General features: G+C 39.5%; 9 protein-coding genes and 2 long non-coding RNA genes across 17 annotated transcripts; 5 read left to right on the forward strand and 6 right to left on the reverse strand.

Annotated features, from left to right (window-relative positions):
- Positions 1-779: 779 nt before the first annotated feature.
- LOC116161547 (vacuolar protein sorting-associated protein 29) lies at positions 780-1,757 on the forward strand. The gene is made up of 4 exons (XM_031474933.1): positions 780-938; positions 989-1,180; positions 1,229-1,464; positions 1,509-1,757. Exons 1-4 carry the CDS (start codon positions 936-938, stop codon positions 1,624-1,626), a joined length of 549 nt encoding a protein of 182 aa, XP_031330793.1. The 5' UTR covers positions 780-935; the 3' UTR covers positions 1,627-1,757.
- Positions 1,758-2,366: 609 nt separating this feature from the next.
- On the reverse strand, positions 2,367-3,388 carry LOC116162028 (farnesol dehydrogenase-like). The gene is made up of 4 exons (XM_031475544.1): positions 3,214-3,388; positions 2,704-3,165; positions 2,507-2,659; positions 2,367-2,456 (listed from the first exon to the last, which is right to left on the reverse strand). Exons 1-4 carry the CDS (start codon positions 3,307-3,309, stop codon positions 2,415-2,417), a joined length of 753 nt encoding a protein of 250 aa, XP_031331404.1. The 5' UTR covers positions 3,310-3,388; the 3' UTR covers positions 2,367-2,414.
- Positions 3,389-8,188: 4,800 nt separating this feature from the next.
- On the forward strand, positions 8,189-11,408 carry LOC116162113. Its single transcript, XR_004143491.1, has 3 exons — positions 8,189-8,456; positions 8,513-8,626; positions 11,259-11,408. It is a non-coding gene; the product is annotated as an uncharacterized LOC116162113 (long non-coding RNA).
- A 515-nt stretch (positions 11,409-11,923) lies between these two features.
- On the reverse strand, positions 11,924-15,388 carry LOC116162109 (cytochrome P450 4g15-like). Of its 3 annotated transcripts, none has more exons than XM_031475641.1 (10): positions 14,784-15,388; positions 14,026-14,194; positions 13,794-13,991; positions 13,563-13,748; positions 13,446-13,512; positions 13,272-13,398; positions 12,624-12,752; positions 12,502-12,570; positions 12,154-12,454; positions 11,924-12,104 (listed from the first exon to the last, which is right to left on the reverse strand). In XM_031475641.1, exons 2-10 carry the CDS (start codon positions 14,192-14,194, stop codon positions 11,941-11,943), a joined length of 1,410 nt encoding a protein of 469 aa, XP_031331501.1. In that variant the 5' UTR covers positions 14,784-15,388; the 3' UTR covers positions 11,924-11,940. The 3 variants fall into 3 exon arrangements, with proteins under 3 accessions (XP_031331501.1, XP_031331502.1, XP_031331500.1); XM_031475642.1 differs by lacking the exon at positions 14,784-15,388 and adding an exon at positions 14,243-14,714 and having other exon boundaries at positions 11,924-12,117; XM_031475640.1 differs by lacking the exon at positions 14,784-15,388 and adding an exon at positions 14,243-14,712.
- Positions 15,389-24,328: 8,940 nt separating this feature from the next.
- Positions 24,329-27,236, reverse strand: LOC116162112 (conserved oligomeric Golgi complex subunit 4-like). Of its 3 annotated transcripts, none has more exons than XM_031475647.1 (7): positions 26,592-27,236; positions 25,581-25,803; positions 25,268-25,534; positions 25,037-25,222; positions 24,765-24,985; positions 24,657-24,718; positions 24,329-24,584 (listed from the first exon to the last, which is right to left on the reverse strand). In XM_031475647.1, the coding sequence occupies exons 1-6, from the start codon at positions 26,696-26,698 to the stop codon at positions 24,676-24,678; spliced, it is 1,047 nt and encodes a 348-aa protein (XP_031331507.1). In that variant the 5' UTR covers positions 26,699-27,236; the 3' UTR covers positions 24,329-24,584; positions 24,657-24,675. The 3 variants fall into 3 exon arrangements, with proteins under 3 accessions (XP_031331507.1, XP_031331508.1, XP_031331504.1); XM_031475648.1 differs by having other exon boundaries at positions 24,647-24,718; XM_031475644.1 differs by lacking the exon at positions 24,329-24,584 and having other exon boundaries at positions 24,607-24,718.
- Positions 27,237-27,846: 610 nt separating this feature from the next.
- On the forward strand, positions 27,847-31,009 carry LOC116162114. The gene is made up of 4 exons (XR_004143492.1): positions 27,847-27,939; positions 27,996-28,109; positions 30,742-30,897; positions 30,995-31,009. It is a non-coding gene; the product is annotated as an uncharacterized LOC116162114 (long non-coding RNA).
- Positions 31,010-31,406: 397 nt separating this feature from the next.
- Positions 31,407-34,866, reverse strand: LOC116162108 (cytochrome P450 4g15-like). 3 transcript variants are annotated; one of them, XM_031475638.1, is made up of 10 exons: positions 34,263-34,866; positions 33,505-33,673; positions 33,273-33,470; positions 33,043-33,228; positions 32,926-32,992; positions 32,752-32,878; positions 32,104-32,232; positions 31,985-32,053; positions 31,637-31,937; positions 31,407-31,587 (listed from the first exon to the last, which is right to left on the reverse strand). In XM_031475638.1, the coding sequence occupies exons 2-10, from the start codon at positions 33,671-33,673 to the stop codon at positions 31,424-31,426; spliced, it is 1,410 nt and encodes a 469-aa protein (XP_031331498.1). In that variant the 5' UTR covers positions 34,263-34,866; the 3' UTR covers positions 31,407-31,423. The 3 variants fall into 3 exon arrangements, with proteins under 3 accessions (XP_031331498.1, XP_031331499.1, XP_031331497.1); XM_031475639.1 differs by lacking the exon at positions 34,263-34,866 and adding an exon at positions 33,722-34,190 and having other exon boundaries at positions 31,407-31,600; XM_031475637.1 differs by lacking the exon at positions 34,263-34,866 and adding an exon at positions 33,722-34,189.
- Positions 34,867-37,913: 3,047 nt separating this feature from the next.
- Positions 37,914-46,854, forward strand: LOC116162111. The gene is made up of 2 exons (XM_031475643.1): positions 37,914-38,116; positions 45,331-46,854. Exon 2 carries the CDS (start codon positions 45,347-45,349, stop codon positions 46,709-46,711), a length of 1,365 nt encoding a protein of 454 aa, XP_031331503.1. The 5' UTR covers positions 37,914-38,116; positions 45,331-45,346; the 3' UTR covers positions 46,712-46,854.
- A 7,724-nt stretch (positions 46,855-54,578) lies between these two features.
- On the reverse strand, positions 54,579-57,317 carry LOC116162104 (insulin-like growth factor-binding protein complex acid labile subunit). The gene is made up of 2 exons (XM_031475632.1): positions 57,258-57,317; positions 54,579-57,207 (listed from the first exon to the last, which is right to left on the reverse strand). Exon 2 carries the CDS (start codon positions 57,199-57,201, stop codon positions 54,721-54,723), a length of 2,481 nt encoding a protein of 826 aa, XP_031331492.1. The 5' UTR covers positions 57,202-57,207; positions 57,258-57,317; the 3' UTR covers positions 54,579-54,720.
- Positions 57,318-57,806: 489 nt separating this feature from the next.
- LOC116162107 (facilitated trehalose transporter Tret1-like) lies at positions 57,807-59,651 on the forward strand. Its single transcript, XM_031475636.1, has 5 exons — positions 57,807-58,063; positions 58,111-58,246; positions 58,293-58,954; positions 59,001-59,187; positions 59,232-59,651. The coding sequence occupies exons 1-5, from the start codon at positions 58,010-58,012 to the stop codon at positions 59,618-59,620; spliced, it is 1,428 nt and encodes a 475-aa protein (XP_031331496.1). The 5' UTR covers positions 57,807-58,009; the 3' UTR covers positions 59,621-59,651.
- A 1,686-nt stretch (positions 59,652-61,337) lies between these two features.
- LOC116162105 (choline transporter-like protein 1) lies at positions 61,338-66,434 on the reverse strand. The gene is made up of 12 exons (XM_031475634.1): positions 66,071-66,434; positions 64,172-64,320; positions 64,071-64,124; positions 63,962-64,022; positions 63,847-63,910; positions 63,688-63,796; positions 62,999-63,179; positions 62,719-62,951; positions 62,412-62,671; positions 61,800-61,966; positions 61,658-61,750; positions 61,338-61,611 (listed from the first exon to the last, which is right to left on the reverse strand). Exons 1-12 carry the CDS (start codon positions 66,242-66,244, stop codon positions 61,435-61,437), a joined length of 1,722 nt encoding a protein of 573 aa, XP_031331494.1. The 5' UTR covers positions 66,245-66,434; the 3' UTR covers positions 61,338-61,434.
- Positions 66,435-68,054: the final 1,620 nt, after the last annotated feature.

Consider the following 68,054-nt stretch of genomic DNA (forward strand, 5'->3'; position numbering starts at 1 on the left):
CATTCATAAAGAAGGTTCGCTTATTATGACTGCTTACGTTGCATACAAATTAAAAACGAAATACCGATTCTTATGCGAAATCGCCGAATTTGAAATCGGCGATAATTGGATTATTTTATATCTGAACGGGATTTAAAAAAGCCAACAAATTATTTTGCTGTTATTGAAAAGAAAAAAACTTAATGCATCATGTGATAAGACATTGATACCTAACGACGCTTTCGACCACTTAGTTAAAGCAAAGAGCATATAATATAACGATATAATACTCTTTGAACTTTGGAGTAAGGACGTATATAAGAATTCGGAAACGAAATAAAAAAAATGAGAAACTGCGGGACTTCTGCAGAAAGACGAACAATTAGTAACCAATGAAAAACCTCATGTTTTAAACAGTCTGAATTGATGTTTTGTACATATTTTACATTAAAACCTAATGATTTTCTACTTTGTTTTTGTAATACAACACAGTTTGTTACGTAGATATATGCACATAAGCTCTAATTAGGTGTAAGCACTTTATGAATGAAAACTTTTTCACCGTAATTGTTAGGCTTTCTTACTTATTCCATTGAATTTATAAAATTAAATGCTTATTCTTATGGGAGTCTTGCCGGCACCAGTTCGTTTCACAACCGCGTGACGTCACATCAACGCCAGCCAACTAATGCACTATGCGCAATAGCAGACCATACTCTTATTAGGCCATGGTTTTGCCTACAACCTCAGAAACGATTTCTGAACGTACACTCCCACTAAATTTCAGACACCCTGTAAATAGCACTTAGTCTGTCTTTTCTAACTGGATATACTCTATGGTAGTTGTCGCCCTTTCTTAAAGGAAGGGGCAAAAATAATTTTACCTTCGGTATATCCTTTTTTATCTACTATTTATACAATTTTAACAATTATCGTATGCAAATAAATCAATAATAATGGTAGGTAAGATGGGGTTCATTCCAACTGTAAATCTAACCTCTCCTTCTAGCTGGTGCTTGTTTTGGGTGATTTACACATACCTCACAGATGCAGTAGTCTACCAGGTAAGTTCAAGAAACTATTAGCTCCAGGTAGGATCCAGCACATACTCTGCACTGGTAATTTGTGCACCAAAGAGTCCTACGACTACCTGAAGACTTTGGCAAGTGATGTTCACGTTGTACGAGGCGATTTTGATGATGTAAGCCACATTTTCGACCGGCTGGACTTAGCCTAAAGTTTGTTGCAGAATCTAAACTACCCAGAACAGAAGGTGGTAACCGTGGGCCAATTCCGTATCGGTCTATCTCACGGGCACCAAGTGGTACCTTGGGGTGACCCAGAATCCCTAGCCTTAATACAGAGACAGCTCGACGTCGATATTTTAATATCAGGCCATACACACAAGTTTGAGGCGTACGAGCATGAAAATAAGTTCTACATAAATCCTGGCTCTGCAACTGGGGCATATAATGCTCTGGATACGTAAGTAACTCCCATTTCCACAATTTGCTCCAATCGAATTATAGGATTATTACACCTTCGTTTGTTCTGATGGATATACAAAATGCAACTGTTGTTACGTACGTGTATCAACTGGTTGGAGACGAAGTGAAAGTTGAAAGAATTGAATACAAGAAGAATTAAATATAGCTTTACTCATTTTTTTTATAATATACTATGTCAGCACATTATAAAAGTAATAAGGATTGTTGATAAACAATCCTGTAATGTGTCTATATATTTGTATATAAATTATTAAATTTATATGTTAAGTGCTTTACTGTTTAATCCGATTTACATATAATAGACATTAATTTTTCAATGTACATTGTAGTCCAAATTGGACACTTTCTTATGAAAACACCCTTTATTATACCCTATAGGGGTCTGGTGCCCAATTTTTAAAGAGAACGCCAACTACCTCTAATCGTTTGGCCGCTAGGGGGCGTTTCTCCAATGTACCTAGTCGATTTTGACAAAATATTTCTTACTACCTATTTAAATATCTAAGGCGGCGCTTGATCCCAAACTAAATCGTAGGCTTAAATATTCCGCACGATGGACAAGTTACAAGTCCTAGGGGTGGGACCTTGCTAACAAAACTCTTTGGTTTAGAATCTGTGTAATTCACGAGTTTTCGCATATTAACATTGAATTTTGCCTTGCTGTATTTGTTATTATGTTTTGTGTATGTGAGTTATATTTATCAATCATGTAATGCAACAACTTATCTGACTCATTGACAACATTTTCACTATGACTTATTCGCGATTATTGACTATTTTAAACCGTGGTTCGTTATACCACCCATATAGTTTTTATCGTGATATCAGTGTGGGAGGTATAGGTTGTATACGGATTATTACCTCAAATAGAAATAGTTCTTGCTGTGTATAGGTACGAACGTTTGTCCTTTTATTTATTTACAATGCTTACAGTTTTTCACCTACAGGCTGTATGATAAGCTCGTGAATCTGGCGAAGAAAAAATTTTACCAACAGATATAAAACCCAAAATCATTCACCTGAACGTGCGGAGGAGTGCCTAAAACGTACAAAACGGCTTCGGCGATATCCGCCGCTTCCAAAATTGGCATAGCGTCCATAGCTTGTATCATTTCCGGAGATCTCTGACTTGCCACAAGAATCTCGGATCTTACCAACCCAGGACTGATGCTCTGCGATAACGACCGTCGGTCAAAGTAATCGCACTAAAACCTACCGTTATTTTAATCCTGCTTCCGGCATGATTCAGTTCGTGACGTAGGATCTCGGTTAAGGCACTGACTGCGTGTTTGGTCGCAGGGTAGACGTTAACCTCCGGAAAGTCGGGGATGCGATGGCCTGCGATGCTGTTAATGTGTATAACGTGCCCGTCAATTTTATTGTCGCGCATAATCTTCACGGCCTCCCTCGTCGCGATGCACAATCCCAGTACGTTCGTGTGCAAAACTTCCACCCAGTGCTCGCTGAGCCCATCCATAAGTCCGCCCGGTCGAAGTATACCGGCATTGTTCACCAAGACGTGCACGGCACCCACGTTCTTAGTCGCCCAGCGAAAGGCTTCCAGAATTTCGTTTTCTTGGGTTACGTCCGCTTTAACCGGAAAAAACTTCCCTCGCCTCCCGACGAGTTTTCGCTCAAGATCTTCTAATTTTTCCTTACGCCTGGCCAACCCTACTACCTACAAGCGAAAAGTGCTTTCCATTACCAAGCGACTGGACTTGCCTACCTTCATTCCGACGTTCACCAAATGTTCGGCAATTGCAAGCCCAATTCCCGAACTGGCACCCGTAACTACTGCGACCTTACCCTCCCAACGATTCATCTCGGATTGATCTTTCTCAAGACGCGGAAAAAGAATAAATATATGGACATTTAGCGACCTTGCGTGCCTCAAATTTCGTACATTGCAATTATTTAATGTGATCTAGCAATTTTGAATGGTATGTTGTATAATATTTTAACAGTATATTAATTTGATGACAATGTGAAATAGATTATCTAACACTCTGTATGAATTTAAATGTAGAAAATACCTTGCATTACAAACTGCAATGATCTATATGTAGTAAGTAAAAAGCAAGAAGCTCGTGATCCGTACGTAGTTCAGATCTAAGATCAAGAATAGAATCTTGCAATATTTAGTTCAGATCCAAGAACGCGAAAGGTAAAGCTTGACTACTCGGTACGAATTCCGCTTTAAGTATGACCTCAAATTCGATGGATAAAAAATCCTTATTTGACATCGAAGCAGAGCAATAAATTGAACATTTTCACACAGAAATTGGATCGTCAATCTGCTATCCAAAATTCAAGTGGTAATGACAAAGACGAGAGGATAGTCTTTGGTAATGAGCAAGAAATCAAGATTTTTTGGGTTCGATTTTCACAGTCCAAAGCAGATGTAAAAAGTCCACGGGCACATACGCCACGGACAGAAGGGCAAGGAAGATCTTTGTATGATATAGCATTCAACTTTCAAAGGATAACCGTTTGGAACCCGCCGCGTTGCCGTAAAATTCCCCTTTTGATTGGATATGTGTACTAAGTACCATATTGCTAAAGTTGGTGTATCAGATATAAATAAACACAGCAACCACTCCAATGTGAGCGGAGATGCTTTAAATGTTTTAAAAAATTCACAATTTTAAATTTTCCTAGAGAAAAAGCGTAAGAAATTAATAAATGGGGATGTGTTCTTATTCGCTCTTATGTAACTTAGGGGGTGATGCAAAATTAAGTTACAAAAAATCGTGTATTTTGTAGAAAATCAGTGAAAATGTGTAGTGTTTGGGTAAAAAATGCGCAAGCGTTTAAAACACATTTTTTGAAATATTTTTTTGGCACAATAAACTTCTCCTGTGTCTTTTTATCGTATGTCATAAATGTCAACCCTTAAAAATTAATAATACATTTTAGAACGCTCACCAGTTGCTCCAATTAGAATCAGGATCCGCACTTAGCACTTAACTAACACGAAATTTTCAACTTTAATTCACTTAAACACTTTCAAAAATTCCTGAAACTTAACAAGTTGGACATTAATATCAGAAAAATGATAGAATTTATCCACCCTCTGTCAATAGACTGATCAAAGGGTAGGGACATTAAAGCGTTTTAAAAAATTCACATTTTTAATTTTCCTAGAGAAAAAACGCAAGTAAATAATAAATGGGGAAGTGTTATTATTCGCTCTTAAGTAAATTAGGGGCGATGCCAAATTAAATTACAAAAAAACATGTGTATTTTGAAGAAAATCAGTGAAAATGTGTAGCAGGATGTGTAGTGTTTGGGTAAAAAATGCGCAAGTGTTTAAAACACATTTTTTGAAATATTTTTTTGGCACAATAAATTTCTCCTGTGTCTTTTTATCGTATGTCATAAATGTCAACCCTTAAAAATTAATAATAAATTTTAGAACACTCACCCGTTGCTCCAATTAGAATCAGGATCCGCACTTATCACTTAACTCACGAAATTTTCAACTTTAATTCACTTAATCACTTTCAAAAATTCCTGAAAATTAACAAATTGGACATTAATATTAGAAAAATGATAGAATTTATCCACCCTCTGTCAAGACACTGATCAAAGGGCGTGGCACATTTAAGTATTCAAAAATTCACAGTTATTAATTTTCTTAGAGAAAAGGCGCAAGTAAATAGTAAAAGGGGGTGTGTAATTATTCGTTCTTAAGTAACTTAGGGGGCGACACAAAATTATGTTACAAAAAAACATGTGTATTTTGTAGAAAATCAGTGAACATCTGTAGTGTTTGTGTAAAAATTGCGCAAGTGTTTAAAACACATCTTTTTAAATATTTTTTGATACAATAAACTTCTCCTGTGTCTTTTTGACGTACGCATTAAATGTCAACCCTTAAAAATTAATAATAAATTTTTAGAACGCTCACCAGTTGCTCCAATTAGAATCAGGATCCGCACTTATCACTTAACTCACGAAATTTTCAACTTTAATTCACTTAATCACTTTCAAAAATTCCTGAAAATTAACAAATTGGACATTAATATTAGAAAAATGATAGAATTTATCCACCCTCTGTCAAGACACTGATCAAAGGGCGTGGCACATTTAAGTATTCAAAAATTCACAGTTATTAATTTTCTTAGAGAAAAGGCGCAAGTAAATAGTAAAAGGGGGTGTGTAATTATTCGTTCTTAAGTAACTTAGGGGGCGACACAAAATTATGTTACAAAAAAACATGTGTATTTTGTAGAAAATCAGTGAACATCTGTAGTGTTTGTGTAAAAATTGCGCAAGTGTTTAAAACACATCTTTTTAAATATTTTTTGATACAATAAACTTCTCCTGTGTCTTTTTGACGTACGCATTAAATGTCAACCCTTAAAAATTAATAATAAATTTTTAGAACGCTCACCAGTTGCTCCAATTAGAATCAGGATCCGCACTTATCACTTAACTCACGAAATTTTCAACTTTAATTCACTTAAACACTTTCAAAAATTCCTGAAAATTATCAAATTGGACATTAATATCAGAAAAAATATTGAATTTATCCACCCTCTGTCAATAGACTGATCAAAGGGTAGGAACATTTAAGTGTTTTCAAAAATTCACATTTTTAATTTTCCTAGAGAAAAAGCGCAAGTAAATAATAAATGGGGAAGTGTTATTATTCGCTCTTAAGTAAATTAGGGGCGATGCAAAATTAAGTTACAAAAAACCATGTGTATTTTGTAGAAAATCAGTGGAAATGTGTAGTGTTTGTGTAAAAATTGCACAAGTGTTTAAAACACATTTTTTGAAATATTTTTTGTTGACACAATAAACTTCTCCTTTGTCTTTTTATGTACGTCATAAATGTCAACCCTTAAAAATTAATAATCAATTTTAGAACGCTCAAAAATCCCTGAAAATTAACAAATACGTCATTAACAGCGGAATATTGATGGAATTCACCCATCCTCTGTCAATACACTATCCAAAGGGTTGTTCATTTAAGTGTTTACATTTGTTTTATTTACCTAGAGAAAAGATTGCTGTGGCTCGGGCAGATAGATACCACCCGCACTATGCAATTGTTTACCCATAATATAGAAAAGCGTCGAAAATTGTCTCTTTGACACACTTTCGCATGTGCGATTTTCCCCAAAAGCTTTTCAGCTGTTCCTTTTATGTCTAGGAATACGAGCACTTATGTGTAGGTACCAAATATGGTTGCAATCGGTCTGCCGTTTAGCCGGGAATGAGAGTACGGACGGACCGACATCAATATTTTGTTTGATTTGGATTCCTGGTACTACTTCAAAACGTATTTCCGTCCAAAAATTTGGGGGTCATTTTTTACCTCAATAATACCTCCCTCACTAACATGCGGGTGGGAAAAATCGCAAATAAATAGGTAATAAATGGAGATGTATTTATATTCGCCCTTAAACAAAAATTGGAGGCGACACAAAACTTAGAGGTACCTAGTGAAATTGTGTGGTGGTGGTAAACATAGCGCAAGCGTTCAAAAAAACGTGTCCAAAATATTGTTTTTACAGGGTGTAGGGTTCAAAAAAATTATTGCACACTTTGAAGGGCTTCTCTTCATAGAAAATTACTGGGACTATGGCCTACTTAGGCTGGTGATTGCAAAAGTTGAACATTCTCACTTTGTTTTCATTTTCATGCAAGTACAATCTGCACAACTGGAATATTTTACGTGCATCTTCATAATATGAATTAATCCATAGCACGGCACCGATTGTGTATGAAACTGGGGGCCGGAAAATTTTGTAACATCCACCCCTAATACCATATGCATATGCACCCGACTAACAATTTGCACACCTTTAATAACGGCACTAAGGGCGATAACCGCAAATGGTTACATTTTCCGGATGGAGTGAATATACGGCATTAAGTTAACCTAGTACCCGATGACTAGCATTTTTTTAAGGATGAACGCTTCCATCCCGTAATCGTGATAACAGTGACGCCGTTGCTAGAATTACTTATTGGCGTTTTTAATTGTTTTAGATGTCGACAATTTCAACGGAACGTCTCAAATTTGGAGGTTTAACCAAGTAAATAAAGGGAAAAACGGCACGATGCCGTTATTGTAGCAAGCCTTGCGCCGAGCCCTTTTTTGTAAACAAACGCTTTTAGTTGTAAAATATTGTAGAATGGGCGTTAAACATGCAAGATTTCGACTTAAAATACATGCAAAAGTTGCGATGAAGTATATTTAAAGAAATAACTTGGGTACCTTGTGAGCTGCGTGGGTGGATGCAGAATCCTATGGCCCTTTTCTTTTCCATCGATCGCGATTCTACCTTTCAGTACACATTATCGTTATCGATCAATATATGATTCCATTTATGGAAGCTTTTCTTCGGTTACAATCATTCGGGAAAGCGAATTTTCCTTTCAAACCACTCACACTAACGTTTCCAGAAGATTTGAGCGCGGAGCGTCATTCTCACAAAGATAGGTTAAGAGCGAGTTGTTCAAATGACGCCGCGTTTGATTTGATCTACTTTCGGTTCTTCTTTCTGTAATTCATTTTTGCACTGCAGACTTCGTTTTCGCTATTTATGTGTAATAATTTTGCATTTTTATGCGTTTACCATCTCTGGCGAGCAGGCATTCTGAGGATAAGGCGCGCCTGCCTTACGAAAGTTAGTTCAAAGTTATGGTTAGTAGTTCCAATAGCCAGGTATTTCCGTAACCTCACTTTTATAATTTTAAATTTCGCCAAATTAACTTAAATAAAAACTTTTTCTTATTGATAAATAAAAGGTTTTAAACAAGGCAAATCATGATAACATAAAAGTGATAACATTCTGTGAATTTAGGCATCTCGCTTAAGAACGGGGAAACTTTAGTGAGTTTACAAATGCTAAATTTACGTCTACACCTAAGATTGGCTGTGCGGGCATTTCAAGATAACCGAATCGATCAGTCCCACTATAAAGTGATTGCTGAAGGTTTTTCGCTTGACCTGTAAGTCTCGCTATCATTTCTGATAAGTTTAAGTTTACAAGTTCCCTTTACCGTAGATTCTCTCTTTGAAGATCCGATGACATCTGCCTTGATCAAGACTTTGGCGGTCACAACCCAAAACCTCATGGCTTCTTCACATTCACATAAATCGACACCGGGATGTTTGGAAGGTGCGTTTTTGTCTCTCAAAGATGTCTCGTTGGAGATCACACTAATGAACGTTTTTATAAACTGACTTTATACAATTTTATAATGTTATCTTTCATAGTCTAAGAGCTAGCAACATTCTCATCTGCCACGGCTAATTTGTTTAAGTGTGCGGAGTGATTGGCAAGTTGAGGAGTTGCTAGTTCTACAGAAGTTGAACAAAATGAGGCCATTTTGAAGGCCAGGAAGCATACATGATTTTAATTAACTGTACAAATATACGCAATTGTCACCCTTCTGGATTACAATCGGAGGATGGACAGGGTCCACGTGTACCTAGGCCTCAAATTTGAGCCCTTTGTACTACCTCTATGACTAGCAAGTTGTAAGTACGATCCCTCAACATCACTCAAAAGTACACTTGAGTGACGCCCTATAATGAGGTGTTTGTTTTTCTCACAGTGTTTTATTAGTTCTGCCATCTCAATACTGGGAGGTAGATTGATAGAATCTCCCGGGAGATATACTGATGCTATTACTACTTGAGCATTACCCTGTGTGTCACAGCTTAACTGTATAATCGTGATATCACGGGCAGCAGAAGAGCTTGTACGGTGACCAGGTTTTTCTTACTGTTTATCGAAGTAAATGGTTCCTATCGTGTTCCCAAGACCCCAAACGCTAGATTTAATAACCCAGGGTTCTTGAATAATAAGGTAATTTCATATCAAGTCCATTCCTTCACAGAGTATAGGGCCAAGTCTTTCTTTTGGACGTTCTTATCGCGAAATTGTGGGGCCTTGGAAATAAATTCGGTTAATGGTACGAAACATTACTTGGGATTTAAGGAGCATCACCGTCCTGGGTGCTCCATCTCACTATTAGCGCAATCGCGGTCACATTGGGTGTGGGGAACCTCTTACTCTGCACATTGGATGCCGCCTTGCTGTGCTAGGTTTACCTGTAGGAAGGCGATTTTGTCCCCCTAGGCACATTGGCCGGACCACTGGCATTCGCGGGGAGCCTGCGGGTTGTTCCGTTTGTCCTTTTTGTCCCTCTTCTTTGTTTGGCCACTGTTCGTGCTGTATTTTGGAGTTTGGGTGCCTGGCGCTCCTCTGGTTGCCCTCTCCGGAGCTCCCTTGGAAGTGGTGCCAATAGCATTAGATTTGCTAGATCCTTAAGGCTTCATTAAGACCTTTTACAGGGGCACCTCTAAAAAGCATTATGCGGGTCACTCTATAATTGGGCGAAAGCCTGTTGAGTGCCCAGAACAAGAGAAGGACAATAAATTAAATTTAAATTGCCACTTGTCCAAACTGGCATCTTAGCGAGGATTGGTCGACTGTCATCGTTAGATGAACAAGGGCACTCTCGTGTTCTCTGTTCAGCATTCGCCATTCCTTAGTGTTGAAGCCGGTGTTCTGCTTCTGAAACAAACCAAGGATACGCTCCGTGCTCTCGTCGGTGCTGTCTGGAAAGTAGGCGTTCACAACAGTCGCCTTTGGAATCTCTTTGTCATCGACAGCTCTTAGTGTCGCACCCTCCCATGGCTTGAAGCTTGGCACCACTCCTTTGAGCCATTCTGCGGTGGTCGCATCTGCGCAGTTGACCCGCAACAGGCCTGGTTTGAACGTAGAACCTAGGAATTGAGGACACACCGTACCTCTTTCCAGGTTTCTAAGGGTTTCAAGGATTCACCCGCACACATGCAGTATCCCTACTTTTTTACCCTCTGTAGCCTGTTTATCGGTTGTAGAATGTAGAGGGATTGACCGGGTCTTGTGGAACCTACTCCCACTTAGACATGACGTCGTTTCCCTGCGTGGCTGCTTCCTTGTCTGGGGGAGCCGCGGGTGTGGTATCGACGGCCCGGGACGACCTTTTTTTTCCTCTGTCCGAGTTACCTTGTCCTTTCGGCGGTGCATACTGCTGGATGGCTTGCTCGGCTGTTTGAACCAGCTTTACACTGTAACCTATGTTGCCATTAAAAAAATTTAAAATGGCGATCGCGTTCAAAAACCATGTTTCAACACTCAAACGGTTTGAGCGGAGAGCCTTGGTTCCATCTGTAATAGTGACCCTGTCCATCTTGTTCCAACTTTTGATTATTTCTTTTTATTTGACCGCAGTGTTGACCTTTTTTTGTTGTTTTGATAATCTCGGCTTCCGCACTTTTTTTTCTTCTGCCTAGCATAACAGGATGTAATTTGTCACTGAGAGGAGAATTAAATTTTTAATTGGGAAATTTTAATTAGGTAGCACTTAATTACACACCATCCATCTTCATCTTCTAATTCTGCTCACTTTCCGTACCTTGAAAATCTAATGTGTGTATCAGGGAGGGAAATACATTTTTAAATGAGAAATTTAATTAGCACCTTCTAATATTCTGCTTACTTTCTGTTCCCTTAAAATTCAGTGTTTATCAAAGAGGGGAAATAAATTATTAATTACCACTTGGTTATACACCACTTTCTGATATTCAACACAGCTTCCATGCCCTTAAATCTCTAGCAGTAGGAATACGCGGAGTAGGAGTAGTTGCCTAATTTATAACTAGAATGACCGTACAGTTCGCATTTCTACCATTTGTTCTGCTAGCATGAGGCATATGTCACAATTTCTGTATCAAGTTGAAAAAATTTCATTTTTCAGTTACTTATGGACGATAGAGAACGCTGCTCTCCTATCACTTATCCGACCGCATTCCAGAAACGGAACCGAAGAACGAGAAATGTACAGTATGTCGTTCTTTCTACATTACGGGTTCCTCCTATGGTTTTCGAAGGACTGCATTAATAAGGCTATAGGGTAAGTGTTTACTTCTTATTCGGTATACACACATGCTATCATCTTATACAAATTCCGTTTTTTTTTAGTTTTTAATTTTATCTGTTATTTGTTTCAGATCTCAGAAGGGCGCCTTATAAAGGTAGGATTTTTTCTCTCTTGTCTTATCTTAGTAGTAGAGGAGACTGACGAGTTGTGAGCATTCTCTCAGTTCCTCATTTTGGTAACATATACGATTGGCAGCAATAAGCCTTTGATCTTCCACCACATCAATTTACTTCATTTTCAGTGTATGCCTATGAATTCATAGTCATGGCGGTTCTATGAACTGAATTGATTTTACGTAATTCTCTGCTGTGAGTGACTTACAAGATCAGTGAAAGTGTATGTAAACGAAGGTAAGTGAGTACATCATTTTAAACTAGTGGTAAGTAGGAGAACTTGACATTGGTGCTACTAATTTTATCGATCACTTTGCTACCAGATATGGCCGGGACCATACTGGGCAAATTTAAGTTTACTCAAACAAAAAACCATAACAAACATGTTATTTCCTCAAATTAATAGACACTAGAAATCCCTTCACGGGTTCCAATACTAAATTCGGTTTAAACTTGATATCTTCAACACTCTTATACTCGGTAGAAAACTCGTACTTCTTTACTAAGGTTGATATGATCACCTTGAGCGCCATAAACGCATACTGACGCCCTGAAACCGGAAGCTATGAAATGAAGTTTAGAGTTCCGATCGTACACACCGACACAATTCCGTGGACCCCCAGAGAATGGCAACCAATCGTAAGGTTCGCGCGCCCTCTCGCCCAAGAATCGATCGGGATAAAACTTTAGCGGTTCCGGCCACACCTCGGGATCGCGATGTAGGGCTATGATCGCAATCGCAACCGACGAACCCGCCGGTATCGTGCAGCTATCCAAAGCGATATCCGCATCGACCTTTCTGGAGATGCACGGCGCCGGCGGGAAGATGCGCAAGGTTTCGCGTAGAACCCGATCGAGCAAATCTTCATCTCCCACGATCACTGCATCGTACAGCTTCTTCTACGAGTGCAAGGGGTAATCTTGGTCTTCGTACGGACTCGACTCACCTGCACGTCGGGGTGCATTCCCAGCATGATCAGCGTGTAGCACATTGTAAGGGTTGTGGTGTCCTTCCCCTACGAAATGCTCTGTGATTATAATTATTAGAATAGGGGGGGGGGGGGCTTACAGCAATTACAAAGGCGTTGATCTCGTCCTGTAGGTCTTTCTCGGTAAACTCGGGGTCTTCTTTGGTTGCGGCGATGAGGGCTTGGAGAAATGTGTTCGACGAATTGGTGTGATTATGCTGTTGTATTGCCTAAAATAGTTTAAACGATAGTTACAAAGACATATTTTCTGCAGAAATTTCTATTTTTCATGCATTATGCTTATAACATCGCCCTCATGCAATTTGCGCAGGAGGGCTCTTGTTGGAGCTTCGGGCTCGACTTGCTGTCATGACTACCTGCGCAGTGACCGCATTGAAGTTCACTAAAGCAGTTGAAAGAGTGATGGCCGAATTTTTGGAACTTAAAGCATCGTGCGATCCGAATATGGTTTTGTATATGGCAGCCATTCCACCCGATGACCCGACGTGTACACGACTGCTAGTCAAGAAATTCGAAGAGGACTTTGAAAGGAAGTAAATTGCAGAAACGAAAGCCCAAAGGATTTCGGAAGAAGAACAGGAGAGCAGAACGAAAGTGGTGTACTAAAAGTGTAGAAGGAGAGAAGCAAGCAGAGGGAGAGTAGAGCATGCAAAAATACAGCAAATAAAGCCTGAAGGAAGGAGAGCAGGATTGTTGGGCCTATGCAACTGCCCAAGTACTGTACGTACCATGTGAACATGCGTGTATATATATTCACAAATCTTCTTATATTCTCTTGATAATGAGCTCAAGTTAAAAATCCAGTCAGAGTGATAGAAGATGTTGTTGATACGCAGGAATACGATGTTTTTGGCTCTAGAATAAAAAGTTCCAATACGCGGTAAGGTTTACACTGGGTTCACCTGTCAAGGCAACTTATGTAGTTCTCCTTGGAACTCTGAGATTGGCCCCTAACTCCTAATCCAGTTTCTAAAATGAATTTGTGAACCATTGTGCCACTGTAAATTACACCTAGGTACCATAAATAAAGTCATTGACACACCCGCTACAATAACGATAGATATCAAAAGAACGCTGTCCAATTCGTTCTTCAAGCTCGTCTGCCAAAATCAGGGCGTGTCGTGCGAATACGTCCGTGAAAGCCTTAAGGATATTTCGATTGAAGATTGGGAGGATAGTTCTCCTGTGCCTTCGCCATTTTGGAACTGAAAGGCCATTTGTGTAGGGGGTTTTGGGTTTGCGCCACTCACCTTCGTGCATAATCAAGCCAAGTCCGATCAAATTTCCCACGAATTTATAGAAATTATGTTTGCCCAACGTGTTAGTGTCATTCAAAATTACCTTCAGGCTCTTCGGATCCCACACCATGAAGAACAGCATAGGTCCTAACCATGCAGGGGTCGGTGACTTGAACTGCTTGGCGAACTTAAACATAGTGTCGAAAGCATCTGCAAAGTGCCGTCAGTACTTCTCACCACTTACCCTTTGGCGACCTCATGAGGTAGAAAGCGCTACCGATCAGTGGAAGCGCAAGTGGCCCAGGTCTTTGTCTTGCCATCTGGTACAGCCTTCTTCGTCCCCAGTAGTAGCGAATGCACCACAGAAGAAAAACTATCATGGTAACTTCGAAGATTTTCCACTCGGTCAACATCTACAATCAACAACGTTTTACATTCGAGAATGGAATATATCAACTCACCGGAACAATTGAGTCAAAATGGAAATATAACAAACAGTTGCTTGGATTTACAATCTATATCAAGATTATTATGTTTTATGGCACTTAATGGGTAGGTATAATTATTATTATTTTTAAAAACCGCCTATCCAGATCAGACACTTTACATTAATTGCAAATGCTGTAGTATTTTATTAAAGAAGATTATGTATAATAAACCTTGACTACTTAGTAACCCAAAATAGTAATAAATTTTAAATATTATTGTAATTTATAATTCTGATTTATTACACTTTTATTTACGCGGGAACTCTCTACTCCATCATCGTTAGTCGTCCCATTGAACTTGCTTACGCTTCAAAGACAAATATATCAAGACATTTTCGGGTCTCTACAATTTTACGAACCTTATCCGATTTGTTTATCTATCATTTTCGTAAAAAAAACTCAGTTATTTCAAAAACAAAGATGGTGTGGGGCGTTCAAGCGTTCAATATCCTGCTTTAACTTCTTAACGGTTTGACCGATTTTAACAAATTTGGTATCTTTGAAAAGAGCACACCTTGAATTTCCCCCAGTAACAAAGCCGATCGGGGAGGTCTTCTTGTGTCCTTTTCCTCAATTCCGAAAATGATCAGCCTCTCTTGAACTTGATCCTTCGCGGATGTATGGAAGAGACCCCATCTGTTTACCTTTTCCCAGGAATTCTGCACGTCCAAACGCTGCTTGGCCGCCACCAGGTCGTCATGTGCCCACGGGACCTTGCGGAGCCTAGGAAGGCAGTCTTCCTGCACTGCCTTCAGGTGTGCGGCCTCCCACAACTGTGGGAGGTTGCCAACCACCTCTTCAAGCCACTCAAGGGAATCGTTTTACTCACGTGAGTGCTAGTATAGCGCCTAAGAACCTTGACCAGGTCATTTTGTACCATATCCTCCTGGTTAGCCCTTAGCCTACCCAAAGGGTTATTGGTATCTATGATCGTTGCCTTTCGTAGCCACTGCGCGGTGCTCCAGCCTTACTGGAACCCACTCTTGGTTGGGGCTCTGGTCTGCCCTTCTTCGTCGGCGGTTGAGTCATTCGACTTCTGCCTCTTTTTCTACCTCTAGGCGCCTGCCTCTGGGTCGGAATTGGATCACGGGGCAGCGGATGGTTTGGAGGTGACTGTTGCAGCAGTTTGGCTCATTTGGTATTCTTTCTCCTCTTCTGCTCAGCGCCGCAGGTGCGCCTGCGTGGTTTTGTGTGTTGTTGAGGCTTGGTGTGTGCCCTGGGATGCTTCCTCTGGTCTAAAGTTTTGATCAGTATCCATGTCAGAAGCGTGCAAATCCGTCCTTGTAGCTCCCCACCTACCACGGAGCCCAACAAGAGGTCCTTACACTAGGAAGTCCGAGTCTAGGAGAAGGTGGGTGGTATAGTTTACCCGGAGGCTCCACAGGGTTTCGTTGGAAAAAATTGAACATAGCGAAGGGCGACTTTTTTAAAGGGTCTTCACGTTGGTACTCTCAGCATATCTTTTAAAAAATGTTAATCTTTCTCGCAGGTGTCCTTCAAAGAATGTAAATATTACACCTTTTAATGACATAAAGACCCCGTAAATTTCCGTAGTATATCAAAAAGATGACTCCTGATTAATATGTATTTTAATCCTTCTTCTTGTTTGAATTGTAAATTCGGCGAGGACCGTCACGGAGATGAATGGCTTAAATAGAAAAGGTCAAGGCTCTCTCTGAATTTAATATTAATGCTGGCTCAATGTTAATGTATTATTTTTGTTGTGCGGAGTGTGACCTGCATTCGGATCTTGGACAAACGCTTCCTCGTGTCCATGCTGGTTTTCACGACGGTGGCATATTAAATGAAAGTGTCGCGGCCGGTGCCCCATTTTTCGTTTGCGTTAGGAATTCGCTTGATAATTTCAGTACAAAGAGGCAGATTAGAATGCCTTCGCCTTTTTTAGCACAAGGCAGTCATCGTAGTAGGCACATTAACCTAGTTAATGTATTAGCAGTTTCCCATATTTAATTCAATCAATTCAACGACTTCCATTAATGGAAGGCAAATAACACGGGAAGTGGCCACGTGTAGATGAGGAAGGACGTGTCTAGGCAGGTATAACTTTGTTCCGTTTTCTTCATTTTTTCAAACCAAAAACTTAAAAAATACAAATTATGAGAACATTTTTAATAATTTTTAACTGTGCACAAATCTTGTGCAAATAAATCGCATTTTTTTAACCGAAATTGCTTAGTAACGAAGTAGCGTGCTATATTTATCGATGTTTACCTTCTTGCTAGAAATGATAATTGGGGATCTTTACACATAAACATTTAAAGGCCCCCGGCATACATTCAAAATTACGCTGTATACTCGTAATGCAAGAAGAATCAAGTCCTTGGGGAAATTATCCGAATTAAGTTTCCACACCGCCAGGAGATGTGTCTCGTTTGGATGTCCCTTTGTGAGTACCCTCCGCCGACAATCCGTTCTTCAGGAATTATAACCGATCGCGGTAAGCGGTCCGAGGAGGAGGGGTATGGTTTGTAGAAATTACTTCGTTTCATCGAGACCTTTCATTAGAGTACCATGAAGAATGAAGCCAGTGCCCCCCCCCCCTTCAATTTTGATAAGGAATAAGAGAGAAGGGTGGTAGTTGGTAAAACACAGTTCCTTGCGTTAAGACCATGAAAGATAAAACAAATTTCTTCGGCGGCGATAGGCGGAACGTCGACAGGAAACGACGGAACGGGAGTGCATCGAGCGCCACCAGAAGTTTTCGGTCCCAGAAATTGTAAAGGGCTAGCGGGGGGCGGCTAAAACAAACTTAAAGCGCACAGCAATTTCCCTATGCGGAAACAGTAAATAATCAGATTCGGTAGCGGTTTCTACGGGAAAGCAAATGCAGGAAAGCGAGACAACCCCCCCCCCCTTTCCTCCTTATAATTAATGAAACGGAAAGTAGCAAAAGCCTACTTTGTAATGAAACGGAACGATAGAAATTAAAAACGTAGTTCGCAAAGCTGCAAAAGTACAAAGATTTTACGTTTCGGTTAAGTATCTTCTTCTCTACCCCCATAAAGTGTCACAAGACATTTGCAACCAACAAAAGCTACTTTTTCTTGGGTAGCGTCAGAGAGAGGCCAATATTTTCTTTTTCCTTGCTAGAAAAGGGCAGAGGTGGTGTCACAACCACTGAAAGCATGGAGGAACAGTTCTAGTCTTTCTCTAAAGTGCCAGACCTATAAGACCTGATCTTCAGGGTCTTATCAAACTGCTAAAATTTCCCCAAAAGCCTTTTTTTTACTCATATTTATTGTTGCTGAAATACCGCTTTGTATTTTTCCTTTAATTACCCTAATTACATAATTACAATTACAAAAATTGCAATAAACGGTACATCGATCCTTAAGCGCAATTAAAAATTTATTATAACGTTCGCGTAACGTATTCATGGCAGAACGGTCAATTTTTTCTAGAAAATATAAAATTTATGCGAATGTGCGGCGGGGCAGCAAAAACCGCTCATTTGTTTACGCACTCGTCTTATATTGATTTATTATGCAATCTGCAGAAAAAAAACGCCAATTTTGTACAGTTAGCTTTTTACGATCGTAATTGTTTGTCCTTTCGCATACAATTAATTAATTAACGAAAACGAGGTGCCTTTAGACTTTCACATTTGTTTAAGATCGTCTTTGCACTTTCTACGAATAGGACAATTAGTACCTCATCGTCTAATTTTCGCTAATTACGTCACCAATTGGCACAAATATTCAAATATTTGTTCTTACTTCACCGCGTATGTGTGTAAGTAATTACAGCTTTCATCAAATTATACGTTGGCTATATTTTTCTCTTGATTACATGATTAGTTTCAAAATTGGTGGAAATTATCTTTACGACATTTTCATAAAAAATCATTGCGTTTACTGCTTCCTATATTACTTTGATGCAAGGTGAACATCTTCACGTTGGAAGTCTTCCTGGTGAATTACGGCCCCGTAATTAATTAACGCGGTCCCTAATTAGGGAGGCAAAAAGAATGTAAATCGCGGCATCCTACACTTTCATAGAGAAAATAAATCATAACATTCTTCGATCAATTTTTTTTTATTAGCGTGAGTGACTCATGAAGTTTACGAGCCGGAATGCGTGTGACAAAAACGCGCCGGTGTCTCCAAGAAAGGGGGACGTATCGTTTCGAAACGCGCACGCTGGAATCCATTCACCTGCGGCACCATACACAGCCTACTTGTTTTCCCTGTTTTAGTAGCAACAGGTGTTTCCAAGCGTTAAGTTGTTTGATGGTACTCGCGGATGTTGGTGTCTTCGCACCCCATACGTCTCTCCACCCACCCCTCGTGCGATGGGTTAGTGCAACGTGCGGTGACTTTTGTGCGCAATTTTTCTGTGAATACCCATTAAGGTAAGCAAGGTGACCAATTGATCACGTCCCATCAAATTACAATAGCACACTTTCGTGAAAGTTTTCGCAAGATTTCAGCAAAAAAATTAGTAAGTTTTAGCCCAGAAAGCGAGAGATATTCTAATATTTGAAAATGTGGAACGTGGACTAAATTCTCCATCTTCTCGTCTAGCCGAATTTTTTCGAAAAATTACTGTCCCAATTGTAATGGTCGCTGGGTAAATGGCGTACGCACATTAAAATTACAGCAGTACTTCAATTCAAGGTTGACTTCGTAGGATATCCTACAATTACTCATCAGTTTCCGGTCCACCCCTTTAGAAAACCTAAGTATACCTATCTGCACGAATTAGATCGATTGGTTCTAAATTAGGCACTTATCTTAATTACTCAAACTTCGTATATAATTAAGCGGTGTCAACAAGACTATCGTTATAATTACCGGTTAATTAGACTCCTCTCATTAGCGATTGAAGACTAAATTTGAAGATAATATACAATACTCACCTGTTTCACTTTTCATTTCGCCAAAGCATTGAAATAATTAATTAGTCAATTTCTTTGTATACAAACAATCCCTGATTCTTTTTAATTAATTGCCGTAACGATGACTGTCGCATTGCCAATTCCCAATTTCGTAGCGAATCCATCCACTTAAGTCTGTGACAATTTAATGAATCGGAAACCAAATTTAATTAATACGCGAATTTGATTGTTTTAAAGGTATCCGTCTACAGGAGCGAAGTAAATTAATTATTGTACGGACGCAATTAATTTAATCTTATAATATTTTCCAATTATTTTTGATATCTACGTTTAATAAATCGTTATTGCATTTTAAATGAATAGCAATCAAATTAATTAAAATTCTCTAATCTAATTCGGTTGCATAACTTCGCCCTATACAGTAATTAATTTCTTTTCCTATGCGTTTCCGCTCTTTTTCGAAATCTATTGCTATTAGATCATCACTTTTTGGTTACTCATTCAGTTCGCACACGTTTTGTAGAATATAAACTATAAAAACTTCAAAATTAATAAATTAAAGCTCAAATTGGGATAATTACGGTTTTGTTTGTTTTTTTTATTGGTCAATATGAAAGATTTTTTTTCGAAATGATAAATACCAAAATTAGTACATTACTTATCAATTAGTTTCTTGTTTTAATTTAATTTAATTTTCTTGGCTGTATTTCATATCTTCATCTTTTAATTAGAGACAATTGACAAATCTATCTCTCAATTTATATTGTATATTTATATTTTATTCATGTATTATCATTTGTTATTTACACCCTACATATGTGATTTCAAATAGTCTAATGGAGTGTATTTTTATATATATATATATATATATATATATATATATATATATATATAGATTTAAAAAGCGCTAAGGTGAGATCATTTTTACATATATTGCAGATAAGGTGAGATCCATTTGGTAAACCCGAGATCCGTTTTCGGATCTCGCCTTTTTTACTGTGTATATCGAGTCTATTAGCTCCGTCGATCATACAGGAAGCTAAATTTCAATTTTCGCCCGGATCTCAACTTTTAGGTTTTTGTCAAAATTTATACACGCGAAGTTCTTGAATGATCATCTTAGGGGGCGCTGCTTACGTTATATATAATGCGTTATATTTTAAATAAAGTGAGATCCAAATAAACGGCAACATTGTAAAGCGGTACTCTCGCTTTAAAGTGCGATAGCAAATAATGAAAGAGGTAGCTGTACTATGTGCGCTTTAACGTAAATAATTTGTTATCTGCCACCTCGTATGTATTATTCCTAATCCACGTTACGGTATAAGGGCGGATTTGTATTAAAGAGATTAAACTGGTGGATTGAGGAGAAATGTAAAATAACGTTTAGTATATTTTAATAAGCACATTAAATTAATAAATTAATAATTAAAATAAGAGGGTCATAATGGATTCTAAGGGTATCGAAACTATAAGCTAGGAACACACCTACCACGGTGCCCAATAAGGGAATTTGATACACTTTCGATGACCACCTGTATTTTGATCAAAAGATGTCAAAAACGTTATTTCTATACCAAGTTCATCGGGAAAAGAACCAAAGATATTACAGCGCTGTCTAAATTTGGTAAATTGTTTATGATTGATTTTACCAATTAGGTATCCTACGCGTAGTGGAAGAGAGGTACAAAGCAGTTTTATTCTGATTTCTTCGGGTTTGGTGTTTACCTACACATGATTGCAGGATAAGTTCGATGTTTTTGAACTGAAATTGTCACCTCCATGATTTGAACCAATTTGACTAACCAAAGCATCTTTCTTCAAAAATGAACTTTTTACAGATTTCGTTACGAAATACTGAACAACCTAATGGTTTAGGTACATGTAATCATAAGCAAATATCTTTAGGGTTCTTGGGATTGCATTTTACTAACCAGGCAGCATACAGTACTGGAAGAGAGATAAGAAAGCAATTTGATAATGAGTTCTTTGGATTTGGTGTTTATACATGATTGTAGGGTGAATTAGTAGCTTTTGAACCAAAATGGCCACCTCCATGGTTTGAACCAATTTGACTAACGAAAGCATCTTTCCTCAAAAATGAACTTTTTGCAGATTTCATTACGAAATACTGAACAACCTAATGGTTTACATGTAATCATAAGCAAATAACTTTAGAGTTCTTGTGATTGCTTTTTACCAACCGCACCATACGATACTGGAAGAGAGATAAGAAAGCAATTTGATAATGATTTCTTTGGATTTGGTGTTTATACATGATTGTAGGATGAATTAGATGTTTTTGAACCAAAATGGCCACCTCCATGGTTTGAACCAATTTGACTAACCAAGGCATCTTTCTTAAAAAATGAACTTTTTGCAGATTTCGTTACGAAATACTGAACAACCTAATGGTTTACATGTAATCATAAGCAAATAACTTTAGAGTTATTGTGATTGCTTTTTACCAACCAGGCACCATACGATACTGGAAGAGAGATAAGAAAGCAATTTGATAATGAGTTTTTTTGGATTTGGTATTTACACATGATTGTAGGATGAATTAGATGTTTTTGAACCAAAATGGCCACCTCCATGGTTTGAACCAATTTGACTAACCAAGGCACCTTTCTTAAAAAATGAACTGTTTGCAGATTTCGTTACGAAATACTGAACAACCTTATGGTTTACATGTAATCATAAGCAAATAACTTTAGAGTTCTTGTGATTGCTTTTTACCAACCATGCACCATAAGGTACTAGAAGAGAGATAAGAAAGCAATTTGATAATGAGTTCTTTGGATTTGGTATTTACACATGATTGTAGGATGAATTAGATGTTTTTGAACCAAAATGGCCACCTCCATGGTTTGAACCAATTTGACTAACCAAGGCATCTTTCTTAAAAAATGAACTTTTTGCAATTTCGTTACGAAATACTGAACAACCTAATGGTTTACATGTAATCATAAGCAAATAACTTTAGAGTTCTTGTGATTGCTTTTTACCAACTATGCACCATAAGGTACTAGAAGAGAGATAAGAAAGCAATTTGATAATGAGTTCTTTGGATTTGGTATTTGCACATGATTGTAGGATGAATGAGATGTTTTTGAACCAAAATGGCCACCTCCATGGTTTGAACCAATTTGACTAAGCAAGGCATCTGTCTTAAAAAATGAACTTTTTGCAGATTTCGTTACGAAATACTGAACAACCTAATGGTTTACATGTAATCATAAGCAAATAACTTTAGAGTTCTTGTGATTGCTTTTTACCAACCATGCACCATAAGGTACTAGAAGAGAGATAAGAAAGCAATTTGATAATGAGTTCTTTGGATTTGGTATTTACACATGATTGTAGGATGAATTAGATGTTTTTGAACCAAAATGGCCACCTCCATGGTTTGAACCAATTTGACTAACCAAGGCATCTTTCTTAAAAAATGAACTTTTTGCAGATTTCGTTACGAAATACTGAACAACCTTATGGTTTACATGTAATCATAAGCAAATAACTTTAGAGTTCTTGTGATTGCTTTTTACCAACCATGCACCATAAGGTACTAGAAGAGAGATAAGAAAGCAATTTGATAATGAGTTTCTTTGGATTTGGTATTTACACATGATTGTAGGATGAATTAGATGTTTTTGAACCAAAATGGCCACCTCCATGGTTTGAACCAATTTGACTAACCAAGGCATCTTTCTTAAAAAATGAACTTTTTGCAGATTTCGTTACGAAATACTGAACAACCTAATGGTTTACATGTAATCATAAGCAAATAACTTTAGAGTTCTTGTGATTGCTTTTTACCAACCATGCACCATAAGGTACTAGAAGAGAGATAAGAAAGCAATTTGATAATGAGTTCTTTGGATTTGGTATTTACACATGATTGTAGGATGAATTAGATGTTTTTGAACCAAAATGGCCACCTCCATGGTTTGAACCAATTTGACTAAGCAAGGCATCTGTCTTAAAAAATGAACTTTTTGCAGATTTCGTTACGAAATACTGAACAACCTTATGGTTTACATGTAATCATAAGCAAATAACCTTAGAGTTCTTGTGATTGCTTTTACCAACCAGGCACCATACGATACTGGAAGAGAGATAAGGAAGCAATTTGATAATGATTTCTTTGGGTTTGGTGTTTATACATGATTGTAGGATGAATACCTAAACATAATCAATTTTGAAACATTTCAGATAATGCCAAAAAATTATTACATTAATTATAATGGCAATTGTACCTTGAAAGTGAGTTTGAATTGGGTCCTTTAATTCAAAGATGTAGACTTATGCACCATTATTAGCTGTTAGAAAAAAAAAAACATTTCCAACCGGAACTCTTTCCTTCAATAAATAGCTAATCGTTATAATTTATCATCGATGTAAAATATAGTATTACACTAGGTATTATTTAATTAAATGTTATATTTCAAGCCCCGGGTGCCAAATAATGTTAACGCACCGCTTTATGGAAGAAAGAATACGCGAAGAAATCCCACAGGAAGGCTAACAACCTGTTAAGTATTCGCAAAAGATAATGAAATCTATTTTTAGAACAAGTACATTTGACAACACCGCATGATCTCTCCTTATCACACCAATGTCATTTTATACACTATATGATCTCTACTTAAGTGTATTTATTTTTGGATCTCATCCTAACTGCTTTTTATATGGATAATTTTAATTGTATAATTCCTTTCCCCTCTATAGGGGTAATGATAGAAGGACATATTTCATGTCGTTGGCAACCCAATATACACGAATATTTTTAACTTTAAAGGGGGATCTCAGGTTATCCTACTATTATCCGGATCTCGACTTATATCAATAATAGATATATATATATATATATTATATAATATATATATAAATAGAAGAGGAAGACGTTAATCGGAGCTTCTTTTATGGGGCCCGTTTACAAATAACCTCGCCGTTTTGTTTTGGGTTATTTCCATATTTGAAAAAACAGTCTGTCATTGTTTAATTGTAAAGTAAAGTAGTGTAGAAGAAAGCTAGGGAGCGTTTCTTTACGTCGTAATAAAAGTAGGCGTGTTTCCAGGATTACGTAAGTTTCCCAATGTCCGTTAAAAGGAATGTTGTCCACCATCAAAGAGCCAACACTATAATTACAATTACAACTAAATCAGTGTTGTCTAAATCGAGATTCGATTTGATCTAGCTGTGTTTGTGCGTCATTTATTGTAAATCGCAGTTACGACAGGAGATTTTGAATTATTAATATTGATGTCGTTCTATCGATTGCTTTTTGCCTCAATTCTGCCCTGGTAGTCTGTTTTTCTTTCAGCTTATTTGATTGTTTTATGAGCAATAAATTTGTTCCTCTGTAAATGGTTGGCCGGTTTCCTTTCAAAAGGACAAATGCGCTTTAAACAACTGTGAGCCAGGCGAGCGGTCACAATTGCAATAGTCTTTAATCTACAACAAAAAGAGAGAAGAATAATGCAACTGAAAACCATTATGATTTATTTTAACCTTACATTTACTTACATTCGGATAAAATTAACATTTACAATTTCAGCCTCTGTATATCCTCTTGCTTAAAATCAATCCTGAAAGAAGTAAATAAATAAGGGATACTCGTACAAAATGCCACACCTTAAACCCATTATTGTTCTAACTTCAGTAGGGGTTAATCTCCATGTGAGCGCCCCATCATGGTTCCCCCAATAGTCTGTTATTTCTGTAACTTTTTCCAAGTTTAAGATGGTTGCAATTTGTGAGAGTCTCGTAAACTTATCTCGGACCGACCATGTTGTCGCGCTGGTTAAGTACCCGGATAATGACCGCACTTCTTTATCCAACACCAATCCACCTAACTAAATTTAAAAGAAATTAAAATAATCACGGCATTCATCGGAGTAACTTGCTCTATTAAATGCTGACTTAAAAATGACCTTCTCAAATCTTGCGGTTACTTCGCCTATGAGAATTTTTATGAGTCCATCGTAATTGGCCGAGGTCAAACTGTCCTTAAATGAAGAAAGTAACGAATCCAAGTTCATGATTAAAGTTTGAACAAAAGATTCTCCAGCTTCATACTCTGACAGTTCGTCCTAAACAGCAGAGTTACTTTAAGCCGCTAAGGCAGTAGTTCTTACATCATTAAGCTGGTGGTTGATGTTAAGAAATGAATCAACCCAAGGACTAATCCGTGGCTTAATCACACTGACTCGTAACTGTTGCATGCCGTACTCCATTACGTCTTTCAAATTAATAATTACCGATGAGAGACCGGAGAGACAACTTTCTAATTTGCCATGTTCATTAGTGTTCATATTTGGAATTGCCTTTTTCACATCACCTAACGCACTGTCGCATAAAGTCTCTACATACTCAGTACTTGCATCAGCATTATTTAAAGCAATCTAGAATTATGTTGTTAAAGTATGTATGAACATTATTAAATCATACAAGGAAAGCAGTTCGAATCTGTTCGGTATCGCTTGGTTGAAGTCGGCCATGTTGAATAGAGGTTTGAAGGACGTTGTACGCTTGAGTTAGATCTAAATACCCTGATGGATAACCCTGCTTTAACCGTCCACGTAAAATTCCACAAAAATCATTTTCCAAGACTGCGCATGCAATGTTTATAACTGCGCAAATTCCATCTAAGCTTCCACTTGATATTGCACGCCTGCAAAACAATAACTTAGATGGAGCGTCCTGTTTGCGGTCTTCAAGCAATTGTTGGTTAATTTTCCAGAAGCTGACAATTATATTTGGGACACCCTACATACTTTTTAAACCCAAATCCTGTAGTATATGTTAATGTAACAGATAAGTAACTTGATATTTTGAACCTTGTAGCAATGGGTTAAATATCCGGCTCCCTGCCAATGCAGGGAGAGAAGGAAAAGTCACACCAATTTAGAACTGCTACAATAGACTGAAGATATAATATGTCACAGGACAACTTGAGAAGCTCTTAGCAAACTGCAGGGAACTGTAACATCAAGTTCCAAACGAACTAAATTAGAACAAAATTGCCCCCCCCCCCCACTGCACAGGATGTCCTATTAATAAAAGTCACAGAAATCTATGGAACCGTTGTATTTTTTATGCATGTTTGTTGGGTATAATTTAGGAAAAAATATTATTTTTCTGCTTAGCCATGACTCGTACGCCTCTAGCGGTAAACCTAGAAACTTGAAAATAATTTCCAGCGATTTGTTTTGGCCCCTTTGGTAACAAAGTCTTTTACCCCAAGCTGTGCAATTAGCGGTTCCATAGATATGGCATGTGACCTTTATTAATAGGAAACCCTGTACATTAGTATATCCAGATTGTGAGTTTAGGTATTTTTCTGCACTAATTATGTCTTTACATTTGATACAATTTTGAAATAGATAGACTTTTAATTCTTTAAATGGTTATGGTTATTTGTACCATAGGCAACCTGTATATTAACAACAGTAAACAGACCTTATGCATTTGCGGATAATAAAAAATGTATCATCCACCATACTGGAAGTCTGTTGCGCCGTTTCTGTAGAATCGATGCCAACTGCTTTACTGACGGATTCTTCCATAAAGTACTGCTCTAGCTGTAGATATAGGGATAGTAAGTCGTGCTTCCTTCTACTTAAATCACTTGCATTAATGAGCTTATCAAGTTGGAGAATTTGATTATTGCGTTCCTCCGAAATTAAAACGCTTATTTCGATATCAGCCTAAAAGCAGATTATTAACAGAATCAATTTCCGCCACACTGTAAAACCGGCAGGTATTTAGGTATTAGCTGGTTTTTTAAACGGATTTTTTAACACCTGTTTGGTCAAACCTGTTAAAACTGAATGATAGACGGTTAGTAATAAAACAATTGTGTATTAACTGAGTTTACGCCATAAAAAGTTTTAAATTTAATAGTGAGACTTGGAGTTGGGCTGCCAAGCACTCTCGAAACCTACGCGGATGATCAGCCGGGACTTGACATTCAAAATAGAGGAGTTACAGCCGGTTTGTGGAAAAAAAGGCGGATCTAAAAGAGCAAGATCTGCAATTATCGTTCCAACGCGATCACTAAATAACATTAAAAAATTCAAAAAAATTTAACATTGATTCAAAACAATAATAAAAAGATCAAAAACGTGAATTTTTGTATTTTTTTAAACATTTGAACCATTTTTCTAATTCTTTAAAAATATTTTTGAATCTTTTTTAATTTTTTTGAATCACTTGAATCTGTTCTAATATAGTTCCTAGTGTGCCGATCGAGCCGTTTCGGAAGAGTTCAACGACTCTGTATATGGAATAACATATGAAACCTACACTCGGTTTCTACTACAACTATAGTACTACACCATCCACAAATCACCTGTCGAGCTAGCTCCAATAAATCAAAAATTGAAAATTAGAATTTTTGTGATCTTTCCTCGTACATATCCGGCATTTGCTACAAAACAAAATTCTAATAATGACTCAAAATTAATAATTTAAGAGCCTTGATAAAATAGAATAAATAGAAAAAATCTGAACATGAAGACTATATGGATTGTACAATAGATTCAAATAAACACAGAATCAAAAAGAATTTATTTCGAACTCATTCGCAATAAATAATCAAGGAAAATGTATTGTACTTTCTCCCTTTCCTAGGTTTTTGTTATGGTTTTTAAAATTTTGTAACAATAATTCCAACATTACAAACTCTAATTCTTGACCAGACCACAAANTTACGTCTACACCTAAGATTGGCTGTGCGGGCATTTCAAGATAACCGAATCGATCAGTCCCACTATAAAGTGATTGCTGAAGGTTTTTCGCTTGACCTGTAAGTCTCGCTATCATTTCTGATAAGTTTAAGTTTACAAGTTCCCTTTACCGTAGATTCTCTCTTTGAAGATCCGATGACATCTGCCTTGATCAAGACTTTGGCGGTCACAACCCAAAACCTCATGGCTTCTTCACATTCACATAAATCGACACCGGGATGTTTGGAAGGTGCGTTTTTGTCTCTCAAAGATGTCTCGTTGGAGATCACACTAATGAACGTTTTTATAAACTGACTTTATACAATTTTATAATGTTATCTTTCATAGTCTAAGAGCTAGCAACATTCTCATCTGCCACGGCTAATTTGTTTAAGTGTGCGGAGTGATTGGCAAGTTGAGGAGTTGCTAGTTCTACAGAAGTTGAACAAAATGAGGCCATTTTGAAGGCCAGGAAGCATACATGATTTTAATTAACTGTACAAATATACGCAATTGTCACCCTTCTGGATTACAATCGGAGGATGGACAGGGTCCACGTGTACCTAGGCCTCAAATTTGAGCCCTTTGTACTACCTCTATGACTAGCAAGTTGTAAGTACGATCCCTCAACATCACTCAAAAGTACACTTGAGTGACGCCCTATAATGAGGTGTTTGTTTTTCTCACAGTGTTTTATTAGTTCTGCCATCTCAATACTGGGAGGTAGATTGATAGAATCTCCCGGGAGATATACTGATGCTATTACTACTTGAGCATTACCCTGTGTGTCACAGCTTAACTGTATAATCGTGATATCACGGGCAGCAGAAGAGCTTGTACGGTGACCAGGTTTTTCTTACTGTTTATCGAAGTAAATGGTTCCTATCGTGTTCCCAAGACCCCAAACGCTAGATTTAATAACCCAGGGTTCTTGAATAATAAGGTAATTTCATATCAAGTCCATTCCTTCACAGAGTATAGGGCCAAGTCTTTCTTTTGGACGTTCTTATCGCGAAATTGTGGGGCCTTGGAAATAAATTCGGTTAATGGTACGAAACATTACTTGGGATTTAAGGAGCATCACCGTCCTGGGTGCTCCATCTCACTATTAGCGCAATCGCGGTCACATTGGGTGTGGGGAACCTCTTACTCTGCACATTGGATGCCGCCTTGCTGTGCTAGGTTTACCTGTAGGAAGGCGATTTTGTCCCCCTAGGCACATTGGCCGGACCACTGGCATTCGCGGGGAGCCTGCGGGTTGTTCCGTTTGTCCTTTTTGTCCCTCTTCTTTGTTTGGCCACTGTTCGTGCTGTATTTTGGAGTTTGGGTGCCTGGCGCTCCTCTGGTTGCCCTCTCCGGAGCTCCCTTGGAAGTGGTGCCAATAGCATTAGATTTGCTAGATCCTTAAGGCTTCATTAAGACCTTTTACAGGGGCACCTCTAAAAAGCATTATGCGGGTCACTCTATAATTGGGCGAAAGCCTGTTGAGTGCCCAGAACAAGAGAAGGACAATAAATTAAATTTAAATTGCCACTTGTCCAAACTGGCATCTTAGCGAGGATTGGTCGACTGTCATCGTTAGATGAACAAGGGCACTCTCGTGTTCTCTGTTCAGCATTCGCCATTCCTTAGTGTTGAAGCCGGTGTTCTGCTTCTGAAACAAACCAAGGATACGCTCCGTGCTCTCGTCGGTGCTGTCTGGAAAGTAGGCGTTCACAACAGTCGCCTTTGGAATCTCTTTGTCATCGACAGCTCTTAGTGTCGCACCCTCCCATGGCTTGAAGCTTGGCACCACTCCTTTGAGCCATTCTGCGGTGGTCGCATCTGCGCAGTTGACCCGCAACAGGCCTGGTTTGAACGTAGAACCTAGGAATTGAGGACACACCGTACCTCTTTCCAGGTTTCTAAGGGTTTCAAGGATTCACCCGCACACATGCAGTATCCCTACTTTTTTACCCTCTGTAGCCTGTTTATCGGTTGTAGAATGTAGAGGGATTGACCGGGTCTTGTGGAACCTACTCCCACTTAGACATGACGTCGTTTCCCTGCGTGGCTGCTTCCTTGTCTGGGGGAGCCGCGGGTGTGGTATCGACGGCCCGGGACGACCTTTTTTTTCCTCTGTCCGAGTTACCTTGTCCTTTCGGCGGTGCATACTGCTGGATGGCTTGCTCGGCTGTTTGAACCAGCTTTACACTGTAACCTATGTTGCCATTAAAAAAATTTAAAATGGCGATCGCGTTCAAAAACCATGTTTCAACACTCAAACGGTTTGAGCGGAGAGCCTTGGTTCCATCTGTAATAGTGACCCTGTCCATCTTGTTCCAACTTTTGATTATTTCTTTTTATTTGACCGCAGTGTTGACCTTTTTTTGTTGTTTTGATAATCTCGGCTTCCGCACTTTTTTTTCTTCTGCCTAGCATAACAGGATGTAATTTGTCACTGAGAGGAGAATTAAATTTTTAATTGGGAAATTTTAATTAGGTAGCACTTAATTACACACCATCCATCTTCATCTTCTAATTCTGCTCACTTTCCGTACCTTGAAAATCTAATGTGTGTATCAGGGAGGGAAATACATTTTTAAATGAGAAATTTAATTAGCACCTTCTAATATTCTGCTTACTTTCTGTTCCCTTAAAATTCAGTGTTTATCAAAGAGGGGAAATAAATTATTAATTACCACTTGGTTATACACCACTTTCTGATATTCAACACAGCTTCCATGCCCTTAAATCTCTAGCAGTAGGAATACGCGGAGTAGGAGTAGTTGCCTAATTTATAACTAGAATGACCGTACAGTTCGCATTTCTACCATTTGTTCTGCTAGCATGAGGCATATGTCACAATTTCTGTATCAAGTTGAAAAAATTTCATTTTTCAGTTACTTATGGACGATAGAGAACGCTGCTCTCCTATCACTTATCCGACCGCATTCCAGAAACGGAACCGAAGAACGAGAAATGTACAGTATGTCGTTCTTTCTACATTACGGGTTCCTCCTATGGTTTTCGAAGGACTGCATTAATAAGGCTATAGGGTAAGTGTTTACTTCTTATTCGGTATACACACATGCTATCATCTTATACAAATTCCGTTTTTTTTTAGTTTTTAATTTTATCTGTTATTTGTTTCAGATCTCAGAAGGGCGCCTTATAAAGGTAGGATTTTTTCTCTCTTGTCTTATCTTAGTAGTAGAGGAGACTGACGAGTTGTGAGCATTCTCTCAGTTCCTCATTTTGGTAACATATACGATTGGCAGCAATAAGCCTTTGATCTTCCACCACATCAATTTACTTCATTTTCAGTGTATGCCTATGAATTCATAGTCATGGCGGTTCTATGAACTGAATTGATTTTACGTAATTCTCTGCTGTGAGTGACTTACAAGATCAGTGAAAGTGTATGTAAACGAAGGTAAGTGAGTACATCATTTTAAACTAGTGGTAAGTAGGAGAACTTGACATTGGTGCTACTAATTTTATCGGTCACTTTGCTACCAGATATGGCCGGGACCATACTGGGCAAATTTAAGTTTACTCAAACAAAAAACCATAACAAACATGTTATTTCCTCAAATTAATAGACACTAGAAATCCCTTCACGGGTTCCAATACTAAATTCGGTTTAAACTTGATATCTTCAACACTCTTATACTCGGTAGAAAACTCGTACTTCTTTACTAAGGTTGATATGATCACCTTGAGCGCCATAAACGCATACTGACGCCCTGAAACCGGAAGCTATGAAATGAAGTTTAGAGTTCCGATCGTACACACCGACACAATTCCGTGGACCCCCAGAGAATGGCAACCAGTCGTAAGGTTCGCGCGCCCTCTCGCCCAAGAATCGATCGGGATCAAACTTTAGCGGTTCCGGCCACACCTCGGGATCACGATGTAGGGCTATGATCGCAATCGCAACCGACGATCCCGCCGGTATCGTGCAGCTATCCAAAGCGATATCCGCGTCGACCTTTCTGGAGATGCACGGCGCCGGCGGGAAGATGCGCAAGGTTTCGCGTAGAACCCGATCAAGCAAATCTTCACCTCCCACGATCACTTCATCGTACAACTTCTTCTACGAGTGCAAGGGGTAATCTTGGTCTTCGTACGGACTCGACTCACCTGCACGTCGGGGTGCATTCCCAGCATGATCAGCGTGTAGCACATTGTAAGGGTTGTGGTGTCCTTCCCCTACGAAATGCTCTGTGATTATATTGATGGAAGTGGGGGGGGGGGCTTACGGCAATTACAAAGGCGTTGATCTCGTCCTGTAGGTCTTTCTCGGTAAACTCGGGGTCTTCTTTGGTTGCGGCGATGAGAGCTTGGAGAAATGTGTTCGACAAATTGGTGTGATTATGTTGTTGTATTGCCTAAAATAGTTTAAACGATAGTTACAAAGACATATTTTCTGCAAAAATTTCTATTTTTCATGCATTATGCTTATAACATCGCCCTCATGCAATTTGCACAGGAAGGCTCTTGTTGGAGCTTCGGGTACGACTTGCTGTCATGACTACCTGCGCAGTGACCGCATTGAAGTTCACTACGGCAGTTGAAAGAGTGATGACCGAATTTTTGGCACTTACAGCACCGTGCGATCCGAATATGGTTTTGTATATGGCAGCCATTCCACCCGATGACCCGACGTATACACGACTGCTAGTCAAGAAATTCGAAGAGGACTTTGAAAGGAAGTAAATTGCAGAAACGAAAGCCCAAAGGATTTCGGAAGAAGAACAGGAGAGCAGAACGAAAGTGGTGTACTAAAAGTGTAGAAGGAGAGAAGCAAGCAGAGGGAGAGTACAGCATGCAAAAATACAGCAAATAAAGCCTGAAGGAAGGAGAGCAGGATTGTTGGGCCTATGCTACTGCCCAAGTACTGTACGTACCATGTGAACATGCGTGTATATATATTCACATATCTTCTTATATTCTCTTGATAATGGGCTCAAGTTAAAAATCCAGTCAGAGTGATAGAATATGTTGTTAATACGCAGAAATACGATGTTTTTGGCTCTAGAATAAAAAGTTCCAATACGCGGTAAGGTTTACACTGGGTTCACCTGTCAAGGCAACTTATGTAGTTCTCCTTGGAACTCTGAGATTGACCCATAACTCCTAATCCAGTTTCTAAAATGAATTTGTGAACCATTGTGCCACTATAAATTACACCTAGGTACCATAAATAAAGTCATTGACACACCCGCTACAGTAACGATAGATATCAAAAGAACGCTGTCCGATTCGTTCTTCCAGCTCGTCGGCCAAAATCAGGGCGTGTCGTGCGAATACGTCCGTGAAAGCCTTAAGGATATTTCGATTGAAGATTGGCAGGATAGTTCTCCTGTGCCTTCGCCATTTTGGAACTGAAAGGCCATTGTGTATGGGGTTTTGGATTTGCGCCACTCACCTTCGTGCATAATCAAGCCAAGTCCGATCAAATTTCCCACGAATTTATAGAAATTATGTTTGCCCAACGTGTTAGTGTCATTCAAAATTACCTTCAGGCTCTTCGGATCCCACACCATGAAGAACAGCATAGGTCCTAACCATGCAGGGGTCGGTGACTTGAACTGCTTGGCGAACTTAAACATAGTGTCGAAAGCATCTGCAAAGTGCCGTCAGTACTTCTCACCACTTACCCTTTGGCGACCTCATGAGGTAGAAAGCGCTACCGATCAGTGGAAGCGCAAGTGGCCCAGGTCTTTGTCTTGCCATCTGGTACAGCCTTCTTCGTCCCCAGTAGTAGCGAATGCACCACAGAAAAAAAACTATCATGGTAACTTCGAAGATTTTCCACTCGGTCAACATCTACAATCAACAACGTTTTACATTCGAGAATGGAATATATCAACTCACCGGAACAATTGAGTCAAAATGGAAATATAACAAACAGTTGCTTGGATTTACAATCTATATCAAGATTATTATGTTTTATGGCACTTAATGGGTAGGTATAATTATTATTATTTTTAAAAACCGCCTATCCAGATCAGACACTTTACATTAATTGCAAATGCTGTAGTATTTTATTAAAGAAGATTATGTATAATAAACCTTGACTACTTAGTAACCCAAAATAGTAATAAATTTTAAATATTATTGTAATTTATAATTCTGATTTATTACACTTTTATTTACGCGGGAACTCTCTACTCCATCATCGTTAGTCGTCCCATTGAACTTGCTTACGCTTCAAAGACAAATATATCAAGACATTTTCGGGTCTCTACAATTTTACGAACCTTATCCGATTTGTTTATCTATCATTTTCGTAAAAAAAACTCAGTTATTTCAAAAACAAAGATGGTGTGGGGCGTTCAAGCGTTCAATATCCTGCTTTAACTTCTTAACGGTTTGACCGATTTTAACAAATTTGGTATCTTTGAAAAGAGCATACCTTGAATTTCCCCCAGTAACAAAGCCGATCGGGGAGGTCTTCTTGTGTCCTTTTCCTCAATTCCGAAAATGATCAGCCTCTCTTGAACTTGATCCTTCGCGGATGTATGGAAGAGACCCCATCTGTTTACCTTTTCCCAGGAATTCTGCACGTCCAAACGCTGCTTGGCCGCCACCAGGTCGTCATGTGCCCACGGGACCTTGCGGAGCCTAGGAAGGCAGTCTTCCTGCACTGCCTTCAGGTGTGCGGCCTCCCACAACTGTGGGAGGTTGCCAACCACCTCTTCAAGCCACTCAAGGGAATCGTTTTACTCACGTGAGTGCTAGTATAGCGCCTAAGAACCTTGACCAGGTCATTTTGTACCATATCCTCCTGGTTAGCCCTTAGCCTACCCAAAGGGTTATTGGTATCTATGATCGTTGCCTTTCGTAGCCACTGCGCGGTGCTCCAGCCTTACTGGAACCCACTCTTGGTTGGGGCTCTGGTCTGCCCTTCTTCGTCGGCGGTTGAGTCATTCGACTTCTGCCTCTTTTTCTACCTCTAGGCGCCTGCCTCTGGGTCGGAATTGGATCACGGGGCAGCGGATGGTTTGGAGGTGACTGTTGCAGCAGTTTGGCTCATTTGGTATTCTTTCTCCTCTTCTGCTCAGCGCCGCAGGTGCGCCTGCGTGGTTTTGTGTGTTGTTGAGGCTTGGTGTGTGCCCTGGGATGCTTCCTCTGGTCTAAAGTTTTGATCAGTATCCATGTCAGAAGCGTGCAAATCCGTCCTTGTAGCTCCCCACCTACCACGGAGCCCAACAAGAGGTCCTTACACTAGGAAGTCCGAGTCTAGGAGAAGGTGGGTGGTATAGTTTACCCGGAGGCTCCACAGGGTTTCGTTGGAAAAAATTGAACATAGCGAAGGGCGACTTTTTTAAAGGGTCTTCACGTTGGTACTCTCAGCATATCTTTTAAAAAATGTTAATCTTTCTCGCAGGTGTCCTTCAAAGAATGTAAATATTACACCTTTTAATGACATAAAGACCCCGTAAATTTCCGTAGTATATCAAAAAGATGACTCCTGATTAATATGTATTTTAATCCTTCTTCTTGTTTGAATTGTAAATTCGGCGAGGACCGTCACGGAGATGAATGGCTTAAATAGAAAAGGTCAAGGCTCTCTCTGAATTTAATATTAATGCTGGCTCAATGTTAATGTATTATTTTTGTTGTGCGGAGTGTGACCTGCATTCGGATCTTGGACAAACGCTTCCTCGTGTCCATGCTGGTTTTCACGACGGTGGCATATTAAATGAAAGTGTCGCGGCCGGTGCCCCATTTTTCGTTTGCGTTAGGAATTCGCTTGATAATTTCGGTAAAAAGAGGCAGATTAGAATGCCTTCGCCTTTTTTAGCACAAGGCAGTCATCGTAGTAGGCACATTAACCTAGTTAATGTATTAGCAGTTTCCCATATTTAATTCAATCAATTCAACGACTTCCATTAATGGAAGGCAAATAACACGGGAAGTGGCCACGTGTAGATGAAGAAGGACGTGTCTAGGCAAGTGTAACTTTGTTCCGTCTTCTAGATTTTTTCAAACCAAAAACTTAAAAAATACAAATTATGAGAACATTTTAAAAAAATTTTAACTGTGCACCAATCTTGTGCAGATAAATCGCATTTTTTGACCGAAATTGCTTAGTAAGGAAGTAGCATGCTATATTTATCGATGCTTCTTGCTAGGAATGATTAATGGGGATCTTTATACATAAACATTTAAAGGCCGCCTAGCATACATTCAAAATCTAAGCTATATACTCGTACCGCAACAAGAATCAACCCCTTGGAGAAATTATCCGAATTAAGTTTCCACACCGCCAGGAGATGTGTCTCGTTTAGATGTCCCTTTGTGAGTACCCTCCGCCGACAATCCGTTCTTCAGGAATTATAACCGATCGCGGTAAGCGGTCCGAGGAGGAGGGGTATGGTTTGTAGAAATTACTTCGTTTCATCGAGACCTTTCATTAGAGTACCATGAAGAATGAAGCCAGTGCCCCCCCCCCCTTCAATTTTGATAAGGAATAAGAGAGAAGGGTGGTAGTTGGTAAAACACAGTTCCTTGCGTTAAGACCATGAAAGATAAAACAAATTTCTTCGGCGGCGATAGGCGGAACGTCGACAGGAAACGACGGAACGGGAGTGCATCGAGCGCCACCAGAAGTTTTCGGTCCCAGAAATTGTAAAGGGCTAGCGGGGGGCGGCTAAAACAAACTTAAAGCGCACAGCAATTTCCCTATGCGGAAACAGTAAATAATCAGATTCGGTAGCGGTTTCTACGGGAAAGCAAATGCAGGAAAGCGAGACAACCCCCCCCCCCTTTCCTCCTTATAATTAATGAAACGGAAAGTAGCAAAAGCCTACTTTGTAATGAAACGGAACGATAGAAATTAAAAACGTAGTTCGCAAAGCTGCAAAAGTACAAAGATTTTACGTTTCGGTTAAGTATCTTCTTCTCTACCCCCATAAAGTGTCACAAGACATTTGCAACCAACAAAAGCTACTTTTTCTTGGGTAGCGTCAGAGAGAGGCCAATATTTTCTTTTTCCTTGCTAGAAAAGGGCAGAGGTGGTGTCACAACCACTGAAAGCATGGAGGAACAGTTCTAGTCTTTCTCTAAAGTGCCAGACCTATAAGACCTGATCTTCAGGGTCTTATCAAACTGCTAAAATTTCCCCAAAAGCCTTTTTTTTACTCATATTTATTGTTGCTGAAATACCGCTTTGTATTTTTCCTTTAATTACCCTAATTACATAATTACAATTACAAAAATTGCAATAAACGGTACATCGATCCTTAAGCGCAATTAAAAATTTATTATAACGTTCGCGTAACGTATTCATGGCAGAACGGTCAATTTTTTCTAGAAAATATAAAATTTATGCGAATGTGCGGCGGGGCAGCAAAAACCGCTCATTTGTTTACGCACTCGTCTTATATTGATTTATTATGCAATCTGCAGAAAAAAAACGCCAATTTTGTACAGTTAGCTTTTTACGATCGTAATTGTTTGTCCTTTCGCATACAATTAATTAATTAACGAAAACGAGGTGCCTTTAGACTTTCACATTTGTTTAAGATCGTCTTTGCACTTTCTACGAATAGGACAATTAGTACCTCATCGTCTAATTTTCGCTAATTACGTCACCAATTGGCACAAATATTCAAATATTTGTTCTTACTTCACCGCGTATGTGTGTAAGTAATTACAGCTTTCATCAAATTATACGTTGGCTATATTTTTCTCTTGATTACATGATTAGTTTCAAAATTGGTGGAAATTATCTTTACGACATTTTCATAAAAAATCATTGCGTTTACTGCTTCCTATATTACTTTGATGCAAGGTGAACATCTTCACGTTGGAAGTCTTCCTGGTGAATTACGGCCCCGTAATTAATTAACGCGGTCCCTAATTAGGGAGGCAAAAAGAATGTAAATCGCGGCATCCTACACTTTCATAGAGAAAATAAATCATAACATTCTTCGATCAATTTTTTTTTATTAGCGTGAGTGACTCATGAAGTTTACGAGCCGGAATGCGTGTGACAAAAACGCGCCGGTGTCTCCAAGAAAGGGGGACGTATCGTTTCGAAACGCGCACGCTGGAATCCATTCACCTGCGGCACCATACACAGCCTACTTGTTTTCCCTGTTTTAGTAGCAACAGGTGTTTCCAAGCGTTAAGTTGTTTGATGGTACTCGCGGATGTTGGTGTCTTCGCACCCCATACGTCTCTCCACCCACCCCTCGTGCGATGGGTTAGTGCAACGTGCGGTGACTTTTGTGCGCAATTTTTCTGTGAATACCCATTAAGGTAAGCAAGGTGACCAATTGATCACGTCCCATCAAATTACAATAGCACACTTTCGTGAAAGTTTTCGCAAGATTTCAGCAAAAAAATTAGTAAGTTTTAGCCCAGAAAGCGAGAGATATTCTAATATTTGAAAATGTGGAACGTGGACTAAATTCTCCATCTTCTCGTCTAGCCGAATTTTTTCGAAAAATTACTGTCCCAATTGTAATGGTCGCTGGGTAAATGGCGTACGCACATTAAAATTACAGCAGTACTTCAATTCAAGGTTGACTTCGTAGGATATCCTACAATTACTCATCAGTTTCCGGTCCACCCCTTTAGAAAACCTAAGTATACCTATCTGCACGAATTAGATCGATTGGTTCTAAATTAGGCACTTATCTTAATTACTCAAACTTCGTATATAATTAAGCGGTGTCAACAAGACTATCGTTATAATTACCGGTTAATTAGACTCCTCTCATTAGCGATTGAAGACTAAATTTGAAGATAATATACAATACTCACCTGTTTCACTTTTCATTTCGCCAAAGCATTGAAATAATTAATTAGTCAATTTCTTTGTATACAAACAATCCCTGATTCTTTTTAATTAATTGCCGTAACGATGACTGTCGCATTGCCAATTCCCAATTTCGTAGCGAATCCATCCACTTAAGTCTGTGACAATTTAATGAATCGGAAACCAAATTTAATTAATACGCGAATTTGATTGTTTTAAAGGTATCCGTCTACAGGAGCGAAGTAAATTAATTATTGTACGGACGCAATTAATTTAATCTTATAATATTTTCCAATTATTTTTGATATCTACGTTTAATAAATCGTTATTGCATTTTAAATGAATAGCAATCAAATTAATTAAAATTCTCTAATCTAATTCGGTTGCATAACTTCGCCCTATACAGTAATTAATTTCTTTTCCTATGCGTTTCCGCTCTTTTTCGAAATCTATTGCTATTAGATCATCACTTTTTGGTTACTCATTCAGTTCGCACACGTTTTGTAGAATATAAACTATAAAAACTTCAAAATTAATAAATTAAAGCTCAAATTGGGATAATTACGGTTTTGTTTGTTTTTTTTATTGGTCAATATGAAAGATTTTTTTTCGAAATGATAAATACCAAAATTAGTACATTACTTATCAATTAGTTTCTTGTTTTAATTTAATTTAATTTTCTTGGCTGTATTTCATATCTTCATCTTTTAATTAGAGACAATTGACAAATCTATCTCTCAATTTATATTGTATATTTATATTTTATTCATGTATTATCATTTGTTATTTACACCCTACATATGTGATTTCAAATAGTCTAATGGAGTGTATATATATATATATATATATATATATATATATATATATATTTAATTGACACACCGCTCTGCCCATTAACATTAATTGACAAGTTCAATTGTCAATCGATTGGGTCTCTCCTGCCTAATTTCCAGTAAGCTAATTTGGTTTAATATTGTTTAAAATCGCCAGTAAAATTGTTAATTAAAGATAATGGGCTCATTAACAGATCTGTCTGTCAGTCTGATAATGACCGCGTGTATCTCCGCGAATTTAAAGTATTTTTCCTTGTTATAATTTTATTGAAATTGACACATCGATCTGTCAATTAGCTCGAATTGACACGTTGTATTGTTAATTAACAATTGACAGGAAATTATAGAAAATTACTTGCATCCGTTTATATGGGTTTATTTCAATAGACTAATTAGTAGTTAAATATGAATATTTTTGGTTTAATTCTGTGGCATTTTTTTTCCTAATTGAGACATCTATCAATTATTGCTAACTATTGGCAAACTTCGTTAATTGAAGCTAATTCGTAGATTTGCCAATTAGTTCTAACTAGTACATGTTTCAATAGCGCTTACTCGAAAGTATTACGAGCATGTTGAATTAATATGAAATTGAATGGAATTGATCTTGTAGAATATTAGAGTGGAATTAGAGAGAGAGAAAATACTCGTGGAAGCCCACTTTTGTGTTTTTCCACATAAAAATGCGCCTCTCAAAAACGGAGAGAGCTATGGGAATTACGCCGCGAATAAAAGGAGTAAGAAGAATTGTCGTGTCGAAATAGGTATGGGAAGAAGGGGGGAGGCGGGAGCTGTTGCGATGTGTGCGGAGGAATTTTTTGAGTAAAATGGCACTTTTGAGGGCGGAACGGGAGATATCGAACAGGACACGCGGCGACGCGATGTTCAGAACGCGCCTTCTACCGAGAAGGAATCCTCTACCCGCCCCAGGTACGTCAAGGTAAAACCAGGACTCTGTAACGTGCGAAGGTGGAGGAGCTACCGAGTTATGCGGTTTTTGAGAGAGTGAGTTGCTCAAATACTGGGTCTTAGAATTGAACCAAAGTTTGATCATCCAGACAGCATCCGCCGACAAGGCAACAGTGCAAAGGACGCATTTTTTGACAATTGCGTTTTACCGTTTACCTACGCAGGTAGATACCAGAAAACTTTGCCTAACTATAAATGGCATAATTTCAATTTGATACTATAGTCCCTATTCAGATTGTATTATATCTAGAAAGGAAATCACACTCTATACAATAACAAATAAGAAAACTTAATTCCGGTGAATTGTTTCAATATAATAACATGAATTTACTTCATATGTTTACCTCTTCTTAAATGTTTTCCATCCCCCCGATGGCAGAGTTCAAATTGCTGGGACGGCCGACCCAAAAGTTTGGACCACTCCCACCTGGATCCAATCAAGAAGACCATATTGCAACAAGCATCTCCAACCACCTACGAAATAGCCCCGGAAATAGCAAACCCGAACAACCAAGGCGCGTTCCTCGGGATAAACCACGTACGTGTACGTCTCCAAAACAAACGCGAGTATGTTGGAAGCGGTGCAATCCATCGAGTTACGGACTATCGGCAGTCCGATATGTTCGTAAGGAACCAAGATATCCTGAACATTCCCAGCTTATCAGAACACGCCCGCTCGTTCGCCAAGAAAACATTCGGCAAGCTGAACAATTCCGACACTCCCTCGGTCGCTCCCCTAGACGAGACGCAACAAACTAACAAGAAGCGGTCCAGGAGGATGCTATACAAGAGCAACGAAATAAAGAATAATTAAAAACATCAAGCAGTATAGAAGCCCGTAGCTAGAGCTGCTCAAGCTTGGTAGAACAGGGTTCCGGGAACGGCCTAGTATCACGCGTTTGGCTGATCGGCTGCCAGCGTCTCGTGTCAGTGCGTTGTTATTTTGAGATACCCATAACAATAATTTTCAAAACAATTCCAACAAACTTTACTTTGAAATTTACTAATTATTGCGAGTGTTTTGTAATTAATTCAATTGGTTTGTAATTATTGACTGCGGGATAAATTACGATATAATTATTAATTAAATTGTCACTTGGACGTGTACCATGATCATCAATGAAATTAACTGTTCTTAATTACGTCTACTAATTCCTACATCTTAATAAAAAAAGTTCTGACAGGTAATTAACAACCGAATTGTTATTGTAAAGTGTATCGCATTACTTCCGCGTAACTTTACCTGATAAATTCTCAAATTTCATCACTGCTAATTATCACACATTCCCATTGATACAATTTTAACTATTCGCCTAAACCGATACTTGGCTTTTAGAAAGTATAGGAATTTAGCTAATTAAATTACCTTAAACGGCTATACGTTGTAAAACGTTTTCTATTTGTAATTGCGATTTTACTTTATATTGTACCAATATTATTATTAACTCGTAAATGTAATTCGAGCGTGGTTCGTAATTATGTAAGGCAGGTGGGTTAAAGTAGGAGAATTCCGAATTCGTAGCAAATTTAAGATTTACAGTTGAATGTATGTAATTAGGTTAATGCCTACGCTGAATTATTTCTATCTCATTTCGTCGATTTATTGTAATGTCTAATTGAAGTTCAAAAGCTAAACACCTTGTAATGCACTATAAGGTACAGTTAAAAGACGTGCAACGCTTGCTTGGGTTCATGATCACAGAAAGTTCAATCTCGGTAGGCGGGCAGGCTGCATTCATAGAAAAAAGTGTAATAACAAATTTGTAACAATGAAACGCGGCTCGAAACAAAAGAAGACCGCCACGCCCTTCGGAATTTTTTAATTAATTATCGTACTGATTCCTAATTAAAAGATGTACAAAATTGCTTGCGTAAACTAGCATTCGATCCCTAATTAAGTCACTATCGGGAATTTGCTCATCCCTAATTAAGGGGTGTACTTGCGCAAACTAATTTAACGGCTTTTGAGCACATCACTAAATTGCGAAAAAAGTGGATATTTAAAATAAATTAACGAAGAAGATGCCAAGGATACCGCGATTATTAAAACACGTACATCCTAAATCGTGTGTCATTATTTCCCAATTTCTGTACGCATTACGCAAGAAAACCCCCTTTTTTGCTCTCTTCTCCTCACAAAAGCAAAGGTCGTAACACGTACTGAACCAAAAAAACAATCACGTACGAGAATTATCCAACAACATGCCAGCACACTACTATCATAAGTAATTAGAAGAAGTAGGTACGTGAACCTTTGTTCCACATAAATAGCACTAAAATGAAAGTATTTGCATAAATACGTCGTTGCGTAACGTAGAAGAAGAAACGTTCAAATTTACTTCAAATTGTAGAAAGTAGTCGAGGAAGTTCGCGAAGTACGGGAAGAGGAAGTGCCATATATCTTTGGATGATGAATTGCGAATTGTCCACATCGCTACCGTTTTGCCCTAATTTTTGACATTCTCTCAAATGAACTTAACAACTTATAATCGTACATAGGTACCACCTACCTGTGGGATTCCCATCGTGATAGAGACGAGCCCTTTGTGGCATATTTTACTTGGTAATGAAGATAAGGGCGTAAGACATCAGCGGCGCCCGTTTGACAGTAGCGCGCCAATATGAGTGTGGGTTCATCAAGGGGTTAATGGTTGTAATGATTGTATTATCATATTAAATATGCCTCGCCGGACGGTAGGATTAATGATTATCGATTTCGGGGGCATGATTCGATCGTTCGGGGGCTTGTTCCAATGAGATATAGATTAAATATCGATTTGGGGGAGTAAGGGTCATCCTTGAGGATGGCGCATTATATAGGGCCGATTCTCAAAAAGTCACTAGGTTTGAAACTATACTGCTTGGATTCGAATTGTTGCTAGTACGGTTCTGGACTAGGGAGTTTGTCGGAGGGGGGAGGGGGATGGTTTATTTCTTCACAAGGGTAGTATATAAAGGATATGATGGAGCACTGTAGAAGTCATTATGATTCTAGTCCATAACTTTTGATTGAGAAGTCCGATCGAAAAAGTACGAATTGTTTTGGATTCTATGCACCAAAATTAATAAGAAAAAGTGTTTTCCCGAGAAATTTTGGTGTAGTCGATTTTTGGTAAAAAAGGAAGGTTATACACTGCTTTTTTTTGAGCCCCGAAAAAAAAATTGTCTCAGATCGACCCGGAAAAAAAATTTTCTTATAGAATGTGGCCTGTAGAATCCATAATTTCAAACAGTTCCAAGAGTGGGCTACTAGTTCAAAAGTTACAGCCCTTTGAATTTTCTTTCGAAATTGGTTTCTAGTCTATAACTTTTGATTGAGAAGTCTGATCGAAAAAGTACGAATTGTTTTGGATTCTACCCACCAAAATTAATAAGAAAAAGTGTTTTCCCGAGAAATTTTGGTGCAGTCGATTTTTGGTAAAAAAGGAAGGTTATACACTGCCTTTTTTTGAGCCCCGAAAAAAATTGTCTCAGATCGACCCGGAAAAAAATTTTCTTATAGAATGTGGCCTGTAGAATCCATAATTTCAAACAGTTCCAAGATTGGGCCACTAGTTCAAAAGTTACAGCCCTTTGAATTTTCTTTCGAAATTGGTTTCTAGTCTATAACTTTTGATTGAGAAGTCTCATCGAAAAAGTACGAATTGTTTTGGATTCTACGCACCAAAATTAATAAGAAAAAGTGTTTTCCCGAGAAATTTTGGTGCAGTCGATTTTTGGTAAAAAAAGGTTATACACTGCCTTTTTTTGAGCCCCGAAGACCAAATTGTCTCGGATCGACCCGGAAAAAAAACTTTCTTATAGAATGTGGCCTGTAGAATCCATAATTTCAAACAGTTCCAAGATTGGGCTACTAGTTCAAAAGTTACAGCCCTTTGAATTTTCTTTCGAAATTGGTTTCTAGTCAATAACTTTTGATTGAGAAGTCCGTTCGAAAAAGTGACTTTTTGAGTTATAGAATCGTGAATCGACAACATATTACGAGCCCCCTAGCAGAGTCCCAAACCTAGTTACTTTTCTAGTGACTTTTTCGCGTCTAGTGACTTTTTCTAGTGCCTTCTTGAGTTATTATCGACCTTATATTACTACTTTCTGCTTCTTATGGAGCTTTCAAACTCTTTTGCTTCTTCGACGCTTTTGACTTGTTCGGATCCCGCGCGGATTTCCCTTCCTTGGCTCCTTTCAGCTTCTCCGTCGTCGACATTTTCCACATCTTCAATTCAGCCCCGCTGTTACAGGCAGGTGAGTTGATGTCGTTGGGTGTCTAGGAATTATGATCGCAACAAGCTTTTTGCTACGGGAAAGTCTGATTCTCGTGAAATTATTTATTCGCATAACTTAACTTAAATTGCGGTCATTTGCTGTTGGTCCTGTAACACGTCGTATAATTCGATTGGCGTATACATTAATTGACCACTTTAGATCGCTCAAGCGATCATTTTGATGGTAGTGAAAGTGTGGGGAGGACCGCTAATGGTAATCAAGTCAATGGTTGATGAGTGAAATTATAGCGACATGATTGGCACCGTTATCGTATATACCTACATAACTTATAAGGTATTTGTAGCGTTCGGCTAGGATTTCACGGTGTAAATATGATTCTTGGTTGCTTTCACAAAACTGCACTATACCTACCTGTACGTGGATATGCAGTTTTTTTCTCATTCCGTGCATGACTGTTCTTGTGACTCAGAATTTGAAACTTTACACGAAAGTGTCACGTAATATCGGCTTGTTTACATCTACATGTAACACGCATAGTTCACAGGTACATACAGTACCTACATGAACAAGTAGGGTGAGACAACCTTTTTACCTCATTTTGTAATACCAGCAAATTGCTATGCAAATATCGACCGACCTCGATTGTGTAAATGTCGCCGCTTTTATAAGCATCCTTCTTTTTGTAGATAATGAACTTCAACTATGCCACCGGCAACGCTACTTCTAAGGGAACCGGCGACATCCTCCCTAACCTCCATAGTTGAGAGGTCCCAGCGAAGACTCCCCCCATTTGCTCAATACGACTTGCGGATCAACTCAACTCAACTGGACCTCGAACTGATATCCTCTCGGCCGGTGACCGACCCCAAATTAGCAACGGACGAAGGATTCGAATCGGACATCGACACAGTTTCGCTAGTTTCCAGTGATGACAGTTTTACCTCGGGAAACGTGCGCGAACTAAAAATTCAAGAGACTGATAGCGCGAACGGTTCCGCAAGTTCTGATTCGGACACCGAACCGGTAATCGCAAAACCATCCCCTTTACCCGCCACCCCCACGACCGAAAGTCATAGTCTAGTCAACTGCGTGTGCTACACGGACATCAAATTCCCCCACCTCCTAGTGTTTGTGATCAAATGCGACGCTCTAGTGTTCAAATTTGAAAATCTGACGGCCCTTAAGACCTTCTACTCCAACTTCAGCACGTTTAAGGCGATCACCAATCAGAAAACCTACAGCTCGGCCAACACCAAATTCAACCTCCTGCAAAGGACAGACAGAAATGGAATTACCCACATCGAGATCACGAAAGGACTGGAAACTCGGCTCAGCCTCCCAAAGGGTCCGGACAACAGCAAAATAATTAGCCTAAATACGCCGGATTTCAAACCGGCAAACCATAATGAAAGTAGACTGTATCTTAAAAACGCCAATTTGAGACAGCGCAGTGAAAGTCATTCGCACCGATCGCCTTCGATAGAGAACATTTTAAGTACACAATCACTTTCGAACACCAACAGCTTAAAGAAAGTCTGGAAGTCCGCCGAGGATCTTCTGGGCGAGGCGCCCAAGCGACCCGAACGCAGGCGTAAGAAGCAACGGGCACCGGACCCTCCCAAACCCGCCGTGCTCCCCTGCCAACTCGTGCGCGTCGACGTCAAACAGTCGCGCTTCCAGGCGCTAACGCAGAAAATCCTCCCGATGTACCCGGCGAAAAAGGCGCCGGAGTGGACCTACTCGGTGCCGAGGTTCCTGCGGCGACCGCGAAGTCAGAGCGAGACGCGCAATATCACCTCCCTCGACTACGGTTACGTCGACTTCACCTACAAGACGGAGGCCGTCTCGAATCGCCTCTTCGGGATGTCGTCCAAATTGAAAGACTTCGGCAGTAAGACGATCGGTCGCAATTACGATTGGGAGGAGACGCGCAGGGGTAGCCTCGGAGGGCTCGGCTACGCCAACGGGGGTAGTTTAAAGAGTGTGATTAAGAAGGACGATAATAAACGGAAGAGTATCGAGAAGAAGGTGACATTCAGTGCTTACACTACTGTGCAAGTCGTTTAAGACTGCGGTACAACCTCCTCTAGCAGTTTTGGCTAGATCCAGGTATTGTGCACATTGTTGTTACGTTTCTAATATCCAACACCCTGTATATAAAAGCTAAAGTGTATATACGATGTAAATTTTTGAATAAATCTTTTTGTTGACTTGGACCCTACTTGATTACCGTCGTTGAAAGAGTGAGGTAAACTAAGAAAAAATTAAATCGTTGCTTTATGGAGCAAAGTACAAGAAGTAGACCAAATTACACGAGCTGTGAGCTCGAAAGTGTTATAAAATCGTTAACCCGCAGCGGAATTGGTGTGTCGATATCAATCAAGCGGTGCCTCTTAATTAAGTTGCAAGTTTGCAAACACAGAAACTAAGTACATCATTAACTAACGGTGCGTTTTAACATAAATCCCTTGTAGTTCAAGGTTTTTGCTTCTGGTAATTAATTAGGCGTCCATGTAATTTGCCGCTCAATCCCTTTTTTCTCACTGCACATTTGCTTTGCCCTCTTTGACATTTTTCTTTCACATCTTCGCATGATTCCTTGGATCACTGGGTTCTCCCTCTTTACTATTATATACTTCCTCGAAGTTTTCATTCCCTGTCCTGCGCTTCTTCAGTTTCTTTGTCTATCATCTTCTACTTCTTGGCCTTTCTTGATTTTTTAACGCTCTCTGCGGGCTCGCTTTGCTTCTGCGGAACTTCTCCGGCATTTTGCAGTTTGTGAACTCGTCTTTTTTGTTTTCTTCGAACCACAGCATAGGAAATCTTCAGTTATGTCACGTGTTGCGAAAGGCGCAAGTCGTCCAAGCATTCTTCTTTTGGATTTTTTCATTATCACTCGACCTACCCAACTCCTTCAAACTTCGTAATTTCTCAAGCTTCTTCCTCTTTCCGATCTCTTGGTCGTTCTCATAGCTTAATCTATTTCCTGAATTTTTTACGTTATTCCCTTGCTTTTACGCATCCAATTGCACCTTGTTCGATTACCCCGTTCGCCTGGTCAATTTCATTATCTTCGATTTAATAATGTCCCTCTCTCCCCAATTCTTTCAGATTCCTCGATTTCTAAAGCTTCTTCGGACTCCCTTTGCTATGCCTCCTAGCCTCCGTCAGAGCTTTGGCTTCATTTTCCTTACTTTTCTATGCTTTCTCATGGTCTTACGTTTTTTTAGTCGCATTTGGACCTGGAAGGTCATTGCTTTCTTAGCCTTAGTCCATCGACTTTCTTGTCTGCCTAACCTAGCTCTCAATTTTTTTGATTTTCACGCTTTTCTAGATATGCTTTCCTTTTTTCCTGCTTCTACAGCTTGTTCTGTTTCTTTTGTTTTTTCCATTTCTTGACAAAATCAACTGAACAGGGGACATGCTCTATGTTTTGTTGTTTAATCATTTATCGTTTTTACCTTTGTTTTTATTTATCGCGCTCAAAAGAGGATGATATACTATAAGGTTCGCGGCACCAAATGGCTTATAATAATTCTGAACTGTTTCGTCGTGGTCAATAAAACGTGCTAGCCTTTTTGCACGGAATAATTTCCGATAGATTCGCTAATGAAACACGAAAATCCTTTTAAGGAACGCGCTCTGAATTACAAAATTTTACAAGGAAAGCTTGTTTGATCGTGTTTGTTTATTCATCAAGGATGTACTGACAGAGGTAAAGCCACACGTGGTCCTTCGAGCCGGACAAGTAACGATCCTCGCCCATAATTGCAGCCTCGTAATACATTAGCCACATACGACAGAAACCTTAAGAAGGCCAACTAATCACACTCATGAAAAGTCAAATTCATTCATCGGTTCGCACGCAACGGGGAGAAGAGGCCGAAGAATGTTGAGATAATCATCGATTCAAAGCGCAAAGATTGTGTTTAGAAGTGCGTAGCCGAAGAACTGGTACTTAAGTAGGTAGATGGCTTAAGGCGCAACAACTTTCCCTCACAGTGCTACACTGGATGGAATTTACAATAACCTCATAACAACGTTCGACGATGGCGTGTAGTGTGTGTAAGTTTTTTTTCATCAATTCTTTCTTCACTCTGCTACTACTAAAAAAACCGGATGAACATCTTCGCCTTTTTCCCAACCATATTTTCAATGCCGTAAAGGTTAAACACTTAAAGACAATAAATTATAACAATACGATTGTTTATTCATTCAATAATGACAATGAGAAAAAGACATAATTAAGAGAAAACCTTGGGAAATGAGCAAGTTCGTACGTTTCTTTCGGTTCCCATTTCATTCACTAAATTGTTATAATTACAACTCGCGTCTTCGTACATTCACTCGTTAAATTTCTCCCATCGCAATTACTCGATTTTGACAGGCCGCCGCCGCGGAGTAATTGGAATAAAAGCTACGTTGGTGGCATTTATGGTAAGAGTATGCGTTGACCTTTTCGGAAAATAAACCAGATATTGGAATTTCTAAGGTAATGGCGAGTACTTTATTATCGAGTTACGCAATAAAAGAAGAAATATGCAAAATGTGTATAGCCGGACAACGACGGTTGTTTATTGCGGAATATTCTTACATAATTCGCAACAGTTATTCTATTTTTTGCGCTTTTTTATGGTAAAGGTAAACGATTCGATTTATGGCTCGTGGGGTTTTACGACCTTTTATTCTTCTGTCCACTGCTCTTCTTTCAAGATAAGTATGTATTTGGTAACGATATTGGTCCATAGTACTCCTCGGTTATGTCCACTGTATCTTTAACAAAGTCTAAGATTTTGATAGGGCGAACCTTTGTTACTTCTTCTTGTGTAATTTTCTCATTTCCACGTAGGTGCCTTTGGTGTGGTGGTTCTTCTTCCTCAACACAATCCTTGCAATCAGTCCCATTTTGTGGAGGTGTGGTCAACCGACAGTGCTCTGTGTCTTATCTTCATCCTACATGGATAATGCAGAAATATCTAGGAATGGTTTCCTCCTTTTCCTTTTGGTAAGGTTCTTTTTTAATAGGCCAACAGTTGCCACGGTTGCTTTTTGTCCTAGGCTTACAGAGTTTCTGTAGCCTCCTTACTCTCCACAACTAGTACCCTCCGGCAGTAGTCATACTGAGGGTTTTATCTTTAGAGATTTCATTAAAGGTGACGATCCCTCCTCGCCATTGACTCTCGGTCGGTATGCCTCTGCCTTAATTACTATAGGTGTAGCGACGGTGAGTTGAAGAGTCTCCATACCTGCTGTAGAGGTCCCCTCGGGGCTCAACACCTCATCCCTTATGCGTCGCTCAATAAGTCTCTCCAATAGATTTAGGAGAAACGACGTTAGACTGATGGGTCTAAGCGACTTTGCTTGGGCGTAGGGGTCTCGTCCAGGTTTCGGTATGAATACGACGTTTACTCCACGCCATAGGTATGCACCCTGGAGGGTAACAGGTCAAGACCTTGTTGTAGTAGAGCAGGAAATATTCCACCCATCCCTTGGGATTTATGCGAAAGTTTTCACTACCCACCTTTTTGGTTAGGTAATTAGGTTCACTATCTGCCGATCCAAAATCCAATTTCCTTTGTTTCTCCTGAGAAGTGGTGCCAGTAGAGTCATTGATTTGCCCGCGTGATTTTGAGCGAGAGCTCTTGATCCTAGAAAGTGTGACTGAAGCAAAAGCTCCAAGTCTCCTTTCGGGTGTCTGATGTATAACCCCCCTCAGTTTTCTTCAAGGAATCGATTTTTTATTCCTTTTGTAGAGCTCTTTGGAATCTGGAATTTGTTCAATTTCCTCGCTGTACCTTTTCCATAAGTCATTTTTTGCCTTCCTCATGGCATTCGGTGAGTGTAGCTTGGATTGAACCCCATTCCCTCGTGTGTTTTTTCTTTATTAAAAAGCTTCCTTGTCTGTGCTCGCAATCCAGAGAGTCCCTTGTTGTTTTTTTTGTATATTCTGCATCTCGTCCCGCCCTGGTTCAGTCTCGTCTCGCGTGGTCTCGCCATACTATCCAAAATTGGTGTAGAGCATATAAAAGGCACCACGAAGGCATGACAAATAATAATGACGTTCTTTATCTATCTGTTAATCACGAAACATAATTATGCGTACTTTAAGGATTTTATTTACCATTACCATTCTGCAGCTAAAAATATTAGTTTTCATAAACTGTATCTGGTAATGTAACTAGGTAGAAAAGTCTCACTGAATTCTTTGTTACTTAAATACTTAAAGATAATCTGTCCAAGTTATTTTGTAAAATCTTACTTTTATGGTCTTAACTACGCGGTAAATATGCAAGTACCTATACCTACAGTAACTGTATTTGGATATGTCATATGTCCACAATATACATTTTACCTTAAGCCGTGCCTTTATTCACATAATTTCGCAAAAACACAAAGAAAAGTGTAAACTCATACTAAAGTACCTATAGCATTTTAGCCCCAATATGGCGACCAGAACGAACTACCAATCAAAAACGAGATACCCGGTTGTATCCGCTGTTCTAAATTGAGTCACACATACCTAGAAACGATTGGATTTAATGCAATAAACTTGTGAAAATACAATGAGAGCATTAAGGGCTTTTAATATAAAGGAATCCGCGATATCCTATTATAAGTATTATAACCAAATCTTATTTTTCCCGCAAAGACAATTACCATTACTTGAGCCTGGTGTTCTATACTTCTTTGAATTCTTTAGATTCTCTAAGTCCAAACTCTTAAGGTTCTTCAGATTATATTCTTTTTAATATCAGTCTGATTCTTATATTTCCTTGATTCCTTCGATTCTTCATTTTCTTCAGACTTTTCGACTTCTCAGGCTCGTTCACTCCTTCACATTTCTTATTTCCTTTTATTCTCTTTGGAAGAAACCGATGATTCTTTAAAATTCTTGAAATTCTTTTTTTTTCAAAATCTTTAAATTCTTCAGATCTATTACATCTAAATCTAAATGCAATTCTCTAAATTGATAAAATTATTCACAAAAATCATTATGAAAAATCTGTCTCTACTGTTTATTGAAAAAGGGCACAATTGGCCCACATGATCTTCATCTAACCTAGTAAGATCTGCCCTCTGGGCCAATTTTCGGAAGTATAAGCACATCGTAATGTTAACAGACTAATTAAGGCTTTTCTTCAAAGCTAATTAACGGTGTAAACCGATGGGTGTGCTGTTCTAACGCGTGAAATGACACTTGCTGCAGCCGCTTTGCAAATATAGGAAGAAAAATGAGCATCATCCGAAGATGCAATTCTTCCTAACATTATGTGAAAGTGTCTTAGGTTCATGAGAAACCATTGACCTTTTAAACATAAACCATTGATAAATCTCCAATTATCAGGAAAGTTAAATTTCTCTTCTTCGCGGAGACTTTAATTATAATTGAATTAAAGTCTCGACGAGTCGATTACGATCGACGCTTGGGACGTTTGTCCCGTTTTTCTCGAAAACCGGTCACAATGGGAAGATCTAATGGCTGACCGGATGCACGTCTGATTGTGAACATTCTCTTAAACAATCGACAAAAACTACTCTAGCGTATAGCAATATCCGCCTTGTCATGGCAACGACTATAATTCGTTTAAATCGAGATACCGAAAGAGGTGTGTGCATCTCCGCGAGCGATTCCTCTTTCTTTGTTTTAGAATGCGGCCGCGTTTTTTTTTTCTCGTTTTCACATTAAAGAAGTATAATTTTAACAGCCCATTTTCTTAATTCGAGTTTACACGTCGACGTTCGAACGCTAATTATATCTGCTGTCACGATCGATTTAGAAATCGCGCATTTGGATATCTTGGGCAAGAAGAAATTAATCGGAAGATTTGCATTTTATCGCCTTTTGGGTTGTGCGATTTCTCAACGCAATTCAATTGTGCTAATCGAGCAATTTAACATGCAGATTCGGGAACAGTTTTGCACCTAAATTTCGCGAAGTCGCCGAGGACCAAGAACTTTAATGAAAGCGAGAAAGGTGAAGAAGGCAAGGATGCTTTAAGTCGAAGACTCTTGTGGTCGTTTCGAGAACCTTTTAGACCTTTTCCAAAACTAATAGAGTCTCGGAAAGCTTTGGAAAGGACTCCATCAGTAGCGCTAGAAAATTTGACTGCTTCTATAAAGCCTAAATCTAGTCCGTAAACTCGGAGAGCTATGGAAAACCTTCGAAGAGCCTAAAAGACCGCTAGGTCAAAAACGGTTTCGAAAGTTCCGAAATTGGCTTAGAAAGTCCTCGAATGCTCCGGAAACTAACATGTTTAGAGCGCTCTGTGCACTCTCCAAACGGTTTTTAGGGTTTTTGCCTACCTTTTGGTTTCTTTTTTAAAGCTCTCTACGTCCGCTCTAAAGTTAGACGAACCTAGAAGGGTTTCTGGTGGCACTACGCCAATTGAAACTTCGTAGTGCTACCCTACTCTCATAGGTTATAGACACAAATCTATCGGCGCAACGTAGTGGGGGATTCTGCTTGGCTTACCCACTCCTTGGCCTAGCATGTTTACTGGCACGAACTGTGCTTCTGCCAGAGCCAGTGGGCAGCCAGTGCAATAACTGTTCTTTTCGCACGCATTAGCCCTCCTACTCTCGGTAGCAGTCCGCTAAGCTTCCCCATTAACTGTGGTGCCCTGTTCGTTGCCCCTATATTACGTATCCCTCCATCGTTAATCTTCAACCTATGATCATTTCCAGGTATTTCATATCTCTCTGAACATAATGTATCTGTTTTCCTTGATGAACTTTTCGCCCCTTTTAGGTGTCGGTGCCAGTCTTTGCAGCTGCTAGTTTTAACTTGCTTGCCTTGCGTTGAGTTTTCCAACACTTTTTACAAGCGCCTGTAGGGCCAGGTCATCCGCATAACACACGATCAAAGTCTCTTCAAAATCTCTTTAACATTCCTTGAAATTCTCTTTAAAGGCTCTTCAAAGCCTCTGCCAAGTCTCTGTTGAAGAGATTTCGAAGACATTGAGCAGACTTTGAAGTGATTTTGAGGCGACTTTTGTAAAACACAAATTTTATTAAGAAGGTCCACGTTTACAGAGCAATTCGTCTAGTTTGATAGCTGAAATCTATTAATTTCTAAAACTATAAGAAGACGTGGAAAACTCCCCAAAGGACATAGAGCTTTGGAAAAACTAGATTTTGAAGAGGGATTTTATAGTGATTCGGAGGCGTGGAGAGACTGAATGGATTCTGAAGGAACTGGAACGATATTGAATGGAATGAAAATACACCTGAAGAGATACTGCAGGAGTAGGTCAAACACGTGACCTTCTATAGCTCAGTTGGTAGAGCGGTGGACTGTAGATGTAACGAGTTAACCGTAATCCATAGGTCGCTGGTTCAAATCCGGCTCGAAGGATTTTTTGTTATACCAATTTTGAAACAGCAGTTCTTCATATACAATCAAATGGAGGACTTTCTTCTTCCAAAGCTGAAAAGTGTTGTTACTTGAGTAATTCGCATTAATATTGCAATATATCGACCTTTGTCTATTTTTAGCATCTCATATCAATATTGTAATTAAACGACATGACATAACTATGAGATTATAATTTTAGAGCGAAAGGAGTGGTTCTGCATTCTGTCTCCGTAATCCCAAATGATAATTGTTGGTTGACGACATATTTAGCGAAAACGCTAATAAGCAAAGTGTGTCAGACCACGGTTCAAATTGGAAACAGTAAAAATAAATGCATTTCTTAAACGTTCTAAGTGACCAGAGGTTAATTAAATTCACAGCCATGCTTCTTAATGTGTAAATGTTTATTGATGTCATTATGCAAAGAACGTCAAGGTGAAAATGGATACCGATATTTGTTCAATTTATCTTGTTTATTCTGCTTAATGGGATAACTTTCTCGATTAACAATTTTGCTGTTGAAATCTTCTGTTTTTAGCTATTAGGAGAATGGGATGTGCATTTCTGGGTTCCATGCAATAATTTTGGAAACGATTTAATATCATAATATCCGTTCGAGCAGACGAACAGATCAATCAACATTGAAGAAGTTTAAAATATTCCAAAATAATCAATTACATAACTCTTTATTGAACGAAGACATGCAGTTGAATCAGGATCATTAATCGCCTAAATCAGACCCAGGAAATTTCTTCTCTATGATCTCTAAGAATTTGGCATCCAGTTTGTTCCCTTTCAATTGCAAATGTGCCAAAGCTGGTAAATTATCAAAAACTGTCTCGGTCAAATCGACGATCGTATTGTTTTCGAGGTACAGTGAGTACATGGAAGACAGCCCCTCTAAAGTCCCCGGTGAAATGTGCGTTAATAAGTTGTTTGACAGGTTGAGTTCCCGAAGCGTCTTCATGTCATCGAAGGTCCCTGGTTTGATCTCCAAAATTTTGTTGTTGTTCAAAAGCAGATAGTGCAAGTCTGATGTGATCGGAATTGATCCTTTGTCTAAAACACGCAGTTCGTTATGGCCCAAATTTAACTTGTTTAGCGATTTCTGCGATTGAAAAACCTCCGCCGGTAACTTTTCGATAACGTTCTTGGATAAGTCCAAGTAAATCAGGTTAGGTAAACCGCTGAAGGCATCTGCCGGAATATCGCCCAGCTGATTGCCATTTAAGTACAACAATCGCAAGTTGCTCAAAGGCTCGAATATTGCCGAATTTATCGTTGAGATTTTGTTATCGCTTAACGACAGCATGTCCAATTTAGACAACCCCTTGAAGGTATCCTTGTTGATCTTCGATAGGTGGTTATTGGAAAGGGTTAGACCTCGTAAGTCTACAAGCTCATCGAAAGTTCCCTGTTCCAGCTCTTCGATTTCGCTGTCCGTCAAGTGCATATCTGTGACATACTCCAGCCCAGCAAGAACTCCTTTTTTCACAAATTTCAACTTGGTCTTCTTAATATGCAGATAGTTCAGGTTTTTCAGAGCAGAAAAGCAGCCTAGCGGTAAATCCTCGATGGGAATGTCTTCAAGGGTCAGACGTCGAAGGGCGGGCAGCACCTTGAAGCTATCGCACGAAATGTGGCCGATCGGGTTGGTTTCCAGATTGAAATTGGAAATCGCCGATAATCCCTTGAGACTTTCCCCATTTACGTTCCTAAGTTTATTACCGGCCAAATTCAAGGACCTCAGCTTGCGCTGTTTCTCAAACGTACCCGCTTCGATGATTTCAATCTCGTTGTTAATCAAGTCTAGGCCGCCCAAGTGAGCTAGTTTATCAAAAACTCCCTTCTCCAACTTGGTAATGCTATTGTCGGTGAGGAGAATTTGTTCGATCGAACTAAGCCCGTCAAACACTCCAGGTGGAAGGGTTCGAAGTTTGTTCTTGGATAGATCTAGATTGGTCAAACTTTTCAGATCGTTAAACTGAGTCGTTGAGATTTCCTTCACTTGGTTGTCGTTCAAGGCGAGCTCCTCCAGACTTCCCAGTCCATCGAAGGAGTGCGGTTCGATCAGTGAAATTTTGTTCTTGGACAATTGGAGCGTTTTCAGTTGACTCATTCCTTGAAAATTGCCGGAGACGATTTTCTCCAGTTCGTTGTTCTTCATATTGACGTCTTCAACGTTTGGATTCCCTGAAAATAAACCTGATGGTAGCGAAGAAAGGAGGTTATTCTGCAACTTCAGTGATACCAGTTTGGGCATGGCTCTAAATACGTCGACGTCTAAGCTAGCGATCTTATTCACGGCGAGATTAATAGAGGTCACTTGAGGAAGGTGTTTAAATAGATCTTTGGGTAGTGCGTTGATCTCGTTGTGGGAGAGATCGAGCGATTTCAAGTTTTTCAAAGTGGATAGAAGATCTTCGTGCAGGATTTTCAGATGATTATGTCCTAAATGCAGTTCATAAAGCGCGTCAAGGTCGTGGAAGATGTGCGCTGGCAAATCTTGCAACTGATTCTTTTCCAATGAAAGCTTTTGAAGATTAACCAGGCCCTTGAAGGTTTCCCCATCGAGCAGATCGAGATTCATTTCATTAAACCAACCTTGTTCAAGTAGTATGAGCTTGGATAGCAACCCAGTGGGTAATTTCGTCATGTTGTTTCCCGTCAAGTACAATGTCTTGATATTAGGGGAATGATCGAAAACACCCGACTCGATTTCGACCGGGTTAACATCCTGCAACTCGAAATAGGTTATCGAATGCATATCGTCGAACGCCCCTTTCGGAATACGTTCCATTTTAGTTGAAAGAATCTGGAATTGCTTTAAATTGTAGAGTTCTGCAAATGCCTGGGAATGAATCGAGCCCACGTTGTTAAAACGGATTAGTAGATTGTCCAAATTTGTCAAGTTTTTAAATGTCCCCGCCGCTATAGTTATGTTGCTGTAAGCGATAACGAACTCCTTGATATTTTCGTAACCTTCAAACCATGTCGCCTCCAAATCGATTTCACTATTTTCCAACTGCAAACCGGTAAAGTCTATAATAGCGTCCTCCAGTTTGAGGCACTCTTCTATTCCACTTCTTAATTGTTTCAAAGAACCTATTCTTTGGCAAACCATCGTATCCGACTGGCAATTACAATCCTGCGACTGCACCGTGGCCAGTCCAATTAAAAACAACAATAGTAATGGCCCCATGGCAACCTAAAAGAATGATACAGAAATCTGAGTCGTGGCAAGTGCTCGGTACTCACCCCGTATCATATACGCTCAGCAACTGAATACGGTTGGGTCACAACAACGAATCCAAAAAGTTATCATACTGCATGTTATCTGCATATGGTGACCAGAGGCGATAACACTCATCAGGGAAGTTCAAGGGGCACTCTGTTGCAAGACGGATTACTAGCCATCACAGAGACGCCCACAAAGGTAAAACTCTTAGGGCACCACTTGAGACTGTAGTCCGCCATCCCCGAACGAGGGTGCGAGTATCTATACCTGGGGTCAGTTAAGCTAAGAACTCTTTGAGAACCCTTGCGAAATAATTTAATAAGAAAAGAAATCCAATGTGTATCACAATTTGCTACTTAAAAAAGTACAAACAAACTTACGTAACTAATTGGTGCTGCATCAACATTTGCAACATTTTTAACGGATATAAAAGATGTAAAACTAAATAGCTACACCTGCAGGATTGTCGATTACATTTTCCTGTGATTTTATGTTCGGCACAGTCCTTGATGAATAAGGACCCGCCATGCCGTCGTTCATTTCGCAGAAACAGATGAAGATTATGTCGACCATTTAACCAATTTCGCGTCTGGACCCATCAATCCTTGACTGTAGACTCGTTGATAGTGTGACTCCGCTCGGCGCCGACGTCCACGTTAAAAACATTACGTAGGTAGTGGAACTTTTGTGAAAGCAGAACGTAAACAACGCTTATCAGTGTTTGTCTGAACACGTAGGTAGCTACCTGTTCCCCGGCGGCCAACCACACAAAATGTTCAACAGGCTTTTGGCAAAACTCAACATAGTAAACGCGCTACTTCCACAGGTAAGCCTAAATCACCTAGGTAGTGAGCATCACTAGCAGATTTTTAGATCTATGCCGGCGCAGTAGCAAGTTCGGTCCATTTTTGGATAGGTGTGGTGCACACTTACTCCTCCGTGCTAATCCCTCAACTGCGAAATGGCGCCGATGCGTTGGAAATTACAAAGAACGAAGAAATGTGGATAAGTAATAATGGCAAAATCTGGTTAGCTCACTGCAGCTCAATTTTTAGTTAATTGCGTTTGCCTGGTCGCGCTGTGCCAGTCAGTGCTCGGTGGAATCTTGACGGATAAGTTTGGTAGGCTGCCCATGTTAAAATCTAGCCTGATTTTCCACGCGATCGGATGGGTTACGATCGCTTTGGGAAGAAGTGGGTCCGTGCTGATTTTGGGTCGGACCGTCACGGGAATCGCCGTAGCTTGCGTCTCCTGCGCGTCACTGGTGTACGTTGCGGAGGTCTCCACGCCAACACTGCGAGCGCCTTTGCTTGCGTTGTCGATGGTTTTCCACGAGCTGGGGTCGCTGGTGACGTACATCATGGGGTACTTGACTTCGTGGCGAGCGTCTGCGTGGATAACGTGCGGGTCGGGCACTATAGCCACGCTGTTGGTGTTCTCCTTGCCACAAAGTCCTTCGTGGCTTGTTTCGAAAAATCGAGAGCCAGAAGCCAGGAAGTCCTTGCGCTGGTTTAATCGGAATGACACCGACATTGTGGAGAAAGAGTTGGAAACTTTGAAATCGGAAGCAAGAGGAAGAGTACACAAGAAGATTATTATGCGCAATTTAATACTTCCAACAGTGTATAGGCCGTTTCTAATTTTGACACTTCTGGGGTTCGCCCAGCAATTTGCAGGAATGAGCATACTTGCGAGGAATTCAATAATTTTCTTTGAGGTACTTAAGCTTTAAACTTTGACGTCATCCATTGCGATTGTTTTAGGAACTTGGAACACAATTCGATCCATACATTGTATTCTCTTGTATGGCTCTTCTACGCATTTTTACTGGGTTAGGGCTGGTAGTGATCATGGGCCAGTTTGGGAGACGACCGATTATGTTTATTGCACTTCTTGGCGTCTTTTTGAGTATGATCATGTCAGGGCTGTACACTGCATGGATTGATGAAGGTGAGTTTTTTCACAGAAGTCTCGATAGTTAATTCAGAGTTTAGGTACCACGCATCAAACCTGGGTGCCACTGTTCATGCTTAACATTTACACTATATTTATGGTAACAATAGCAACAATTTCTGCTACTCTATTGGGCGAACTGTTCCCCGGTGATGTACGAGGACTTATCACGAATATCACCTGGGGGCTTAACAACGTGTACACTTTTCTATCTATTTTTGCGTATCCATCGTTACTGAGTGGCCTACACGGAATAGCAAACGTACAGTTCTTCTTCGCGGGAGTGTCGGCGTTGGCGTGTCTAATATTGCCTTTTTTACCTGAAACTCACATGAAGAGATTGTCGGAAATTGAGGCACACTTTTCTCCCGATAGTCGAAGAAAATCCGTAAAGAAGTTTAACATTGAGATTGACATAATTGTAATCTAGTATTTGCGCTTATTAAATTTAGTTAGACTTATACCTGCCTTCCTATCCACTCCCCAACTGGAAATCAGCGCCTGCAAATTTCCTAAGAAATCAAAGAAGTTGCACAACCGACGAAATCAAGGAGATAAAGGAACTTGAAGATTTCCAAAGACTGAGCGAAGAGGCCGAGTGAGTTTAGGAAAGCAGGGAAATTGCCGTAAAGTTAAATAAAGTCGATCACATCGAAGAAGCCAAAGAAACCTAGGAAGTGGGACATGTTAAAAGACGATAAATGCTCCAAATCTCGACGCAACCGAAAGATAAGAGGGAAAGCTTGACAAGAGAAGATGGCGAAAAAGCTGAAGAAGTCAAGAAGCTATAGGAAATATTATAGAAAACAGGAAACGTATTCTGGTTCGTATTTCTAACATAAAGGGCCTTCGGATGATACTACTTCTAAGATTATAAGTTAAAGAAGAAGAGGGAACCAGGGAGGTTAAAGAACCGAAGAAATTGAGGAAGCAGAAGGTGCCGGATGAAGTAAAAATGTTAACGAAGATAAGTGACAAGGATCTGAAAATGTTACTGTAACTGAAGAACCCTAGCTTGATCCCGCTAGACCTGACAATAGGTATAAATAATTTCGAGTTTCAACAGGTCTTCAGCGCCTTGGCTGGAGGGTACGTCCAGTAGAGCCTCCGAATAAACACCAAAATAATAGAAAAATGCCATCTATGAGGGTGCGACCCTGAAGCGCAGTGGCACTGCGAGAACGACGCACTAAACCGGAACTCGATATGCCCCCCCCCCTCCCGTTTGCCCGCTACGGCCACCTATTTTACCTCTACGCGGCGGGGGGAGACGTCGGAAAACGGCTCGTTGAAAGCACTGCGAGGTCCTTCGTCCTATTCGCCTTCCCGAAACGCATTTTGTCTTTTTTCGACACCCCCCGCTTCACCCCTCAAACATGGATTTTTTCTAAATTACAAATGACGTACTTTAGCGTGTACCCGTGATGGTGAAAATCTAGTTAATTTCTAATGTGACGTTTTCGAACAATTTGCGACCAAGTGCTTCAAAAACGTCACTGGACCTAGAAATGTGAAAAAATTGAAGATGCAGGAAAAGGGTTTGATGAGCAAAACAAAATTGCGGGTTTACACTTGTTCGAAAGATTTGTGTTGCTTCTACGCTGTTTGATAGGCGGAAAAGTCCAAGAAACCAAAAAAGGGAGGTACCAGTAAACGCTGAAGATGCAAAAAGGCAAAGACCAAGAGGCCGAAGAGATCAACGATATAACAAACAACAACAATTTAATTTATTAATACCGACAATACATATCATGTGAGGAATACGAAGCAGATGTTCTAAAAGTCAAAGATGCGAGAAAATAGAAGTTGATGGCAAGGAATAAAAGAGATCTCGGGCAGGGCACCTTGGAGACATCTTAACCTTCAGACGCACATCTAACCGATGTTTTAGAGGAATTGGCCTGTCGGACCATTCAATTGCCCACTGGTTCTCGCAGTTCAGCATCCACAAACGTGCGGCCTTCCATTATTTGGTTGATAACAGCTGATGGAGCGTCTAGTAATTGGGTTACAGTTCGGAAACTAAATCTTTTTTAGCTGAGTAGAACTAGGGCACCACTCGAGACTGTAGCCCGCAATTCCCGAACGAGGGTGCGAGTATCTATACCTGGGGCCAGTTGCAAAAAAACATTTAATAAGAAAAGAAATTCAATGCGTATCACAATTTGATTGAAAGTACAAACAAACACTAATTCGTGCTGCATCAACATTTGCAACATTTTTAACGCATATAAAAAAGTAAAACTATATAGCTACAACTGCAGGATTGTCGATCACATTTTCCTGCGATTTTATGTTCAGCACAGTCCTAGACTTTTCGACGAACTCCATCAGAGAGTGCGACATGTAGTAAGGGCGCGTCATGCCGTCGTTCATTTCGCAATCTTCGCAGAAACAGATGAAGATTGTGTCGACCGCCATCTAAAGCAAACCACATAGTGTCTTACGTACGGCCTTTGACGCTTACCTCATAAATCGTAATGAAACAGTGCGCTATTAAGTAAGCAACGGCACCTACCAATAACAGAATGGCCCACCGATTGTTTATGTGCACATTGTTCTAGAAAAGAATGAATTAAGTTTCATTGCGTCAACGAAAGTAGGAGTACCTGCGTCAAAGCAACACCTACTAGTAGGGTAGCGACAACTATCAACACTTTTGAGAGTACCAAAACAAAATCTCCCACGGAGTTAATTACGGCGATTTGCAGGACGTTCTCCAGAATTAGCTTGAACGCTTTGGTTCCCGATTTAATGAACTCAGTTCCATGTATCGCTGAAAAAATGTCCATTTATTTCTCGACGCACGTTGTTGCCGTTGCGGAGCTGAAACAAACGAGAAAAACCACAAAAAAGCCTCCAGGAGGAGGCGTGACGACGTAATGCTTGAACAACCGTAGCTGGCAAACGATAGATGTTAAAGAATAAATTGGCCGTGGTCTCGAATGGCCTCGTGGCGGAATCGTATTGCAAATTGAGGTCTGAAAGCAAAAGCCGAAAGAAAAACGGTCCTTTGGGGGCTAAATTGTTCAAGTGTGGAACGGATGAGAACGGATTTAGGAAGTGGTCTGGTTAGATATGAATAGGGTTGTGAGATGCTTGCAAATCTGCCATCCAAAGATATACGAGAAGTCAAAGGTACTTCAGGTTCTCGCGTTTTTTGTGGTTTTTGGTGTTTGCGTCAGACTGTCCTCTTTTTTTTGCAACAACAAATAGCTTACATGTCACAATGTAGGCGTTCCTCGTCAAATACTTCAAAAAGCTTTCTATATAGTTCATGCACTCGTCGATGCGTGATGTAACGCAACACAAGCAGCACAAAAACAGCAGGTACCTCTGAAATCTGCGACAAGAACGTAGGGCAACTCGTAAAATTTGAACGAGTGCGACCAAAAGTGACCCGAACGATATGGTTCCCAAGTGATAGCGCAACATAGTAGACACACTAGTCAGCATAGGGTTACCAAGAGCCGCTTTGTTTCTGAAACAAGAATCAATCATCCTCAGCAGAGTTAGTATCAGTCTTACCGAGTAAAGTACCATCTTGAGACAGTACCAGCTATGATCATATTCTGGCATCCGTATATAAACTGAATCATCCAGAGCATTATGAACAAGTTGTACCATCGAATGAAATGGTATAGTCCGTTTTTGTAAAAAACAATTTGACCAGAATAGATTTCTCGAACGCTACCTGTGCTTTCGATCCAAAGCGTGAAGTACACCCAAGCGATGGCCGCCACTCCCAACGCGACACACGTCTGCAATAACTTACGTTTGTACACTTCCTTCGAAGTGATCATATTACCAAGAGTGGTTGCAGTAGAAGCATCGGAACGGCGGTTATCGACTTTCCTGCCTCCTTTAAAAGCTGAATGACCAACTCGATCCGGCGTCGTAGCACTAACACCACCAGGATTAATATTATGGTGAATATACTGCTTATTATCGCCAACGGAGTCAATCCTTCGGTCGTTTCCGTTAGGTACCTACAATTATATTATCTTTAGTTGCTGGATCCCCCCCCCCCCTAGATTAAATTTAACCGATCCAAATAAGTAAACGAGGGGGTTATGGAGGAGCTTTGAATGTTCTGATAGGTACTTTCGAAACTTCAGAGCTTTCCAGAGTCTCATTCTCCCGCTTTTCAGACTTTGAGAGCTTTCTAGTTTTTTCTATACTGGAAAATGCCAAGAGTGCTCGGAAAAAGCACGAAACTCGGAAAAAGCACGAAACTCGGAAACGATGGATGAGACTCTTTAGGATGTTTCGAAAACCTTCTAAGATCGTTACAATGTTTGATCCAAGCTAAATGACTCTGGAAAACCTACGAAGGTTCTGTAAAATGAACTTTATACAATTCTGGCATTTTTTCAGAATTGCCTATACCCTTTGTACAGAGTACTTTTTAACTAGACAATTTTCAAAATTTTAGATACCATCAAAAGTTTCGAATTTTTAGAGCAAGCAAAAAAATACGAGATTCTGCTTACTTACCAAAAGAATCCAGTAAGAGCAGCACACGCAAACAGAACACCAAATAATACAGTCCATACAAATGCAGCAGTCAAATATCTCAATATAAGAAAGATAACGAACGAGAATGCTACAATAATTACTATTATACGATGTCATACCAACATTACTTATACTTACTCAGTGCCAAAAATGTCAAACCAACAATATCAGGAGTGCAAATCTGAAAATCTCGACCTATACTCTAAAACACAAAGTTTAGTGGTGTAAGTAACGAAATGTATAGAAAACCAACATCAAATATTGAATCGTGAGTTACTCGGTGTTCTGACGATAAGCATCGCCTTCCGAAACGCCTGCAATAAACTGATTAATGAAAAATCTAAGGACATGTTATTATTTACTCATATCCAGAGGGGCAGGTTTCAACGCAAGCATGGGAAGATACGAGAAACAACCTATAACAAAGTGATGGAAACATGCAACTTACTATCGATCAACTTACGGTTTATCTGTCATGTCTTCAGCCTTACATATCTCGGCGTTCTCCACGTTGAAGCTGTTCACCTTTCCGCACACGTTCCCGCAATTATCATGACCAACTGTAATTCTTTCGATATCGCCGGTAACCATGCAGTAACCGATGAAGGCTGCCTATAAGAAAGAATTTATGCTAAACAATTTTCATTCCGTTGTTACGTTACACCGCCCCCTTCCTAAGGATGTTGCCTCCCTGCGACAATTTTTTTATACTCGGAAGGTAACCATCTCCGTCTGTCTTTGAAGATGACTCTGAGACGGGCAGTGAGACTCTCGTAACAAACTGGGGGAACTAAATTCGACGCTGGTGACATTTATAGCCCTGTTGAGACACCACAGGAAACAGAATCGATGGTGCTGACATTCAGTCCTAATGGAAATTTGGGCGAACGGAAAGAAAAACGATCACGCCAAAATGTCTCTGGTGTAATCGATGATGGTGCGCCATTAATTCGTAAGGTAAATACCGGAGGAGTATAGAACAACTAAAGACCTTCTGCAGGGGCACCTCTAAAACGCATTATGCGGGTCACTCTGTAATTGGGCGAAAGTCTGTTGAGGGCCCAGAACAAGAGAGTTATGATAATAATAGGTAATAGGAATGCTGATAGTTTTCCGCATTGAGGGAGGGAGATCACGCTAACCTAATCGCCGGGAGGGAGGGGGGGGGGCGAATACTGAGGCGCTGCCAACGACCATACAGTTAAGCTGTGACATACAGGGTAAAGCTCAAGTAATAATAGCATCAGTACATCCCCCGGGAAATTCTGGCAACACTCCAGAAGCGACTATGTCCGATCATAGAATAACTGCATTTGAAATTAACTGCAAGGGAGCCGTCCAAAAGGGTTAGCGCCCAAGGTAACAGATTTTACAAACATCTCCTTAGAAAAAAACTTAGAGAGCACCCTTTCTGGGGGGACGCCTCCTGCCGGCGTAAGTCTTCTTACCAACTCCATTGTGGAGTCTTTTGAACTGCCATGTCCTCTGAAGACTGCCAAGATGCCTTAGTATTGCAGGGCGCTCGAAAAGCAGAAACCTCACTCCAAAAGGTCACGTAATTTTAACAAAATTAAAATTCGCTGTTAGATTTTCAAAATTTTATATACAGGGTGTAGAATTGGTTTACGCACCAGATTTCAATAGTAATTGCTTTATATTGAAATATTTTCTCACTCAATTGTTTTACAGCATTGTTGTAAATAGATTTTTTGTAGATTGTAAAATTCTGCGTCTATTCTATGTTTTGTTATGGGAAATTACGGAAATTATAAATCTGAAACCTATTTACAACTTCGCTCTAAATTAATTAGGGGAGAAAATATTTCTATATAAAAAAATTGGCATTGAAATCTCTATGGTCCGGTAAACCGGTTCTACACCCTGTATGTATAATTGCTACATTTTCATTATTTTCTCCATATTTTTTGTAATTTCTTATGCATTTCCGACTTATTTTCTACAATTTCTAAATATTTCCGACACGTTTACGAAACCTTCACAACTTTCTTTATCGTTTTCAACGCTTTTCCTAGTTTCCAAAATTCTCTATTATAATTTATAAACCATGCTACACGTTTCCGTAACATTTCTGAAAGTTTGGGCACCAGGATATGATAAACATGTAACTGTAAGTATGAAAAAAATAGTCAAATATCAAAAGTATAGGTGTACCGGTAAATTGTGGGCTGTAAGCAGAAAATAGAGAGGAAAAAATTGGTGTCTACCGTTTACCATAATCTAATCACATTCAAAACCGGAAGTTAAGAATCCTCTGTCGCCATTGCGGGTACATTTCAAGGTCACAATAACAAACCGGCAACCGGTTTCATGTATTTGGTTGTAAAAATTCTTCGATACTTACCAAAGCGGCCAAAGAAACGGCCTGTACAATAATAAAAGGAACGTCGGTCCTCTCCCTGTTTCCTGTAACCACATTGTCGGACGAATTCTCTTCGTCTTCGTTCACGTGTTGTTCATATTGTCGATGGCCCCTGATCAAATTGACGGCGGCATTAATCGTCCTTATGGATTCCATTATTCAAGCACAAACTTTCACTCGCTAACAAAAAGTTATTTCAGCATCCACGCACAAAGGAAATTCGAGATCATTACTGAGTGGATGACTAATAATAATCACAGAAAAAGATACATTTGCTTGCGAAGCACATGGGGAATGAATGCATTACATTATCGGCTACATTTAGTTCGTTGTCCCGTCTGCATGCTTGCGCCATCCTTCTTCAGCAAACGGTGGAGGGGCTTAGTAATAAAGCAAGAGGGATTTAGTATTTCAACAAAGTGGGGGTGCTGACTATAAACAAACATTTCGTTATCGATTCGTGATTGTAATAACGGTCCAGTTTTCCTGTTAAGTTTTTTTCCCTAAGCTTTTGTTGATAGTTGCATTGCACAAAAATTATAATCGAACAAACATTTTATCTACGGGTTTTTGTCCCCCTCTCCAAGCATAACTCTTGGACATACTTCAGGCGCCTTGGTTTTTTTCTGCTAATTTTGTTCTTTGTATCACTAAATTGTGTATAAAAATGATATGTTACACGGTCGGCCTTTTGTTGATTTCAGTGCCATTTATAAATACAATACAAAATACAATAGACCAATATCTTCCTAATAGAATATTACAGAGCAAGTTTTACAATTAAACCCAACATGGCATTGCTTAATCAATAGTTTATCAATTTATTATTAACAGGGCCTGTTAAGTAATATTTACCAACACAGAAAATCGGACATTCATATGTTCTTTGTAACAAAGAGTTATAAAAGAACTCTTTTTGGAGGTTTGGGCAGTTTTTGGACTGTAACTTTTTGGCCCGTTGGCCTACGTAGCCGAAACGACGAATAACGACCTTTCTTATATCCTGAAGGATATGTGTATCAATTTTCAAAGGGATCGGACGTTTCTACACAAAGTTATCGTGCACAGACGGACAGACAGCAATACAAAATAAACGATCTCGAGGATCGTTAATAAAAGAAGAAAAATATTTGATTCATTTCTTGTTGTGGTAAAATGCCCCTCCTATGCTGGCTGCATTACCACATTGGATTGCTAATGAAAGCCTTTGTAAAAGGTAGACTTTGGATCGTGGTTCGACAGATTCGTTGAAGCGAGCTTTGAACCAATAAGAAGCAATAAAAATCCCTTTCGGCTCGGCCGATCAGCAGTAGGTAGATTTCTTTAACCGCATTAACATATGAAAGAGTCCGCCATTTTGTTCCAATTCACGAACTTGATCGAGATATTCATGAGTTACACCAACTGACCACCCCTTAAAGTTTGGTCGAAATCAGTTCATAATTATGAAAGAGGTCTGATCGAAAAAGTACGAATCGTTTTGGATTCTACGCACCAAAATTAGTGAGAAAAAGTGTTTTCCTGAGAAATTTTGGAGCAGTCGATTTTTGGTAAAAAAGGAAGGTACACTGCCTTTTTTTGAGGGCCGAAAAAAAATTGTCTGAGATCGACCGGCTGTAACTTTTGAACTAGTAGCCCAATCTTGGAACTGTTTGAAATTATGGATTCTACAGGCCACATTCTATAAGAAAATTTTTTTCCGGGTCGATCTGAGACAATTTTTTTTTTCGGGGCTCAAAAAAAGGCAGTGTATAACCTTCCTTTTTTACCAAAAATCGACTACACCAAAATTTCTCGGGAAAACACTTTTTCTTATTAATTTGGGTGCGTAGAATCCAAATCAATTCGTACTTTTTCGATCAGACTTCTCAATCAAAAGTTATAGACTAGAAACCAATTTCGAAAAAAAATTCAAAGGGCTGTAACTTTTGAACTAGTAGCCCAATCTTGGAACTGTTTGAAATTA

Source organism: Photinus pyralis, unplaced genomic scaffold (assembly GCF_008802855.1).
Source record: "Photinus pyralis isolate 1611_PpyrPB1 unplaced genomic scaffold, Ppyr1.3 Ppyr1.4_LG10, whole genome shotgun sequence".
Classification (NCBI taxonomy): Eukaryota; Metazoa; Arthropoda; class Insecta; order Coleoptera; family Lampyridae; genus Photinus; species Photinus pyralis.

What these genes read in the sequence shown, in the direction of transcription:
- LOC116162107 (XM_031475636.1), top strand. Translation starts at nt 58,010, where the DNA reads ATGTTCAACAGGCTTTTGGCAAAACTCAACATAGTAAACGCGCTACTT. An exon ending in GAACGAAGAAATGTGGATAA is followed by an intron (nt 58,247 to 58,292) that starts GTAATAATGGCA and finishes CTCAATTTTTAG; the next exon opens with TTAATTGCGTTTGCCTGGTC. An exon ending in CACTGCATGGATTGATGAAG is followed by an intron (nt 59,188 to 59,231) that starts GTGAGTTTTTTC and finishes TTCAGAGTTTAG; the next exon opens with GTACCACGCATCAAACCTGG.
- LOC116162109 (XM_031475641.1), bottom strand. Translation starts at nt 14,194, where the DNA reads ATGTTGACCGAGTGGAAAATCTTCGAAGTTACCATGATAGTTTTTCTT. An exon ending in TATACACGCATGTTCACATG is followed by an intron (nt 12,753 to 13,271) that starts GTACGTACAGTA and finishes AAACTATTTTAG; the next exon opens with GCAATACAACAGCATAATCA. An exon ending in TCAACGCCTTTGTAATTGCT is followed by an intron (nt 12,571 to 12,623) that starts GTAAGCCCCCCC and finishes AGCATTTCGTAG; the next exon opens with GGGAAGGACACCACAACCCT.
- LOC116162105 (XM_031475634.1), bottom strand. Translation starts at nt 66,244, where the DNA reads ATGGAATCCATAAGGACGATTAATGCCGCCGTCAATTTGATCAGGGGC. An exon ending in TTTGACATTTTTGGCACTGA is followed by an intron (nt 63,797 to 63,846) that starts GTAAGTATAAGT and finishes TAATTATTGTAG; the next exon opens with CATTCTCGTTCGTTATCTTT. An exon ending in GCTCTTACTGGATTCTTTTG is followed by an intron (nt 63,180 to 63,687) that starts GTAAGTAAGCAG and finishes ATATAATTGTAG; the next exon opens with GTACCTAACGGAAACGACCG.
- LOC116161547 (XM_031474933.1), top strand. An exon ending in TACGAGGCGATTTTGATGAT is followed by an intron (nt 1,181 to 1,228) that starts GTAAGCCACATT and finishes AGTTTGTTGCAG; the next exon opens with AATCTAAACTACCCAGAACA. An exon ending in GCATATAATGCTCTGGATAC is followed by an intron (nt 1,465 to 1,508) that starts GTAAGTAACTCC and finishes ATCGAATTATAG; the next exon opens with GATTATTACACCTTCGTTTG.
- LOC116162104 (XM_031475632.1), bottom strand. Translation starts at nt 57,201, where the DNA reads ATGGGGCCATTACTATTGTTGTTTTTAATTGGACTGGCCACGGTGCAG.
- LOC116162028 (XM_031475544.1), bottom strand. Translation starts at nt 3,309, where the DNA reads ATGAATCGTTGGGAGGGTAAGGTCGCAGTAGTTACGGGTGCCAGTTCG. An exon ending in TGGTGAACGTCGGAATGAAG is followed by an intron (nt 3,166 to 3,213) that starts GTAGGCAAGTCC and finishes TTTCGCTTGTAG; the next exon opens with GTAGTAGGGTTGGCCAGGCG. An exon ending in GAAGCAGGATTAAAATAACG is followed by an intron (nt 2,660 to 2,703) that starts GTAGGTTTTAGT and finishes TCGTTATCGCAG; the next exon opens with AGCATCAGTCCTGGGTTGGT.
- LOC116162112 (XM_031475647.1), bottom strand. Translation starts at nt 26,698, where the DNA reads ATGGAAGAATCCGTCAGTAAAGCAGTTGGCATCGATTCTACAGAAACG. An exon ending in ATTATCCGCAAATGCATAAG is followed by an intron (nt 25,804 to 26,591) that starts GTCTGTTTACTG and finishes ATTGTTTTGCAG; the next exon opens with GCGTGCAATATCAAGTGGAA. An exon ending in AGAACAATAATGGGTTTAAG is followed by an intron (nt 24,719 to 24,764) that starts GTGTGGCATTTT and finishes TACTTCTTTCAG; the next exon opens with GATTGATTTTAAGCAAGAGG.
- LOC116162111 (XM_031475643.1), top strand. Translation starts at nt 45,347, where the DNA reads ATGCCACCGGCAACGCTACTTCTAAGGGAACCGGCGACATCCTCCCTA.
- LOC116162108 (XM_031475638.1), bottom strand. Translation starts at nt 33,673, where the DNA reads ATGTTGACCGAGTGGAAAATCTTCGAAGTTACCATGATAGTTTTTTTT. An exon ending in CCTCATGAGGTCGCCAAAGG is followed by an intron (nt 33,471 to 33,504) that starts GTAAGTGGTGAG and finishes GGCACTTTGCAG; the next exon opens with ATGCTTTCGACACTATGTTT. An exon ending in GGGTCCACGGAATTGTGTCG is followed by an intron (nt 31,588 to 31,636) that starts GTGTGTACGATC and finishes TTCCGGTTTCAG; the next exon opens with GGCGTCAGTATGCGTTTATG.